Source organism: Petaurus breviceps, unplaced genomic scaffold (assembly GCF_028583685.1).
Source record: "Petaurus breviceps papuanus isolate PSGF00001 unplaced genomic scaffold, PetGlider_PUasm1.0 90769, whole genome shotgun sequence".
Taxonomy (NCBI): Eukaryota; Metazoa; Chordata; class Mammalia; order Diprotodontia; family Petauridae; genus Petaurus; species Petaurus breviceps.
Genome location: NW_027187341.1, coordinates 11,335 through 83,423, shown reverse-complemented (window position 1 = coordinate 83,423; position 72,089 = coordinate 11,335). Strand labels below are relative to the sequence as shown.

Here is a 72,089-nt window from a genome sequence, read left to right as displayed (position 1 = left end):
TTTACTCACTGCGCCACCTAGCTGCCCTCCATTCTTTTTTACATAGCTACAAAATAGCATTATTTTTTAAAATGATACTTTATTTTCCCCAGTTACTTGTAAAAATAATTTTTACATTTTAAAAAAAGTTTTGAGTTCCAAATTCTATCCCTTCCTGCTCCTTGACATGGGAAGCAATCTGAGAGGTTATTCACATGCAATCATGTAAAACATTTCCATATTAATCATTTTTTAAGGAAACTTGAATGAAAGAAAAGAGAAAGAAAGAATGAAAGAAAAAAAGAAAGTGAAAAATAGTATGCTTGTATCTGTATTCAAATGCCATCAATTCTTTCTCTAGGGGTGGATAGCACTTTCCACCATGAGTCCTTTGGGATTGTCTTGGATCATTGTATTGCTAAATCATTCATAGTTCTTTATCATACAATATTGCTGTTACTTTGAACAGTATTCTTCTGGTTCTGCTCACTTCATTCTGTATCAGTTCACAATATAGTATTCTTAATGCATATATCTGACTACAACATTGTTCAGTGGTTCCCATTACCTATAGTAACAAAAGACAAAATTGTTACCTTGATGTTTGTCTCTTCACTTTCAGTCTCTGTCCTGCCTTTCCAGATATATTTAGCTCTGCTTCCTTTGACATATTCTATTCTCTAGGTAGACTATATTATCAGCTGTTCCTTGTTATATCTTGCCATTGGTATACTCATATAGGTCATCCCCAATGTCATCCCCAATATCTGGTATGAATTACCTTTACATTGCTACCTGATGAAATATTTATCTCCCTTCAAGGTTCAATTCAGATGATACCTCCTTCATGAGACCATCCCTGATCCCACTTGTAAAATTATTTTCTGTCTTTATATTGCACTTTTTCTGAATCTCTCCTTTGTTCTTACTTCATTCTATTTTGTTGCAATTATTTCAATATCTTCATTCCCCCTATTTGATTGTAAGTCCCTTAATAACATGTTATTAGTTATTTTCTTTGTATCTCTATCAGCTAGTGCAGTGCTTTATACAATGTAAGGACTTAATAAGTGTTTGCTTATTTTGATTTATTGAGACAGTAGATATGATCCTTAAAATAATGAAAGATGTTAAAATAAGAAACTTGCATCTGTTATCCTTAAATGTCATTTAAATAAGTAGAAAGATTATTAATTCATACAAATTTTAAGCCTCTTCTCATTTTCTACCAAGAACAATCATGCCATCCGTCATTTTATACAATTACTTTACTTAGGCAAGTAAGCAAGTGGAAGTTTCCAAGAGTGGGACTATTTGCAAAAAGTAAATTCAACATTTGGTAGTCATTATCATCATCATCGATATCATTAACATAATGATTGGAGAATGATAAAAAAATGATATTAATAAACGTAAGGGTGGATCAAGTACCTGGAACTAGTACCTTAGTTTCCGTTTTGGACATTTCAAAAGTAACACAGATTAAAAGTAACTGATGGTACTGTTCCTACTCCTTTCTCCTGTAACACACTATAACTGTAACATCCTGTAACATCCCCTATGCTTAGCCTCTTATGGTGTTTTTCTGATTTTTCCCTCTCCATCTTTGATTTGATCATGGAATCATAGAAGTATTTTTAACAGTTCAAAAGGGCTTCAGAGACTGGTACTTACACAAAACTTCCCAAACCCCAATCCATTTTGCAGATGAGAAAATTGAGAACAGGAAATTGTTCAGTCATTCAGCTAATTGGTGTCAGTGGGAAGACTACGAAATATAAAATGTCTATATAAATCCAATCTATTCAAAGTTTTGATCTTCCTTCCTAGGGGCTATTTTCATTCTTAGAAAAAAAAAGTCTAAAGAAAAATATCAAATTATCCAACATTGGTCATATCCCCTTCAATACCTTTGGATTCATTGATTTATGAAATTAACATTATGCTATTTAATACAATTGTGATTTTTATATATTGTGCTATTTTATACAAGTATATAATAAACTTGTAGGGTTTGGTCATAGTGCCTATGAAAGGTGAGTTTATTTTATTATACATTTTTTAATTTTTTATATTTTTTATATTTATCATATATTAAATTATTCATTTAGTCCCTGCTGTATACCAGGCATTGTTCTAAGTGCTTTTACCAACATTATCTCATTTGATCTTAAGAACAACCATGTCAGGTATGTGTTATTATTATCGTAATTTTCCATTTTAGGAAACTGAGGCAAACAGATGTTAAGTGATTTGCCCAGAATCATATATCTAGTAAGTGACGAAGGCTGAATTTTAATTCAGACTTTCCTGACTCCAGGCCCAGCACTATATCCATTGTACCACTGGTTTTCTCTTTAATTAAATAGATCTCCCTAATGTAGGTACTCCCTCCAGTGGTACATGTCCTCATCCAAGCACCTTTTTTCCCATCTTGTGCAACTTTTATTTACAGCTTCTTATAAATTTCACACAGGGCTTGCAGCCAATGCACTAGAGGGTGCATCCAATGCATCCTTCTCTAATTTCTCTGACTTTGTATGTATACCAATGCAACACACAGTCTGGTCATCTGCTAACTTTCATTCTCATTATGGTTGCTATAGCCCTATAAAAATAGTATTTTGCATAAAAATATAAAACAGGTGTAATGATCCTTAAAAAAATATCCATCCCGGTAGATAATCACATACACACATATGCATTATACATACACACACACACACATATATGTCACACCCACACAATACATATATACACATATATTTGTAAACGTTTTCTAATTATTTTGAATTCATAAAGTATATACATATTTACACATGTATCTCTATAGCTATATATATAAAAATACTAAAATCCTAAAATATGTGTTCTGTATGTGTAACTTCATTCATCAATTCAACATTTATTAAATTCTATTTTTATTTATGGCATTATGCTAGACATTGGGGAATATAAGGATGAATAAGCCATGATCTTTGTCTTTAAGGAACTTAAAAATTTAATAGGAGGCACATATGTCATATGTGTAGATGAAGAAAAAGTAAATTGAATATAAGTCAGAGCAAAGGAGGAGATGCAAGGTACTATGAGTTCAGCTTAGGACAAGATAGCTTCCAGCTGGAGGAATCAGAGTAGTTTTCATGAAGGGAGTAGCATTTGAATTAGGAAACCGGAGTGCTTATTACATGCTTTAGATACAATAACCCAATATGCAGTTCTGTCTAGAATTCACACATGGCTCTTCTTTATATTCCGAAAGTGTCGTATAAAGACTGGGTATGATGGATAGCATATTTATTTCTGGATCTCAATATAGTCATTTCTCAATTATCTATAGAAAAACAGGGTGCTGGGAGGGCATGAATAGATACAGTCATAAAATAATTCTAAATCTCCTTTTATCTAATAGCTTCAGTTTCTACTCTGCAGCCCTAAAAGGAAGAAGGATAAAAGCAGTTAAAGTTGGAAACTAATAACAAAATACACAAAATTTAATTTCATCTCAATTTCGTTCTCACTTCTGATAGAGACAATTATTATCAGTGAAAACACTGAATGATGAAGTGAAAGCAGGAATGAACAGGAGGAAAAGTAAAGGGTTTGGAAAACCCACAGATTAGATCATTGGACAGTGTATAATGACAAATTAACTGAAGGTAATTTATTGCTAATTATGTCTTTCCCTTACATTTTTGAGTCAATTCCTAGGTACTTAGCAGCACTAGGGAAAGATATTAGAATAAAGTAATCATAAATTTTAGAAATTAGCCTAGAACTTCCATCAACCCCAAAACCAATGCTTTAGAAGGAGAATAACAATGTCAATCCATATTCCATGACACAAACTCTTCATTTCTTTTAGGCTACTGCTACGAATTTTAACAAAGAAAATGATTAAGATTTAAGGACTACTACATATTGGGGCATTACTAAAATTCACATTTCTGTAGCATTTTAAGGTTTTAAAAATATTTTTCATAATACAAACCAGTGAGGATGGTAGCACAAATATAAATCCCTTATTTTGCAAATGAGACTAAGAAGTTTTGACTTGTCCGTGATCACTCAGCTGTTATATATTTGAGACAAAATTTGAATACAGGTCTCCAAATTCTAAATCTAGCCTTTTATCTAATAGGATGTACCACATTGGGATAGACCATTCTGTCATTTTGTTTTATGTTTATTCCTGAAGTAGACTCATAAACTACCTGCCTGTTTTACTAATATTTTCTGGGAGTTGTGCAGGGATTTGTTGCTTCCTAGGCATTTTTCCTTCATGAATCCCTAGCTAAGGGAAAGTAGAATGAACCAGCCCCTCACTGAAGTTTTAACCTACTTTTAAGAGAGAATGGGAGGGGGGAGGCTAGGTGTCACAGTGAATAGAGCACCGGCCCTGGAGTCAGCAGGACCTGAGTTCAAATCCGGCCTCACATACTTACCCTGAAACTGGCCATGTGACCTTGGGCAAATCACTTATCCCCAATCGCCCTACAAAAAAAAAAGCAAAAAAAAAAAAGAGAGAGAGAGAGAGAGAATGGGAATGGAGGCTTAAAGGAGACTTCTTTCCTTTGAGGCAGAGGGGATATGAAATCAAATGATTTTCCTTTGTAAAATTGCTTATGCTTTGCAAGGTATTTTGGAGTTTGGGATCTAGATTTTTTTTTCTTTCTTTATTTCATCACCGCCCCATTTCTGATTTCTTGAAATACAGCTCTGAAAAAGCAGGCTTTGAAAAATTTCATTGTGATTCAAATGGAGCTACTTGACTGTGTCTTTAAACCCAAATAATTCTGGCTTTCATTAATTGGCTAATAAGAGGTCCCAGCTACCCTTTCTTGCTCATTATTTGGGTTTTGATGGCTCAGAGTAAGTGGAAATAAATATGTTTTATGTTCTGACCAAAAGCTCTGAGGGTCTTCCCTTCCCAGATTGATACTTTTGTGATTCTTTTGCTTCATTTCTTATCTAGCTCCTAATTTCTGGATGGGCATTGCCTCAGACAAACTGAGACCTGAAAAAGACCTTAGCTTAAAAAGGTCAAGGTTTCCCACTTCATCCTGGTCCATTGCCAGTCATCTCTTGACTTATGGCTTGCCACTGGACTCCAGTGACTCTGGAGGAGAGACTTTGTGCAGCTCTGCCTCACTTAAATCAAATTCACTCACAAGTCAAGACATCACCCATGTGATGTCATTGACCCCTCTGAGAATGAAAGACAAACAACAGAGGATATACACTCTCAAAGTAATGCAGATAATATTGGGTCACATTTTGAAGCATTTTACCTAAGCATCTATAGATTTTGTTCATTTATGGGTCTAAGCATTACCTCTGAATTTCGAGGAAACAAATTTCACACAGAACAAGTCAGATTACTAGGGAAAAACAAAAGGTAAGCATATTTGAAATAGCTACTATCCATCAAACATTCTTGCATTAGAAAATTTGCATGTATATATATTTTCACATAAATTATGCATAGCTATTAATGAACCTTGTCATACATTTGTAAAAGTTTCCTTAAAATTCAGTAACAATAAATGAATATCATATATATGATATGTAGTTTATCTCAATATTGTTAGAGGATGACATTTTGGAGTGCTCATGAAAGACATTGAAGCTGTTATAATGGTTTTATATCTCACATAACTTGAAGTAATGGAAAGGATTAGAGAAGTGACCTCACAAAGGTAGTGGTAGAACTATTAGAAGACTCTATTGTTTTCTTCCTTTTTAAAAGGCCAACCCCTACTTGGTTCAGCAGAGGCCTAAATGTTATATTCCTTGAAAAGCATGAAGATATGTTGTATGCGTTGATAATTATGGAACCAAACCACATTAAAACAGTGTTAAAAGAAGCTAACTAGAGAGGAACTGTACAAGGTCAGGCTGTCATTTTCAACCCCAAACTTGGCAGAACACATTTTCCAGGAGGTTCTTGCCAGTCAAGTGTTCCTTCCCCTCTCTGAGATCCTTCCCCCAAAGCCCCACAGTAAATTAGAGTGGTTTGTGAAGAAGATAATCTCACTGCTCTTTAATGATTTGCTGTGCAAATTCCTAACTTGATTGTAGAAATTAAGCAAATATTTGCAAAGCCAGGAAAATTGAAAATAAATTAGATGTGTTAAGAATAACAACAAAATAATTTTATATACTTATATACTATAAAAAAGTACGAACCACCAATGACATCTAGTGTTCTGAAGTTTGAAAAAAATCCACATATATATGGAAGTTAAAGGAGAGGAATCATGGCATAGAGAGAGAACTATCCTTAGAACAATGAATATCTCAATTTAAGTCCTACCTCTGACCCATTTACTAGGTTACCTTGGGCAAGCACAAATTATTGAACCTCAGGGATCTAGGAAATAAGTTCTAAGTTTTAAGTTGTAAGTGCTAATCTTCATTAGTTGAGGGAGCCTCCTCATTAAAGTTCTCTATAACAATGAAATCAAAGGTCCAGTTTTTATATACTAAATAATCATCAGTTTCTTAATTTTTCTTTTTTTCCTTCTCTTTCCATTGCTTATTCTATAGGAAAGGAGGAAAGCATGACATTATTTTCATCATTTTTATTAATATTTTAATCTTTCTGATTTAGAGATTATCTCTCTCTTTGTCTCTGTCTCTGTCTCTCTCTCACACGCACTCTCTCTCACTCTTCTCTTAGCTCAGAGATTCAGAAATTTAGTCTGCTTTTATTTTTGTCTGTCTTAATTTTTTTCTTAAGTAAGACGCTCCAAGACACCCTATCAAAAATTGTCTAACAGGACTCTGGGAGAGGTAACTTTATAGTTTATCCCAGAGGAACTTCCACTGCTTGTTGAACTCAGCTATTGTCTACATTACTCTATGTGTGCATTCCACCATCTCATTTAGTCTAGTTGTGTTCATGTCCCTTCTGCATTTGTTTCATCTTTAAAATTTTTTTGTGTGTGATGTAGAAGTTGTTCAAGCTAAGTTCCTAATGCAAAGAAGTTATTAGAATGAGTTAGTTCACACTTTGATGACATAATATTGACATTTGTTTTTGAGCTAAAGAGGTGTCTAATATGATATACACTTTAATTTTGTAAGTTTAATCAAAAAGACCCATGTGAATTATTTATTTCAAACTTCCAGTTTGCACATATGTTTGCCACACTAAACAATCACAGTCAGAAGTTAAATATATATGGAAAAAAGTTAAGGCTCTTTATATCAGTGTGCACATGTGTGTGTGTGTGTGTGTGCACGTGCACATCTAAGAGAGAGAGACAGAATCAGAGACAGGCAGAGTGACAGAGACAGAGAGAGAAAGAGAGACAGAAAGATAGACATAGAGAGATACAGAAAAAGAGAGAAAGCATAAAACACAATAAATAGCAGATGATTTTCAAAAATGACCAAAGCTTTTGGACAATGAGATTAAATATATCATTTGGTAGGGAATTGAATGAAAAGTGCATTGACACTGAACAGAGAACCTGGGTTCAAATCTGTTCTTTAATACTTCTCCTGTGCAACTTTAGGTGAGTCACTTAACCTTTCTGAGTCTGTTTCCTCATCTATAAAATAAAGGGGGGCTGGGGATGGACTATATAGATTTTGAAATTACTTCTATTTCTAAATCTTTGATCTTATGACCTCACTTCCAAAGGATGAATTAATAAAGACAATTTCTCATTTATAAAGTAATGAAGTTTTCACGAAAAGATGATAGATTTTGATATGTAAGTTATCATTTAATTATTCCTTTTTTTGGGTGGAAATATACACGTAAATGGCCAAAAGTATAGTGAATCCCAACACATGTCCTTGTTTTTTTCTAAAATGTCAATATATTTGAAAGACCATTTTAAATGATAAGAAAATGAGTCTCACTGAGAATTTGAAATAAGAAAACAGATTGAAATATCACATATTCTAAATACCTTGTCCAAACATCTGCAGGTACTGTGTAGCTTATGGTGTATATATCTGAACTGAATGTTTAAGAAACATATTTTCTTTAGAATGTACAAAGTTAGTAGAGAAATTAATAAAATTAGTAGAGAAAACATGAAATTCATTCATGAAACATATTATCCTATATTTTATCATTCATAAACAGGTTGATTTTTGTGAAAATTAGGAAATTCCCATATATACTTAATTGCCCACATATAGATATATGCACATGCACACGTGTCTTCATACATATATGCACACATGTACATATAAGTAGCTATGTTTTGTACATCGGTGGATATATGCACAAAATACACATGTGTGCATGCACACACACATATATGTTTATGTATAATCCTCAAAATGAAGTATCTTTGGACTATTGAGAAATAACGTGGATTAGTTGATTTCTGTTTGACTTTTTACTCTAAAATTATTTTATGTGTACACTGTATATCTATGACACATGCATACAAACATACATGTATAGAGGCAACCATGACATATTGGATAGAGAAATAGTGTTGGAAATGGGAAGACCTATTTTCAAGTCCTTCTTGTGACACATACTTGCAATGCCCTTGGCAAGTGGCAAGGTGTTCTAAGCAACTCTCTAAGATTATAAATTTTTAGAAGAGGTGTAAACCTGAATTGGTAGAGGGGATTTCTTCAACCAATAGTTGTCTTTATCAGTAGAATCACAGGTCCAATTCCTAAACCTAAATAAACACATATAAACAGAGGAATATTAGAGAAATGAAAATAAATCAATGTTACTACTCAACTGTTCACAGGATGTATATTTGGGGAGGAGGTTGACACTAATTGTAGCACTCTAATTATAGGATTATTTGTGGCTATAATCTATTTTTGTTCTTCCTTTCCCCCATTAGATATAATGAAAAATTGGAAATGTTATCACTAAACTCTACAATCTGATTATTGTCAGCATTTATCAGCAAATATGAGTTTTTTGCTGAATTTTTATGGCTTAAAGAAAACTCATACTTTTGAAAGTTTTATAATTGTGGGTTTTTAATGGTGTTAATTTAGTAATAACATTTTCATAGAGTTTTGCATATTCTTTCAAGCCTGAAAAATACCTAGGGTAGTATGAAAAATACCTAATTACATATGAACATATACATGCACACTCATGAAAAGTAAGATAGAGAGAAAGAAGACCACTGAAGCATTGGAAGAGAGAATAAACAACTACGTGAAAGAAATAGGATAGGCAGATAATCTAACCACATTTTTCTCTAAATGAATGTGAACCACAACCCTTGAATATGACTTTAATACATTCCCTATAGAAATAATTTCTGTTGTTCCTAGTATGGATAGTTGTAATATGTTTTCTTGGGGAAAGAAAGTACAACCAAACACTTCTTTACCATTAAAGTACATTCCCTGCCACTTCCATACTCCATTACCTCTAAAAAAAATGAATTTATTAGAGTCCTGCCAGGGCTTGTTAAGCAGTTCAGTAACGACCGTAAAGCCATTTTACACACAACCTGTGCAAGTAATAAAGCTGTGAAGCCTCAGATATCATTGCTGGCTCTGGGCGTGAATATTTTATTATTGCTATGGGATTTTTGGATCAGGATTGATTTCAGTTGCCATCTCAACATACCCACAATAATACTTCAGAGAAGTAGTTCTAGATGTGTCCATGAAACCTTTTGTCTGCAACCTTGCCAAGAGCTCTCTGAAGACTTACACAACACCCTCCACTGCCTCAAGGCAGAGAATTTAAGAGTTAACCTATTTATCACCTTAATTACTGAATCAATGGCCTTTTTTTGTATACAAATGAGCATGGTTCCCTTCCTGCTCATTCACAAAATAGAGCATTATGTAGACACATAGCTAAGATTTCTTTCTTTTATACTAAACTATTTTACAATAAAATGATATTTTCAGAATATCTATATATGTCCATATATAAACTTTCCCCAATAAATGAAAAGGGCCAATGACTACATTTATCTGCATTTTCAGAATTTCTTTTTTATTAGCCAATCAATTCAATATACTTAATCCTCTCTTCTTGACTGCTATGTTACCCCATTATCTTACTTTCCATCCTACCTCTCTAATCACTCATTCATCCTCTATGGTATTCTTTGCTGGTTCTTTTCACTTTTCCCCTACCACATAACTAAGGATGCCCCCTCAGACTCTGTCATCGATCTGTTCATCTTCTGTCTCTAATTAGTTGTTGGCTTAATTAGCTCATCCCCTACCACAGCTTCCACTGTCATTTCTATGCTTAGGATTCCCTTGGTACAACTCTAACTTTCTCTCAACTCTGCACTAAGCTCCTGATGGTCAATTCCCCTCATCACCCTACTTTTCCTTTTTCAGATGTGCTCCCATTTGTCAGCATCCTTCTTAAAAGCTAGGTTCACAAAACTGAACATGTCTTTTCAGAGAACTGAGAGAACACATAAAACTTATTATTTTCTTTTTAAAGGGTACTAATGTATGGAAACTGGCTAATATCATATTAGCCTTTTTTGGCAGTTAGGTCACTGTGTTGATTCATATTCATATAGCAATCAACCAAATCCTCTAGTTCCTTTTGACACTAAGCCAGGTGTCCCCCATTAAGCATTTATGCATATGATTTATTCATTCTAAGTAAAAGGGTGAGGATCCATTGTTACATTCTTTTTTGATCCTGGCTGTCATTCCCACCCCTTTGATCATAGTCTTTCCCCTTAAATGGATTATTTCCCATTTTCCTCTCTGCTTATCCAAATTTTATTCACCCTGTAAGACCCAACTCAAGCCTTAGTTCCTCCCTTAAGTCTTTTCTATTATTCCAATATCCACTGAGTGTTCCTTTCTCTAAAATACTAATCAGTACTACTTAATAGTAATTATTTACTCAGGATAATTCTTGTGTGCTAGATTTGTTTCCTTGACTCAATTTCATATACCTTGTACACTGCCATTTTCCATAGTAACCAGGTCAATGGTGGACCCACAGTAAGTGCTCAGAAGTGTTTGTTGATTGACTACTTTGTTGAAGTTTTGGTAATTACTGAAATAATACATTTATTTGCTTAATGTGTTATTTTATGAATTTAATTATTTGATTTACATTTGCAAACTCTTAAAGGGTAGCTACCTTACCTTTTTAAATTTGCTTTATATAGGATGCAATAAAGTTCCATTTACTGTATTGCCAGGTCCTGATTAGTGCAAATTATGAATGTCAGGAAGTAGTCACATGTTTTCAGATTTGCACTACATGGAATTATGATTATGTCAAATATGGTAATAAATTCCATCCTAATAGAAATATGCAGCACAAAATCAAATAATGCTATCAATTTATGGGATTCATTATTTGCACTAATCAGGACCTATCTATATTTTTTATGGTAATAATGACTTTGAATATAAAAAATTTTTAATCATAACTATCTTCTTGCAAATTTTACTATTTTGAATATATGCTTACATGGTTTAATTTGTACAGTTATATTTCAAGGCAGCTTGAGTGGCTTTCTCTTTTGCTCTTTTTTTTCCTTTTTCCTTGTTAGATATACTAGAAGCACCATTTTCTAGTATTCCTCATTGGACTGATTTGTTCACACTGAGGGACACACAACGAAACATTGGGACCTGATGATTTATTAGTTTCTTGCCTTGGTTGATCAGTTCCTTCAGAGTTTTAGTAAAAGGTACAAAAGAAAACTGCAATTTCATGAAAATCTTAAGATGTTTCCTGTTTTTCAACTTTGAGTAGTAGTTTTCTTTATATTTGGATCTTGCTCAAAACCTGAGAAGTAGGGTAGTAAATATTATAGTGGATGGGGAATGGAGCCGTTTCTCCTGACCTAATGAGTGACCTTAGTTAATGATTAATTGTTTTTTTTATTCTTTCTGTGGTTTTCTATATCTGTAATGTTGGGGAAATAAAACCAATATCTTATGTCATAAGGATTAATTGGAGGATATCTGTCTGCAAAGAGCTTTTACTTCCTTTAAAAAAGTAATTCATATTTCACAGACTTTTGGGGGTGGAAAGTAATTTCAAAGGTCTTTACATTTATCTCTGGGCAGCTTCCTAATAGTAGCATTACAGAAAAATGCTGATCTTTTGTAACAGTTCCCCCTTCAATACTGTCTCCCTATCCCTTCTCCTATGCCATCACCCTGGAGTCAGGAATTTACCTACCATTCTCTGCCATAGGCTTGCTTATTGTTAGTGTCAGAAAATGGAATTTCCTATCATGATGAAAATCTTTCATGTCATCTCAGCATTATTTATCTGGATGGTGCTTTAGTTAGAGGAGGTGAATACTAGAGAAAATGGAGAGCTCACTGTTGGATAATTAGGGCTTGAATTTGTTGAGACTGCATGGTGTATCCAAAAAGGCCTAACATATTAAGCTTTGGTTCATATCAAAGAGGGAAAGGAAGTGTGCCATGGAAATAAGAATACCCTACTAGGCCTCAGAAAGAACCAAATTCCATTTCCAGCTTTGCTGCTTGCTTTCTTCATGACCTTGGTCAAGTGTAGTCTGGAAAAACCTTCCTATTTTCAAGCTCAGTCTTTCTCAGTCTAACAAATTGTCTCTGCCCTAGTCATATCCCTTCCAATGCCTGATACCCTAAACCTTCTCTCTAACTAGTTGTTGGATTTTTCTCTCACTATGACTTCAGAGGTAGAAATTAATTAGAGCTGCAAAATGGGATTTCTCTCTAATCCCAGGAAGAGTTTATTTCATGAAGTCCCCAAACCCAGGAAGAACCTCTTACTTTATCATTATAGATTACCTCCCTGCTGCCATGACCAGAAGATCATCCTGGTCAAACCTTCTCCTGTACTATCATACTCCATGTTTCTGGTCACATCCCTTCTCTGCATTTCCCAAAGATCCCATTGTGAAAATGGCTACTAGGTTGCCTTAATCTGTAGTTGTCAATTGTAACCACAGTGAAGTGGTCAGTGTATTATCCTTGTTGTCCATGTCTTCCCTATGCTCCCTTGGATATCTCTAGTTGGTCTATAAGTTTTCCCTTGAATGAGTCAAATAAAAGAAAGGATTGCTTTCAGCACTTTTTTTACCGATCTGAATTTTCAGAGAATTTTAATCAGTGGATACTAGCAACAAATTCATTTTTCTGTTTCTTTATCTGTAAAATGATATTAAAACTATTCACTCTGCCTACCTCAGAGGGTTGTTATGAGACAATTGCTTTGTAAACTGTAATGTCTTATATAAATGTCAGCAATTATTATCAGGGGAGAGGAGAGTGAATACCTTTTCCTGGTAACTATTAGCTTCTCTGAGCTGCCTGCTAATTAAATATCTCTCCAGTCATCTACTTAATATTTGTTGCAATGTAAATTGATAAAGGGCAGACACATCATGCCCTTTAAAATTAGCTCAACTTAGTGTGCAGCTCAACCACAGTGTCATAGCACCCCCATGTTGAGTAAATATTTGGAAATGCTTTTTCAGAGGCCATGTCATAGCATAGGAGTGACCCGTGGTGTTCAAGTCTCAGCTAACAAAGTAAAGTCTGCCATGTCCAATAAACTTCCATGGCTCCTAAAACAAAGTTGGCTTGTCCCCAGGACCAGCCTTCAGAAACTAAATGTAGGGAGTCTAATCCCTAGAATACTGGCTACTAGGTGAGGCTTCCCCTTCTCCCACCCTGAGCCATAGGAGCTGATGAAGCCAAGCTATTAAAGCATGAAGGACTTTCATCTATGTATGTGGAGAGAATACCCAAACAAACGAATTCACACATCTTTTGAAGTGTTGAAGTTTTACTTCAACCTTTTAGGAAGATGTATTTGGTAATAAAGGCTCATCTTTATGTTCAGATATCTGAATTAGCCAGCTGAATCACTAAAGGCCCCTCTTTTAAACTATTATCTTCTTCCTCTACTAGACACTTATAACCAAACCCTCCCTCCCCCCCCTCCCCAGCAGTGGGACAAAGACAGTGAGAAGAACAACTGATTTGGAGGCAGGACAGTCAGGTTCAAATACATTATGGATACCTTCTCAGACAAGTCACCAGCTCTGAATCTCTTTTCCTTCTTCTGCAAAATAAAATAATAACAATCCCACAGTTCACCTCAAAGATCTGTTGTGAGGAAAATGTATCATAAATATAAAAGCACTATATAAATGAATTAGTAAGTAATATTTTGCAGGTAAGGAAACTCTTTATATCTTCTCTGTGCTTAGAGATCTTCTAGAGTTAAGAGAATGGAAAAAAAAAGAAAGGCAGTAGGGTATGTGGTCAAGAACACTGAACTTGCCCCAGGAAGCCTTGGGTTTGTTTGGACTCTGCCACTTATTTTCCATGTAATAATGAGCAAGAAACCTAATATTTGAGAACTTCAGTTACCCTTTGTAAAATGGAGATAATACTTGAAGTATTCACTTTACAGGGTTTTTATGAGAATCACTTAGATGATATATGTATATATACTGAGTGACCATTAAGAACTACGTGACTATATTTTATGACTCTCTGGAGTTTCAGATTCCAGTTTCCAGTTTTTTTTTTATATTTGCAATCAAAGTTTTAAATATACTTCTCAAAACATAAATGCAGAAATCTGTTTATTTTTCCATGTATTTGTTATGGTGAAAGAAAACAGAAAACTATAAACCAAATTAAGTTTCAAGCTACCTACCTGTTTGTTACTGCCTTCTAGCTGGCAGAGATTATGAGGATCATAAAGTCTGGGAGAGGCAGCCGAGGTCCTCATAGGATTGGACAAAACTGCTCTCTTGCGGTTTAAACTCATTCTAAGGAGTTCTTTTTGGTCAAAGGAAGGCATTTTATTGCCTAAAAACTTTCCTATATGTGGAGAAATCCATTTTAAATTGGCATGCTAGAAGACAGCATATACATAAGCAATCAAGTAAAGAAATCAGTTGTAGAATATTTGGTGTTTCATTAATATCAAATGGTATGTTTTGTTGGAGATTGATTAAACTTTGCACTTTTATAGCATTTAACTACTGCTTATTTTTCTTTTTTTTAATTAAATGATTTATTTTTAGTTTTCAACATTCACTTCTGTAAGTTTATATTTTCTCCCCTTCCCTCCCCATACTACTTCTTTTTCTTTTTTTTCTTTATTTTTTTACTGATTATTTTTCTTTTCTTTTTTTGTTTTTTGCTTTTTGGGGAGTAATGGGGGTTAAGTGACTTGCCCAAGGTCACATGGCTAGTGTGTTAAGTGTCTGAGGCCGGATTTGAACTTAGGTCCTCCTGACTCCAGGGCCAGTGCTCTATTCACTGTGCCACCTAGCTGCACCTACTGATTATTTTTCAATGCATTTACAGTAGAAGTATTTATTCTGTTAATAGACTATCCTATTTTACATGCCATTGTCAGTGTCCCAAGTTCCTTTAAGTTATAGACAACATTTTGTTTCATTTTGCCCAGTACCTAGCCAAGTATTTTGTATACAGTAGGTGTTTAACATCTGTTCCTTAAATTTTGTTGAGTCCCCAAACTGTGATCTCATTTAGTATTGGGAGTTCCCATGAGGAAATTCCCTTTATCATTGCAAAGCTACAAATCATTCTGCCAGGTATAGTCCTAGAGAGTTGCCTCAAGCATTGAGAAGTTAAACTTGCTCAGAGTCATATCCAATATATGTGAAATTTAGTACTTGAGCACAGGTCACATTGATTCCAAGTTTGACCCTATGCCAAACTGTCTCTTTGGAATTCTTGAGGAACAAATTCTGTTTAATAGGGAAATTGACTTAAAATGAGAGTTACTAAAAATCATCACTTTAATTTTGTTAGGTTAATTGTAATGGTTGTTGTTGCTTTTGTTTAGTTATGTCCAACTCTTTGTGACCCAATTTTGGGGTTTTCTTGGCAAAGATACTAGAGTGGTTTGCCATTTCTTTCTCCAGCTAATTTTACAGATGAGGAACTGAGGCAAACAGGGTTAAGTGACTTGCCTAACGTCACACAGCTAGTAAGTGTCTGAGACTAGATTTGAAATCAGGAGTCTTCCTGATGTCAGGCCCAGTACTCTATGCACTGTGCTACCTAACTGCCTCTTTTTATGATTTCATGATTTTTTGTAATTTAGAATCACAAAATTTTAGTGTTACAGGGATCTTAACAGCACAATTTCTCCAGCTCCCTCATTCTATGAATGAGGCACCACAAGATTGTTTTTTAAGACACAAATTAGTTAGCAAATAGTATATCCTTAACTAAAAAACAAGTCTTTCAACTATTACTCCAATGTATTTTACACAACAACTTGCTATTGTTGAATATTTCTTTCTTCACTTAGTTGTTTTGATGGTACATAGGATCGAGGTAATAATAAAGAAATGTAACATTTAAAATAGTTCTCTGCATTTCAGATCAAATTTTAGTTTTATGACATTATTATCAGTTTGTCGACTATTGGTGGTAAAGCTATATTTACACAACCCTGACAATTTATGTGGTCAACAACAATAACAACAACAAAAAGAATTATATACTATTGTCATGTAGGCATACCATAGAGGCAACAATTTAATTGACTCATTCATTCATAATCCTAGATCTGAATTCAGAATGATTCAGTTAGTTTCATCCCTTCTGAAACCACATTATAATAACAGGATGTATTATTGCACCTCCAGGCACCGCAGAGGAGAGACAAATCCTCCCTCTACCTTACTTCTTAGAGAAGATGAATTCTCCCAGGCACATAAACTTTCAGAGAACTCCCTTCTGTGGTTTATGACACCTGGGTCTACTCACCACTGGTTGGAAAACTGGGCTGAATATTTTTGCAATAATTCCACGCACTTTGTTGTAACAAAGCAATCCATAACAATGGGCTGGTTGTTGTTAATGGATTTTGCTAGGCTGTCTTCAACTTGATTCCAATTTATTCTGCAGCTCCACATATCTCTTGCACCCACTCAAAAATTATTAAGTAAAGATGATAAAAAGAGTCAATAGGAACTTCAGGGAGCAGGTGTTCTCTTTTTAATAATCATTAATCAGATCGACTATATTTATAAACAAAGCTTACATGACAAAATGTATCCATAAGAAACTACATGAGAAATACATATCATCATTTTCTTCTATCTCATACCACTGGTAGGAGATTTTTTAGTTCTTTTTCTTAATTCCACAAAAAACCAACAAACTATAGCACAATAGGAAGGGCACTGGAATAGGATTGAAGGAACATAGATTTTTGTACTTTTCTGACAATAGTTGCTACATGGCTTTGAATGCTATTTTAACCTTTTAGAGCCTCACTTTATTAATTTGCAAAATTAGACTAAGTGATTTCCAAAGCTTAATTTTAGTGCTCAACAAGCCTTTCCATTTACTTCTAAAGGCAACTAGTGGCATAATGGATAGTGTGCTGGACCTAGGTCAGGAAGACCTGTTTGAGTTAAAAGCTGACCTCACCTCACACCATAATAGTCGGGTGACCTTGAGCTAATCACTTAATCACTATCTGCATAGTTTCCTAATCTGTATGTAAAATGGGGATAATATTAGCACTTACCACATAGGGTTGTTGTGAGGATCAAATGAGATAATATTTGTCAAGTACTTCACAAATCCAAAGCACTGCATACATGCTATCAGAATTATTAACAATTTATTATCAATATCTTCCAATATAATATTAATTAATTTGTGTTCTAAGTATATGTAGGGAAAAAACATTATTAAATAATTGTGTAAAACATTCCTTTTTTTCCCCTTAGAAATTGCTAGGCAAGAGGTACCTTTTGACTTTTAAAGTTCACACACCCTTCACAGTAACTTGGCCTGGACCAGCCTATATTGTAACACAGCCAAGACTGTGTATTAGAATCCCAAACTGGGTGTTTTCCTACTAGGCAACATGAAGTAACAGGCCAAACATTTCTGGGGAATAACTTTTTGCCTCAGGTGAGTTGGAAGGCATGAGTTAGAAGAGCATGTTAGTTAAGCCACCCACAAAGAGTACTCATTATCCAAAAATGAATTGCCTGATTTGTATTATTTATATGTGTATGTAAGAATTGATAGAAAAATTTAATTGAAGAAAAAAAACTTTACCATTATGGTGAATTTATTAGTATGGTAGGAGCAGTATTCTAAATTACAGTTATCATTATACGGAAAGATTTAATGGCCTATGAGTATGTTTATATTTGTGTTTGTGTTTGTGTGTGTGTGTGTGGGGGGGTGTGTGCATGTATGTGTATGTGAAAATCAAATTGCTAGGAAGGACCTGAACCCTTATGGAGGATTTCAAAACAACAATTTTATATATCTCATCCCACACACTTAGATTTTGCAAGAATTTTCTCAACCCACAGCTACACTCTCTATTGTAATGCTATTAGTAGTTCCACATGGAAAATCAGTTACACTCATACCAGTCCTTCATTCTTCCTTATCAGAAGTGATAGAACTTTGAATGCTGTTGGTTACTGTTCTTGGTGGGAGGTTGGATGGTATAGTGGATAGCATGCTGGGTAGAGTAAGGACTACCTTGCTTTAAATGGTATAGTGGATAGAATGCTGGGAAGAGTAAGGACTACCTTGCTTTAAACCCTGTCTCTAAAACCAGTTGTGTTGTACTAGGGAATTTAGACCACCTTACAGCTATATTCTTCAGGCAACTCTGGTGATCTTCTCTGCTAAGTAACAGATGATTTTAAATCTGCATGGAAGAAGAAATTCCCAAATCTAGAGTTCTTCACACTGAGGAAATCACAGACCCCTTGTTATTCCTCCATTTTTTTTTTTTTACAGTTATTTGATAAATTGAAAGGCGAAAACTCATTTAGAGCCATTCTCATTTTGGGAGATCTGTTTAGATCATATTTAGGAAAATATTTTTTTTAAATAGGTCACATAGACAAAGAAATCCAGCAGAATTAGTTCCAGCTTGAGTTGAGGTTCATATGAAAGTCTAGTCAGTGAGTATAAAATATTTAAGTGAATGTAAATATTACTTCTCCTTATCTGCAAATAGCTTCACTACTGCATGTGAACTTTAGCAACTGTCATCATCATTATTTTATTAATAATATGCAATAATTATACATGACTGTTTATTCATTATATGCTATTCATTATATTTGGGTTTATGAAGTACATGACATATATTATTGTATTTGATCCTCACAATAACCCTATATTGTAGTTGCTATTATATTCAATAATTCATTATTCACATTGTTATATTAATATAGTAACATAACAAAACACATTACATTACAATTGCATGTAATTGCATTACATTATATATAAAATTTTCATGTTATATGACATAGCATAAGACATAGCATGCTGTGCTATAATGTGATTTTATGTATGCTATATTATGTTACTTTATATTATGCTATGTTACAGTCTTATACTATGCTATGTTATGATATGGAAGGAAATGCACAGTTAGTAATCATAACTGTAAATGTGAATGCAATGAATTCACCCTTAAAATACAAGTACAAAGCAGAATAGATTAGAAACCAGAATCCAACAAAGTGTTGTTTACAAGAAATACACATGAAACAGAGATATACAGAGTTAAAATAATGGTCTAGAGCCAACTCTTTTATGTTTTAGCTGAAGAAAAATAGTAGGTATAGCAAACATGATCTCAGGCAAAGCAAAAGCAAAAAGAGACCTAATTACAAGCGATAAACAGGGAAACTATATCTTGCTAAAAGGTACCATAGAAAATGAAATAATATCAATACTAAACATATTTGCACCAAATGTCATTGCATCCAAATTTTTAAAATAAAACTTAAATTTCAGGAGGGAATAGACAGCATAATTATACTAGTAGGGGACCTCAATTTTCTCCTCTTAGAACTAGACAAATCTAATCATAAAATAAGAAATAAGATGAATAGAATTTTTAAAAAGTAAGATATGATAGACCTCTATAAAAAACTGATTGAAATAAAGAAAGGAATATGCCTTTTTCTCTGCTGAACATTACAAACACAAAAAATTTACTATATATCAGGGCGTTAAAAACCTTACAACCAAATGTGGAAAAATACAAATATTAAATGCACCCTTTCCAGGCCATAATGAAATAAAATTTACATTTGATAAAGGGCTATGGAAGCATAGATTTAAAAATTGGAAATTAAATCTAATTCTAAAGAGTAAGTCAAAGGAGAAATCATAGAACTGATTAGTAATTTCATTAAAAGGAATAAAAAGAATGAGACAACATACCCAAACTTATGGAATATAGCCAGATTAATACTAGGGTAAATTTTATGTTTCCAAAGGCATATATTTATAAAAGGGAGAAAAAGGGGGTGGCTAGGTGGTACAGTGAGTAAAGTGCCAGCCCTGGAGTCAGGAGGACCTGAGTTTGAATCCAGCCTCAGACACTTAACACACACACACACAAAACTAGCCATGTAACCTTGGGCAAGTTACTTAACTCCAATTGCCTTCCAAAAGGCAAAAAAAAAAAAAAAAAAAAAAAAAGAGAAGAAAAAAAGAAGAGAGATTAAAGGGAGAAAAAGCACATCAATGAATTGGGCATGTGACTTAAAAAACCTAGAAAATGAACAAATTAAAAAATCCTAATTAAATAGCAAAATAGAAATCTTGAAAGCAAAGGAGAGATTAATACAATTGAAAGTAAAAAAATGAACTAATTAAACTAGGCACTGGTTTTATGAAAACAAAAACAAATATTTGGTTAATTTGTTTTAAGGAAAAAAAGGAAACCAAATTACCAGTATCAAAAATGAAAAAGGTAGGGGCGGCTAGGGGGCGCAGGGCTCTGGAGTCAGGAGGACCTGAGTTCAAATCCAGCCTCAGACACAACACAAAACCTAGGCATGTGACCTTGGGCAAGTCACTTAACCCCAATTGCCCTCCAAAAAACAACAACAACAACAAAAAAAAACAAAACATAAAAAAAAGAAAAGAAAAAAAAGATAATTAAAAAATGAAAAGGCTGAATACTCTACCAATGAAGATGAAATTAAACAATTATCAGGGTTTACTTTGCTCACTTATATTCAATACAACTGACAATCTAAGTAAAATGGATGAATATTTACAAAAACATAAAATGCCCAAATTAACTGTAGAGGAAATAGGATACTTAACCCTATCTTTGAAAAAGAAATTGAGCCAATTATAAATGTTTCCTTATAAGAAATCCCTACTACCAGAGAGATTTGCAATTATATTCTACCAAACATCTAAGGAACAATTTATCACAATATAATATAAACTATTTAAAAATAAGTGAAGAAAGAGTCCAACTAAATTAGTTTTATGACAAAAATATGGTTTTGATACCTAGACCAGGGAGAACAAAAACAGAGAAAAGCAACTGTTGGCAAATTTCTCTGGTGAGTATTGATGTAAAAAATTTAAATAAAATACTAGCAAGGAGTTTACAGTAATGTGTCACAAAGATCATACATTATGTCCAGGTGGGATTTATACTAGAAATGTAGGAATGGTTCAATAGTAGGAAAAGTATCAGCATAACTGTCCATATCAATAACAGAAACAATGAAAATGAAGATTATTTCAATAGATGCAGAAAAAAACAAACTTTTGACAAAATAAAATGTCCATTCCAAATTAAAAACTCCAGAAAGCATGGAAATAAAAGGAGACTTTCTTAAAATGATAAATAGCATATGTCTGAAAGCATGAGCAAGCATTATCTGTAATAGGGATCACCTTGAAGCCTTCCCAGTAAGATTAGGGATGAAATAAGGATGTCTATTATTGCTACTATTACTGAATATTTATTCTATTAGAAATGCTAACTAGAGCAATGACAAGAAAAAGAAATTGAAATAATAAAAATAGGCAGTGAATAAACCAAACTATGCCTCATTCCAGAAGATAAGAAGGTATATTTAAAGATACCTAGATAATCAACTAAAAAACTAATTAAAACAATTAACAACTTTAGCAAAATTGCAACTCATATAAATAATCATTTTTACATCCAACAAAACCTAGTGAAAAGAGACTTTCAGATAAATTCTGTTTAAAATAAAAATAACTGAAAACAATATAAAATACTTGGGAGTCTATCTGTCAAGACAAACCCAGGGACTATATGTGCAGTTACAAAACAATTTTCACACAAAGACCAATCTAAACAATTAGAGAAAATCTATTTGTTCACAGGTAGGTCGAACAAATATAGTAAAAAATGACAATTTTACCTGAATAATTTTACTTATTCAGGGCCATAGCAATCAAATCACCGAAGAATTATGTTACAGGGCTAAAAAATTAATAAGAAAATTTATCTGGAGGAGCTAAAAGTCAAGAATATCAAGGTAATCAATGAAAAAAGAAATGTGAAGGAAGTCAGCCCAGTAGTACCAGATTTCAAACTATATTACAAAGCAGTAGTCATGAAAGCAATCTGGTACTGTCTAGGAAATAGAATGATGGATCAGTGGAATAGATTAGATATACAATATGCAGTAGTATATGAACAGAGTAATTTAGAGTTTAATATCCAGGCTTTTGAAGTAAGGACTCACCATTTGACAAAAATGCTAGGAAAAATGGAAAGCACTTTGGAAAAAAATAGGCAGAGATCAAAATCTCACACTATGTAGCAAGATAAGATCTAAATGGGTAGATGATTTAGACTTAAAGAGTGATACCATAAATAAATTAGGTGAACATGAAAAAATATTCCTAAGGGAAGAGTTTATGACCAAACCAGATAGAGAGGATTACAGGAAGCATAACAGACAATTTTGATTACCTGAAATTAAAAACTTTTATTTTTTCTCAAACAGAACTAATATAGCCAAAATTAGAAGGAAAAAAGGAAACTGGGGGAGAAATTATAGCACGTTCTCTGCTAAAGACCTCTTTTCTTAAATTTAGAGAGAATTGAACCAGATTTTTAAAAGTTAGAGCCATTTGATAAATGGTTAAAGAATGTAAACAGGCAATTTTCATAAGAATCAAAGATATCAATAGTCATAAGAAAAAAATGCTCTAAATCATTACTGATTAGAGAAATGCAAATTAAAACAACTCTCAGCTATACTTATCAGATTGACTAACATATCAGAAAAGAAAGTGACAAATACCTGAAGAAAACTTGGAAAACTTTGGGCACTAATGCACTTTAGGAGGAGATGTGAACTAGGCCAACCATTCTGGAGAATAATTTGGAACCATGCCCAATGGTTTCGAAAACTGTGCATACCCTTTAACCCAGCAACATCACTACTATGTCTGTCTCCCTAAGAGATGAAAGAAAAGTGAAAGGATCTATTTGTGTTCTTAAAATTTTAACTCAACAGTTCACATTTCAAGCTATATTCTAATTCATGCTCACTCAACCTGATCCAGACAAAGGGAAGAATTAATCTTGTGTTAGTTATACTTTAAATCTTCTCTACTTGATTTCTGAAATGTGCTCAAGAGGCAACTTTTGAGTTGCTTTTAGACAAATATAAGATTTGTTTTTGAGGCTTAAAATATTGAGATCCCAACTTTTTCTGTATTTGATCTTTTCTAGGAGATAAACATAATAATTTTATAAATCTGCAATCTCTACGTGACCTTGGACAAGTAACATTTCTTTGGAAATTGGATCTTCAGAGACAAGGTAAAAATGATTTGCTTAATGATACACTGTATGTGGGATGGGAAGCAAGGTTTCCTGATTTGTAGGCCAGAGGATTTTCTATTGGAGATATTTCCCTGGATATTTTTGAAAAGAATGATTAATGAGATAATTTTAAATTGTCCTCTACTTGCCACAAGGAAAATTTATGGAGAAGGAAAAGAAGGCATAAATTTATACTTTCGCCAACAGAGACTTAAAAACATATAGGCCATATAAATATTTCTTTAAAATTCTAAGACGGAAAACATAATTGTTGTTAATCTAAGTATACTGTCATATTACCAATGACAACCCTATGCTCTGATGTCATCAAAGATAAACTAAGAAAATGTATTTATGTGTGAATTTATGTTGGTTACACAGTGAAATTAAAAGATAATAGGTAGTTGTATTTCTGCACTGACATCTGTGGGAAATTATAAAAGCCTCCTGTGAAGTGGACATACACCTTTATAGAAGATTCATAGGAAGGCATGGATAAGAAAAATATAGAGAACGTATAAATGTGTTTCTATTTGCACAAGGGGTGGTGTATCAGCAATGCAATATTCACAATGCCTACAGAAATTACAGATATGCTGTTGTAATTATTAATCACAAAATATATCAGGCTTTCTATATGGGGGTATAAGCTAGAACATTTATTAAAATACCAAAAGACTGAGTCCCAAAACCAGAAAGTCAAAGCCATCAGAGTACTTATGAAATTGGCACAGGTAGATAAAGTAGAAAGCACCCACATTCTCAAGCCTTTAAAACAGAACAGGCTACCTCAGGCAAAGGTCCTCCTCTCCCCACTCATAGCAACCACCCAGTGTCCAGGAAGCATGCTCCCAGCAGCTCCGGCCCCTGGCAGTCCTCAGCAGGAGTCCTTAGCAGAAATTCTGGCTGACTCAAAAAGGGGTTCGCGCTTCTGCTGCTGCTGCCTCTGCTGCTGCTGCCACTGTTGCCACCACTGCTAGCCACTGCAGTAAGCAGGAACTCTAGCTTGGCTTCTGCTTCCTCTTGTTCCGCCCCTTCCTGCTATGTCAGCAAGTCCAATGGGGCATGGAAGATATTTAAATCCCATAACCCTTACAGTTGGGAATAGACATCGATGTGATATGGCCTCTACCATTGTGTGACAATATTAGGCCTTTTACAAGCTCTGTGATCTCAGTTTTGTTTTTATGAAAAATGAGGGAATGCTTACTATGGCTCCTTAGTTTTCTGAAACTTGCCTTAGGATAAGGTAGACCTGGATTCCTTTTCCATTTCAGATACTTATTTGCTGAAATTATCTGTGCTTCAGTTTCCTCAGTTGTAAAATAACGAGATTGGACCCAATGACCTCTAAGGCCTCTTCCAGCTCTGACTTGAAATGTCCTATGAAATATGATCCTATGACTCGTATTTTTGTTCACATACTATGGCATTTGTTGGCCATAGAGAATGAATGGCTGTATAGGCCAGGTAAAAAGTACTGAAAAATTCATGTAAAAATGTCTTCTTGTTGAATGTCCAGGGCAGATTTGTAATCTATTTCTTTCAGATAAAATTGGTTTTGAAAAGAGATTAAAACTAAATACCTCTTCTCAATAAAATTTTAGAGGAGATTAGAAGTCACAAAAATACATTTTTAACTTTTTATCCCTCCTGTGTTTCTCACATAATTCTTACTATAATAATTATTTTTGAATTGTGTTAAGGGAAAAGAAGCAATATGATACAGCTGAAAATTGTTAATAACATGAGTTTTTCATTATGCTTCTTATCACATTAACACAGGGATGGCAGTTCTGTTTTTGGCAGCTGACTGGCTACAATCTTGCAAGTTCCAGGGAATCATGAATATATAAATGTTGGTGAATAAGTACTTGTTGACATTCTACCATCGCTCATGGGCTGAATTATTGCTGGAAGTTGGATTTTCTTAAAGAACATGATATTACCAGCTATGGAAAATACCACGAGAGAAATTTGGGATCCTTCCAGGTACTTATTAGATCATAAAACATGTGTTTCTCTTAGTTTGCCATAAGACTAGTGCTAAGGGATACTTGGCTACAGGCAACTACTTTTACCTTGATAGGCAGGAGAGAGGTATAAATGTACATGCTATGTGCTATATCTTTTATCTATGCAGGCTTACTCCTTTCTGGCTGTTTAGCAGCTGCAGATGTAGCAGTTTCACAGATTGTCTCCTATTGATTCCCTGAAGCTGACAGTTTTGCAAATATTTTGCATAGGCAGTGAGCCATCCTGCAGTTTTGCCTATATAGTGTTGTATTATATCCTGCTTTCCTTTTGAATAACTAGAACATCCTTTTAATTCTGTCATGTACTCACAGCAACACACATATTATGTTGTACTATGACCCTTTGCAGCCAGGCCAGGCTGGGATTCATTTATTTATTTAAACTATTCTGGACCACGAGAGTCTAAAGATCATCTCAGCCAGTGAACGCTTAATCCTTTTCCCAAGCAGACAGAAGGCAGCCAGCAACAATATTGTTTGGAATATAAACTCAATTGTAAAACCTTAAAGAGCAGTATGGGAAATAATTATGCACAAAATCTCTTCATAAAAAAGTGAGAAGTAGAGATGAGGAAAAAAAAAAGCACACACGTTTTGTGAAACCTTGAGTAGAGATCCCATTTAGCCAGATCATCCCAAGAACATGTAAGGATGAAGCTGTTAAGAGGAAAGCAAAAAAGGTAAATCAAAAGCATAATGTTGGTCAGGAATTTTAAAACAAATTCTTTTCCTCATTAATGAAAGTAGAGGTACTGAAGAAATCACAGGTCCACACACCCTCACCTAAAACATTTAAAGCTTGCAAAATATTTTATATATATTATTTCATTTACATTTTCATATTTTCTAATTTTCTAATTAAATCTCATAATTCTTATTGAATTTATGTTTCCAAGTAATTTTTTCCTTTGTGAACTATTTTGATCATAAGTGAAGGAAACATAATGTAAAATTATTTGCCTTTTCAAGTAAAGAAGTAAAGGAATTATGGAATCATTCTATATGTGGCACTCAACATTAATTTTTTATAATTGTTACTATTAATATTTTTTTTTGTAATTTAAGCCTTTTTAATTATATTTTTCATTAGTTTCTCTCTTTTCTGTATACATATATATCAGTTTATAATATCTTATATTTTAATGTAATGGAACTTTTTATTTTGTTTTTTTTCTGTTTGTAATTTTAAATTTAAATACAAAACAAGAAAAGAAAAAAAGAACATTTCCATGTATACAGAAGAACATAAGAGAGAATTCAATATAAAGCAAAAAATTTCCATGTTAAGAAAAACCTATATAATATATACACATTATTTTCAAAGCTATCCTTTGCTTCCTCCTAGGTTTTCTTTTATTCTCTGCTGTTCACTTTTTACCTTTTTTCCCCTCCTTCTGTCTCTCCCCCCATCCCCACACTTCTAGAGAAGGCTACAATTAAACATGGATACGCACACACACACAGATATTTATAAAATACACATATATAGTCACACTTGTATGTAAGACCACTATGCATATTTCTACTTGCCATCTTTTTCTTTGAAGGTAGATAGGATCTTCCCGAACTCAGTTTATTAGATCATAATTCAATAATAAAATTTAAAAAATAATTTCAATAATTAAAAACACCATAAAGAACATATTACCAATTTAGAATAATGGGGAAAGAAATATAAATCGATTAAACATTTATTAATCATATATTTATGCTGAGAACCATATTAGAAACTGTAGGAAAGAGAAAATTTCAGCGTGTTTTCTAACAAGTCATCTAATTTTTAAATAATATTTTATTTTTTCCATTTATATGTGGAGATGACTTTTAACTTTGATTTTTTACAAAATTTTGAGTTCAAAAGTTTTCTTCTCTCCCACTTCTTCCCTCTTCTTAAAATGACAGACAATTTGATAGAGGTTATATATGTGCAGTCATGTAAAACATATTTCTATATTAGTCATGTTGTAAAAGAAGAAACCGGCCAAAAGGAAAAAAAATGATAAAATAAAGTATGCTTGGATCTAAATTCAGAATGCATCAGTTTTTTCTCTGTATGTGGATAGCATTTTCCATCATGAATCCTTTGGCATTGTTTTGTATCATTGTATTGCTGAGAAGAGCCAAGTGATTCATAATTAATAGTCATTCAGTGCTGCTGTTATGGTGTACAATGTTCTGGTTCTGCTCATTTTGCTTATCATTTCTTTTTTTTTTTTAAGCAATTGGGGTTAAGTAACTTGCTCAAGGTTACACGGCCAGTTATTTCTGGGTGTGGTGCTAAGTATCTGAGCCCAGATTTGATCCCCAGATCATCCCGACACTGGAGCTGGTGATCTTACTCGCTGAGCCACCTGGCCGCCCCATGTTTATCATTTCTTATTGCACAATAATTATTCCATTATATTCATATACCATGACTTGTTCAGCTATTCCCTAATTGATGAGCATCCCCTCAATTTCCAGCTATTTTTGCCACCAAAAAAGAGCTGTTATATTTTTGTGCGTATAGGTCCTTTCCCTTTTTGTATGATCTCTTTGTGATACAGATATAGTGGGGTATTGCTTGGACCAAAACATACACACAGTTTGGTTACCCTTTGGGTATAGTTCCAAATTGCTCTTTAGAATGGTTAGATCAGTTTACAACTCTACCAACATTGCTTTAGTATCTCAATTTTCCCATATCCTCTTCAAAATTTATCATTTTTTTTTGTCATTTAGCTAGTCTTATTGATGTGAAGTGGTATTTCAGAGTTATTTTTATGTGCATTCCTCTAATAAAAAGTTATTTAGGGAATTTTTTCCTATGAGTATAGATAGATTTAATTTCTTCATCTGAAAACTTCCTGTTCCTACCATTTGACCATTTATCAATTAGAGAATGGCTTATATTCTTGTAAATCTGACTCAGTTCTCCATATATTTGATTTTGTTTCTGCAAAAACTTTTCATTTTTATGTAATCAAAATTCGTTTGTCCTTAAGAAAATCCTTTCTCTCCCCTATTTGGTTATGAACTCTTCCTTTCTCCATAGCTGTCTCATTTGTCCATATAAGTCAGTGGAACAGAGGTTAGCTATTTTTTCAGGTAGAAGAAACCCGAACCTGCTCATGAGCAGTACATAGCCAAAAGAATCTATGGTCCACTCCCCTAGGACTATCTCCTATCATTCAGTTCCGATACACTTTCCATCATGAATCCTTTGCATTGTTTGGGATCATTGTTTTGCTGAGAAGAGCCAAGTCATTCATAGTCAATTGTCACACAATGTTGCTGTTACTGTGTACAGTGTTCTGCTTCTGCTCATTTCACTTTTTGTCAGTTCATATAAGTCTTTCCAAGTTTTTCTGAAATCTGAATGCTTATCATTTCTTATTGCCTTTATCATGGATACATGATATAAAAATTTATTTCCCATCTTTCTGCTTTCCTTCAAATCTTGGTTGTATTTGTTTTATTTGTGTAAAAAACTTTTAAATTTAACATGATCTAAATTACCTATTTTATATTTTGAAGTGCTCTCTATCCTTTGTTTGTTCATAAATTCTTCCCTTCTCCATAAATCTGACAGGTAAACTATTTCTTTCTCTCCTGATTTGCTTATGGTATCACCCTTTATATAAATTTATATTGTCATCTTAATAAAAGTAAAGTTTGTTACTTTCCTTACCATAAGAAATCCTTCTAAAGCAAATGTGAGTTGTCTTCTTCACTGATCTCCCTCCATTAAACTGCTATTCATTTGTCCTGGTTCATGTGATTTGTACTTGAATTTGTTCCCTATATTAAGAAGTACACGTGACAGCTTGCTTTGAATGAACAGAACTAGCTACTGACTATTAATTCTTCCTTATAATTTATTTTGGTAAATTGAAAATGACAAATTACCTTAGAACAAATCAGGTTTGTATGTATTCTATATAACTCTCTTCAAAAAAAGAAAACTTAATTTTAATAATGCAAGCGGATACCTGAAAGTTTAATAGCATGTCTGATTTGACACATTCAAAATTTCATTAAGCAATGGAGTGAACTATCCAAAGCAGGTGCTGAGTTTGATATCCTCAGCTTCCCATAGCATTTACCTGTGGGGCTATAAAATATAGCTTTTTAATTTAGGAAATCAGAAATTCCACACCAAGTCCAGTAATTCAGATTACTGGATGTTCTAAGGTGATTTTTTTTCAGGTGTAGTGTATGGTAAAATATATCTATGCTATTCTTTGTGTTATAATTTTCTTTAGCAAAAACAATTTCTTACTGTGAAGATGAAGTTTCACATTAGTAGAAAATTATGATTTCCTCTAGAATGATAAAACTTATCTCCCAAACATACAGGCATAATATTCTCATGAAGTGCCAAATGGGATGATTAACAAGCTAAACACAAGCTTGTGTACTTTGCTTTATCGTCTTTAGATGGGAAGACACTAATACTAATACTACTTAAGCTAAAAGGGACCCATTTATTTTGATATTCCTGAAATCACACTTAGATGGGATTTTTTTTTCCTTCTGCTACTTTCCATTATCATAATCTCAGGCATATTCCTATGCCTTTCTCCAAGTCAAGTGGCAGAGATATTTTTCTTATAAGAAATACCAAGGATAGTATTACAGTAAGCAAAAATTAAAGGAACTCAACTTTCCACTTGTTTCTAGAGGAAAAAAATACAATTTGTGAATCTGCCACAGTGACTAGTTCTGTGTAATGGTAGAATTGTGCTGCCTTGAAATATGATATTTCTTGTTTGTTATAACCATCTTTCAGTACTTATGGAGGGTTTTTGAATGATCTTTCCCTTCAGTGAAAAAGTTAGTGGAATTGGTTTTTATTTTATTTATTTCTTTTTGAAGTCAGAGAGTGGAGAGCCAACAAGTAGATGAAAGAGCTGGTTCTTATGCTTTTTTGTGTGTCTTACATCTATTCACTCCTCTTTTCCTCTATTCTAGGAAGAAGATATTTTTCTTCTTTTGTCTAATACTGGAACCTATGTCCTGATTCCCATCCTTTTTCATCTTCTCCACTATCTTATAAGAACAAATTATCCCATATATCTCTAGGAACATCAATCTAACTCTTTTCCTGGGTCTTTTCTTTCTACTTGTCATGAAAATTTAGGGCAGAGCAAGGTGAATGATGTGAAATACAAGGATGTGTTAGAATTGTTTGTTGATACTTTTAGTTAAGCACAACGTAGGATGGTACAGCAATTTAGTGAAGGAAAGACTCCCATGTGTCCCCATTTGCCCCTAATGTCCCATGGCACAAAAAAGGAATCAGGAAAACTTGTTTGGGATGAAGAAGATAGAATTATAACAATGTCATATCAACAAACTTGCTAGGTACTTAATGGCAGCAAGTTCTAACTAGAACTGGCTGCAATTTAAGTCTTAATAAGTGTATCAGAGTTGAATGATAGGAAATAGTCCTAGGGGAGTGGACCATAGATTCTTTTGGCTATGTACTGCTTATGAGCAGGTTTGGATTTCTTCTATCTGAAAAAAATAGGTTGCCTCTGGTTCCATTGACTTATGTGGATAAATGAGACGACTATGGAGAAAGGAAGAGCTCATGATCAAATAGGGGATAGAAAGGATTTCTTAAGGACAAACAAATTTTGATTACATAAAAATGAAAAGTTTTTGCAGAAACAAAATCACTATATTCAAAATTAGAAGGGAACCTGCTAACTGGGATTTAGGAGGTAGGAAGCTCATATTTCTTTCATATATCTAAGCTATATAAGGGGGAAACACACATATACATATAATATACACATATAAATATATGTAAGTATATATGAGAAAAATGCTCAAGTATATAAAAATCAAAATGTTTATTACATAGATAGATGGTCAAAGTATTTTAATAGTGGATTCTTATAGGAACTATTTCAAACTATAAACTGTCAAAAATGAGTCAAATCACTATTAAATGGTGAAATGCAGATTGCAATAACTATGAAGCTCTACTTCAAACTCTTCATGAAGAACATTATTTTTGGAGGGGATTGGGAAAGACAGGCACGTTAATACTATTGGTGGAGCTATGAATTTGTCTATCCCTTCTGGAAAGTAATTTTGATTACCACACACTAAACTGCATGCCCTTTTACACAGTGATATCACTACTAGGTATACAGAACAAATAGATCCAAGAATGAGGAAAAAGGTCCATATCTATACAGATATTTATAATAATTCTTTTAGTTTTATGCATGTTGAGAAATGCTGCTTTTACAAATAAGATTCATACAGTATTGCTTTTGTATATTTAAAGGAAGCTAATTCATCTCAATTGCATGATTTAATCTTTTAAGGAATGAACTGCAAACTAAGAGACTCTCCTTAATTGTGCAATAGCTCATTGGAATTATGGTTTATTTTTAGAATATTTTATATTAAAATGGGAACACTGAAGTATTTTGTAAGAAATATTTGTAGTTTCGTGGTCCATCCTATTTTCTTATTTTTATTGGTAATATTGAAATGCCCATTTTATTTAAGGTTTTTTAGGTTCAAAATAAAGACTAGGCAAATAACAATAAAATCAAGCTGGTTTAATTACCATAATGATATCCTCATTAAGGATTTCAACTGAGTCAGAAGGTGGAGGCACATCATTGTCCTCTTTGGCTAAGCTGTATCTGATATCATCGGTAGACCAAAAGAGTTGCATCCCATGAGACATGACCAAGAGATCAGTGTTGTGCTGTGCAAGATTGGAAGGAAATGGTCAGCACGAACAGGTTTAAGATATCAGAGACACTGAAGTATTGATGGCAAGAGCTACCCCTTTTTTTACATATCTTGGTCACACTTCATCATATGTGCTCTAACCATATGTTTCCCCAGTAGGAGTGCCTCTCTATGACCTTTCTGTGTGTCTACTCTTTTCACTGATGTTGAGTGTATTTGTGAGAGGGCACACCTCTTTGGGAAAATATTTTATCACTATTTTGAAAAATGATTTTTATTTGAGCAGATTATATCCTCTGACTGACTATTAAAGGTAAACACATTGGTAGGGACTCATATATTCTAGTTATAGGAATAAGGATGCAGAGATCGACCTGAACATGGGATAGCCATCCTCTGAGGTACCCATCATATAAGTTAGGAAATGTCTTTTATTATTAAGCTTCAATTTATTCAAAATTAAAGATATCATTTTCCCTCTAAAATCACCCCCACTTTTCAAAAATGTACTACTTCTTTTAGTTTCCCAGTCTAGAAATCTTAGCAGTATCTTTCCTCTCACTGCATTCTCCACATTGTTGGTAATTAAGAATTTTCATATCTACCACCAAAATATCTCTTACAGTTTCTCATAACTTGCCATGCCCTATTCCTTTAATTAAATTTTAAATTCTTTGAGATGGTATTATTCTGTCATTCTGGATACTGTTTTGGATACTGCTTGTTCAGATGGTCTGTAGTATACAATTTGCCTTCTGATTTTACTTTCATGGATGGCTCCCCAAATGTTTTCCATGATTTTTTTTTCTCTTTCTTATCTTGGGTTTGCCATGAGAATACTCTCTTAATTTTCAATGCAATTTCATGCTCACTAAATATTTTGTCCACCTTTTCCTGGGAATTTTCTGGATTGTCAATTACCTTTTTAGTTTTTCTCAATTATTGGCTAAGAATTCATTGCTTATTTTAATCTGTAGAACAGAAATACATAATCCATTTCAGATCTCATATCTTTAGTTCATTATTCTCCTTCAATAGAGGTATCAAATATCTATTAAATACAGAGTTGACCTTAGGAGGAAGTCCTAGGTTCATAGAGTATTTCATCCTAGAGTATTCATTTAATCTCTTAGTTCCTCAGGCAACTGTCTTTGACTTGGAGTTGCAAAGTAACTTCTCAGTTATATTTGTAGAAGAGGATTCCTTACCAACAATCATCTAGAACAATGACGTGAAAGGTCATCCTCCATTTCAAAATTTTAAAATCTGCCTTTGACTTCTGTATCCTCTATTTTAAAATTATCAAAACCAATATAAATATTTTTGTACATATAAGAACTTTTATTTCTTTCATATTATTTAAGTATAAATATACTAATGGTACAGCTGTATTAAAGGGAATATGTTTAGTAATTTCCTTTGTGCATTATTCCAAATTGTTTTCTAGAATGCTTGCTTCCAATCAAAGATCCACCAAAACAGCATCAATGTGTCTGTCTTTCCATAGCCTCTCCAACATTTATAATTTTTGTCATCTTTTCCAATCTAATGGATATGAGGTAATATTTTAGAATTGTTTTAATTAAATTTCCTTAATCAGTGATTTTATTTATCGATATAACTGAAGATAGTCTAGGAGTCTTCCCTTAAGTACCTGTTCATGTCCTTAGACCATTTATATCCTGGAAAAAAGTGCCTCTTCAATTTTGTGTTTAAATCAGTTTCTTATATATCTTCAAAAGGAGGCATGTACAGAGAAAAAAGCTCTAAGCACCCCCCCCACCCTAAGTTGTTTCCCTTTTAATCATAGCTTCATTGGATTTGTGTATGTATATGTGTGTGTAGAAACTTTTAAATTATAAATAATCAAATTTACCCATTTTATCTTCTGTAATCTTCTCTATCCCTTGTTCAGTCATGAACTTTGCTTCTATTGATAGACCTAATAGATGATTGTCCTCCATATTTATCTAATTTGATGTGGTCTTTTACATTTAGGCCATTCATCCATTTGGAGCTTATCTTGGTATTTACCTAAATATAATTTCTTCCATTCAATTGCCCAATTTTCCTGACAGTTTTATCAAATGGTGCATCCTCACTCCAGCAGTAAATGATAGAATTTGTTCTGCTTGAGTATACTTGTTACAAAGAATTTTTCTTCTTCCTGTTCTTCTTTTTCTTCTAGTTGCTATTCTTGTTCTTTTTCTCTGTCTCTGTCTCTGATTCTGTCTCTGTCTCTCCCTTCCCAATGAAATGGGAAATGGGAGGGAGGGAAGAGAAATTGTTCTTCATTTAAATTATTTTTAAAAAGTGGGGTACTACAGATATGGACTATTGCACATATTTTCACATAAAGTCACTATAATTGTTCTGTTACGAGAGACTTCTTACAGAGTACAGATAATTTGCAAATATTTGTAATGTTGTAAACATCAGCGATCTATAAATATTTAAAATTTTAAAACCAGGCACATCAACAAGACTTTAAAAAGGAGGAGAAAATAGTAATATAAATTCCAAATATGTCCCTGGAGTCTTAATTTTTGCCTAGGACTTAATTACACTTAACAGACTTTTCTAAGTTCCTTATGGAGAGTTCTCTGCCATGTCCCATATGCATACCATGGTTATTGTCACATATCCATTTTTCCTCATGCTATATTTCTATCCTCCTCCCCTTTTACTCTAAAAATCTCCTTATTTATAAAGGCTTAACTCAAATCATATCCCCTTCATAAAGGTTTTCTCTAATTATTCTAGACAAAAACAATCTCATCTTTCTTTGAAAGCATTGTCCATATATACTTTTTTAAAATTATTTCACAGTTGAATATATTATTAATATTTTCTGTGTGTAATTAGGCTATGAACTTGAGACTGGGACTTGAACCAACCCCTGCTTCAGACTCATACTGACTGTGGGATCCTGAGCAAATCCCTTAAATTCTAGTCCTCCCAGCAACTTTCTAAGACTTTAATTGTTAATTTGCCTTAATGAAGAGAATTTCTTCAATGGGAGTTCCCTGCACCAATTATATTGAAGGCATAAACAAAACCAATTTGTTACTGCTTTCAAAACATATACATTATACCTCTTTTCCATACATTAACATTATTTATGGATGTTACTTCCCCTTCACTCTTGGAGGTTCAATATAATTTATTCCTATCAGACTATCTGTGTTCCTGTTTTGGGGTTTTCTTGGCAAAGATATTGGAGTGGTTTGCCATTTCCTTCTCCATCTCATTTTACAGATGAGGAAACTGAGGCAGTGTTAAGTAACTTGCCCAAGGTCACACAGCTAGTAAGTGTCTGAGGTGACATTTGAACTCAGGTTCTCCTGACTACAGACCTAGCACTTTATTTACTTGGGCCACCTAGCTCACCCTTAGGAATAAACCTACATCATCCACTATTCCCAGAGAGTCTTCCAGCCAAGTACTAACCAGGCCCAACTCTGCTTAGCTTTTGAGATCAGATGAGACTGGATGCTTTCCGGGTGGTATGGCCAAAGCTGTCCTAGTATTATGACCCTATTAAGCTTTTAAAGATCTGTATTACTAGTCAATACCACAATAGATGGCAGCTAGGTGATACAGTTGATAGAGTGCCCAGTCTAAATTCAGGAAGACTCATCTTCATGAGTTCAAATCTGGCCTCAGATTCTAACCAGCTATGTGACCCTGGGCAAGTCACTTAACTCTCTCTCAATTTCCTCATCTGTAAATGAGCAGGAGAAGGAAATGTCAAACCATTCCAGTATCTTTGCCAAGAAAGCCCCAAATAGGGTCACAAAAAGTTGGACATAACTGAAATGATTGAACAGCATTATTTTGAAAAGAGATCCCTCGGTTTTACCAGATTGTCAGGGGCTCATTTTACACACGCGCGCACACACACACACACACACACACACACACATACACATACACACAGTTTAAAATCTCTGCTTTAGATGGATGACATCAAATTACATGGCTGTATTAAAAACACATTTAAACTCCCCTTGGAAGGCAAATACATGTTTTAAATTTATTGGACAGCGAAGCCTTATCCAATTGGAACCACATAGCTCAGATTGTTGTTGTTGTTGAGTCCTTTAACTCGTCTCACTCTTTGTGAACCCATTTTTATTTATTTATTTTTGGGGCAAAGATATGTGAGTGGTTTGTCATTTCCTTTTCTAGATCATTTTACAAATGAAAAACTGAGTTTAACAGGGTTAAGTGACTTGCCCAAAGTCACAGAGCTAGTATATGTCAAGGAGTAGATTTGAACTCAGGTCTTCCTGACTCCAAGCTTGGAACTCTATCTACTGCTCCACCTAGCTGCACCTGGAATGAGTTGGTGTCAGAAAGACCTGAGTTCAAATATGACCTCAGACACTTAATAGTTGTGTGACCCTTGGCAAGTCATTTAACCCTGTTTGCCTCAGTTCCTCATCTCTAAAATGAGCTGGAGAAGGAAATCACAAATAATTTCAGTATCTTTGTCAACCCCCCCCCAACAACCAAATGGGGTCACAAGGAATTGGACATGACTGACCAACAACAAAACAATGACAGCAGCAGCAGCAACAGCAATATTCTGACTCTTTGGACTTGATTGAATGGCACTTGGATTGCTAGAATTTGGGGTTCATCCTGAGGGTACATCTGAAACGAGAAAGTTCCGGTATTAGTAAAACATGCTGATATACAATAGGGAATGAAAGTCAGACTAGCTTCTAGATTTCTGGTGAGAATGAATTCTAATGGATCTGTACCCAACAGATTCATTCTTCCTATTGAATGGAATAAAACTCCAGTATAGCAATGAGCTAAACTTTCCCATTATCTTCTGTTTATCTTGAGGGCAGTTCAGTCATCTGGGACTGGAGTATCTAGGCTTAGAGTATAGTTTCACAGCTAACTTAAGGGTGATTTGATGCTAAACCTAACTCCTAACAAACCATTGAAAATGGAAGAGCATTGAATTTGGAGTCAAAAATGACCTATGTTCACATCTAAGCTGTTATTATTAGCTACAAAAATTTGATCAAATAATTTAGTTTTTGAGCCTCAATTTGCCCTTCTGTAAAATGGGGAAGTAGTTGGATTAGATTACCTCTAAAATCCCTTAAAGATTGAAGTCTATAATGTTGATCTTATCAGATGTTCTTCACTATGATTGAAAAAAAATATCAATGCTTCATAGATATTTATTAGGTTGATACATAACTTTTGTACTGTTGGAAGTGTTGAATGTGGAAAAAAGATCTGTTCCAAGTTCTGGTATGAATTGTTGATGCAAACAAAAAAGCTATTAGGTGATCATAGTTTATAGTTATTCTTTCATAGGCTGATTATTTCTGGGATTTTGGAACTCTTGGGATGCATTGGGATCTTACATAAGCTCTTCTGTTGTCACCAAAATTCTACATGTGGGATAATAGCTGGCTATCGAAAGCACTGGGGTACTAAAGAATTTTGTTTTCCAAACAGAACAATAACTGTGACTTTAATGACACTTCTAATTATTTTAAAATGGAAATGATACTAATAAAATATAGTTAAGAATTAATTTAAAAAATTGAAAATAAAAACAAAAACAAGTTGATCCAAGTAGTTGGCTGATTGAGGAAATGAACATTGGCATGTGGTATAAAGTAAATTAAAAATGTGAGTCAGCATAAGTAGAATAAAAATCCCAAGGACTATTTTTATTGTTCTAATTAATATTTTATGGTTTACTTTAATTTAATCTTCTTTTAAGTAAAAGTTTCTTCTCTTTCATTTCTAAAAACTGCCTATCAACAGTTTTTCAAGACCATTAGCTCAATTGTTGAGCCGAAGATAAGAGGCAAAAGTTAGTTGGCATGTCAAAAATGAATGAATTAAAATTAAATGTCCTTAGTTATTTTAAATACATTTTCTGCCTAATTTCTCCTTAACAATAAAATATTTCCACTTTTCAATTATGAAAAGAATGATTTGCAGACAATCATGAACAACATTTATTAAATGCTTACTGCATGCAGAACACTCTGTGGAGGTCAAAACACAGCAGAAGAAACTGTTTCTTACCTCTGAAATTTTGAGGTAAAATAGAAAAATAGGAAACACAAGTGAAAATACATAGAAACACAAATGGAAGATACATTTTCAGATGTAGCTCTTTGAAGGAGCTATGGAAAATAAAGGTATTTTCAAGTATTTGAGGGAAATGTCCATGGGGGTATGGAACGCTTATTTGAAGAGGTCCTGTGGCACTATTTTGAAAGGAGTTCGTTTCCTGTGTGGTAGCAAGCAAGGTGTGAGAAGGCCAATGGGTGTAGGAGATAATAATAATAGTGACATTCATGTAGCACTTTAAGGTTTACAAAATGCTTTGGAAATACCTCATTTGGGCTTTGCAATTTGAGGCTTATAAAGGCCTTTTTAAATAAGTACCATTATTACCCCCATTTTCCAGACAAAGGACCTGAGGCGTAGTGAACACTATGGTCATATAACTAGTAAGTCCAGGAGACAGATATGAATCTAAGTGCTTCCTATCTCTAGGTACAACCTTCTTTCCACTGTTCTATACTGGATAAAAGAGAAAATATCCACCAATTGATCCTGAAGTCAAAAGACTTGAGTTCAAATTCTGATTCCAGTATTGGTTACAATGTGACTATGGGCAAATCACTTCAGATTGCTGTTCCTTAGTTACTTCACCTATAAAATGGGAATAATGATCATAGTCGTCCCTGATGACAGTTGTGATAGTGACATGCATTATCCATAATAGGATAGCACATGCCTTCTGTATTCTTTGTATGTGAATAACAGACTGTACTTAGAGCCAGGAAATCCTAGGTTCAAATGCAATCCTTGCTACTTACTATCTGCACATTCATTTTCAAATCACTTCTTTACTAGGGAATCTCTAGGGCAAATCTACTAAGTCGTTATTGCTTGTTGTGATGTGAGGCCATGTTCCTGCTGGCTCACTTTATTTTCATAGATAGCCTAGCGGACAGAATGCTACACTTGGAGTCAGAAAGGGCTGAATTCAAATGCTGGGTCAGACACTAGTTCTGTGACCCTCAGCAAATCGCTTACTTTCTCTAAACTTTAGTTTCCTCATCTAATATTTGAGACTAACAATTGAGACGAATAATAATAATTAATAATATTATTGTGATGGTCTAATGAAATGATATCTGCAAATTCTTTGCAAGCCTGAAAGCAAGACTGTTAATAATGATGACAACTCACATTTTCTGGTACTTTTAATGTTTGTAAATTTAAATGGCCTCATGACCTAGGTAGAGTAATAATTTTTATCTTACCTCTTTCATAGGGTCATTGAATGGAGGAAAATACATTGCAAACTTCAAAGGGCCAGAAAACCATGACCCATTTTTGTTAAGTAAGTACAGATAATATTTCACCTTCTTGAGATATATTTACAACATTAACATGCACCGTCTACTCCTTACTTTTAGGATCTCTGAATGTAAGAAAATGAATTAGTGAGCTGTATAATTTATAATGTGTTGAAGCCAGGGTGAGCAGTTGGTAAGGGAAAGAAATAGTTCCATTCTGTTTGGCACTGGGAGATAACATGTGTAGTATTAGGTAACATTCTGTGTACCATATAGAAAGGCTGCTATTAATATAGTTCCTCATGGATAAGTACATATATATATGTATATATATGAATGTGCACACCCATGTATGTTTACGTATGTGTCTATATATGGCTATACCTGCATCAATCAATTGCTTAATCATTTATCATTTCTTAAACACCTACTATTTGTTCTAGAAACAACATATAGGCATTCAAAGAAAAATGGGATAATCCTTCCCATCAAAAAACTTATATTATTGAAAGAAATTATATATATATATATATGTATATGTATAATCCATACAAAGTTAATGAACACAAAATATTTGGTGATGGCAGTAGCAGCTTGGTGAGATCAGAACAGTCAATATGTAGGAGATGACATTTTAGCTTAGCTTTGAAGGAAGCTGGAGATCTAAGAGGGAGAGGTAAAGAGGGAGAGACTCCAGGCAAAGGAAAGTTGATGAAAAGGAAGAATTCTTATAGAAAAGATACAGAGAAGGGAGATGGAATGTCATGTCTGAGGAGCAGCAAGAAGGCCAGTTTGGACAGAAAATGAAGTGTGGGATCTGTGAAAGAAAGGGATTTGTAAAAAGACTGGATTGATAGACTGGGGCAAGATTGTGAAGAGCTTTAAGTAACAAGGGAATATGCATTTGATCCTCAAGGCAATAGTGAGCCATTGGAACTTATTTAGTAGGGTAGTGACATGGTCAGATATGTGCTTTAGGAATATCATTTTGAGTGAGTGTGAGTAATGGAGGATGACTCTGAGGTCAGGAACCTGGATTCCTTGAAGGATGATAATACACTTGACAATTTTGTAAGAACATCTGGACTTCAGCAAAATATCTGACAAAGTCATTTAGGATATTTTTTTGGACACAATAGATATAGAGTGCCTGTTAACATACTTTTCAGGATCTGGAAATGTTGAATGCCTGAATCTAAAGAAACATTAACAAAATTAAAGTAAAACCAGGAATTTTACATAGAGTGTATCATAATCAATAATCAATATCAATAATCAATTTTATTGTCAATATTTTTATAAATGATTGGATGAAGGCATAGATTATATGTACACAAAATTTGTGAATGACATGAATCTTAATGAAATAACACAGACGTCTGAGTAAAGAATTTGTATACAAATACATCTTTACAGATAACAATAAGCCAGATATATAATGGAATTTAATAGGTATAAGTATAAAGTCTTCCATTCAAACACTTCACTATATGATTAGAGATTGAGGGACAGTGAACCACAGACTCACAGAAGATAGGCCTAAATCATAGAATCACTGATTGTTAGAATTGAAAGGGACCTCGAAGGACATTAAATCCTGAAAAGGAATCCTTTGAACAAGTGATTATCCAGCCTTTAATCAACCACCCTTAGTGAGGAGGAAATCATTGACTTCCTAGGCAATCTACCTTTGAATGGGTTTAATTGTTAGGAAGGTTTTCCTTCCATCAAGCCAAAACCTACCTCTCTGTAAATGCCAGACAGTGCTTCTGGCTCTAGCTTTTGAAGTCAAGAAGGATGATTATAATTTCTTTCTTAAAGGTCAAACATTCAAGTAATTAAGGAAGGACTACTATGCCAAAATGTCTCTGTCTTCAGCTTAAACATATTTGCTACTTAATCTGATGGCATTCTCTCCTGTGTTTTCACCATTCTGGAAACCCTCCCCTGCTTGCATTCGTTAATGTCCCTGTTAAAATGTACCCTTCCAGAACTGACTGTAATAATTCATATGTGGTATGACAAGATCATGGTATGGTGAGATTACCATTTTCCTTATTCTGAACAATGGGACTCTCAATGCAAATTAAAATAACATTATTTTATTTGGCTGTTTTGTGACACTTTTGAATTTTAAAGTCCACTGACAATCTCTGGGTATTTTTCACAAGAACTTCTGTCTAGTCACATCTTATATTTGTGAAGTTGACTTGATACTCCCAAGTATTGGATTTTATATTTATTTTGGTTTAATGTCTTCTTCTAAGACTGTTCAATTTTTTTTATCTCTCTAGATCCTGAAACTGATGTGAGATGAGCTATCATTTGAAGCTTAATGTTAATTGCAGACTTAATAAGCATGCCACCTATATAATCTATATATTTATATAAGTTATCTATAAAAATTATAAACAACTAATGCCTAGAGTAGATCCTGCTGGCACTCCACTAATGACTTCCCTCTGACAGTATATCAAGGACTACTCTTTGCAACTTGTCATCCAGTTATTTCTACATCAATCAATCAATCAATCAACAAATCAAGTCAACAAATATTTAAGTGCTTTCTATGTGCCAGGTACAATGGTACATTGTGCAATGGGATGCACATACAAAGAATGAAACAATCCCTATTCATGATAAACTTATGTTTGAATGGAACTATATAGTATAGATATAAAGCAAATATATACAAAGTAGTTTTGGAGGAAATATACCATAATTTGGAAGTTCAGGTAAAGGTTCATACATAAGACATTATTTATGCTGTATCTTTTAAAAATAATTTATGGAATAAAACAAGCATTCATTTGTATAACATAGTATAATAAAAATGATGATTATACATGAAACTGCAAATCTATTATATACAACTTGCTATTCCTTTTAAAAGTAAAATAAAGTTATCATGTAAATTTTTTCTCTTTTTCTTCCCTCCCCACTCCACAGCCCTATAGATGACTACCATTAGACACAAATATGTGTGTTATATGTACATATATGTATATGTGTATTTATAATCATTCTATACCTACTTTTTTATCACTTCTTTCTCTGAATGCAAATAATGTCTTCCTTCATAGGTTCTTTGTAGTTAATTTGAGTATTTATCATAGTCAAAATGACTTATTTGCTCAGTTGTTTTTAAAACAATATTGCTCTTATTGTCTGAAACATTCTCCCAGCTCTGCTCATTTCACTCTTCATTATTTCATGCAAGTCTGTCCATGCTTTTCTAAGATCATGAAGCTTATCATTCTTATAGTACAGCAGTATTCCATCACAATCATAGAGTATAACTTATTCAGTTATTCCTTAATTGATGGGCATTCCTACAATTTCTAGTTCCTTAATGCCACAAAGAGAGCTACTATAAATACTTTAGAACATATAGATTCTTTTTCTTTCTTTTACTATATAGATATAGTAATGGTATTTGTGGATCAAAGGGCATAGACAGTTTAATGAACTGTATTTTAAAGGAAAAAAGGGATGCTATGAGGTGGGAATAAGGAAGGAGTACTTTCTGGGGACATGGGATGTTCAGTGTAAAAGCATGTAGAAGGGAGATGATTGTTATGTGAGAGAAATGGAAAGAATGCCACTTTGACTGGACTGAAGCATGTGGGAGAAGGAGTAATATAAAATGAGGCAAGAAAGATAGATGGCAATCAGTATGTGGAGGCCTTTAAAAGCTCTTGCTAAGTCATATTTTATCTTTGAGGCAACAGGAAGCCACTGGGGTAGCCATATTTAACTAACTATACTATGCATCCAACTAAAATATTTTCATCTTGACCATAAGCAAATGCTCTGTTGAAATTCAGATGTGCTATGCTTGTGATCATTCCATGATCCATGTATCTAATTGACACTCACTACTTGTTCCTGATGAAGTCTTTGCTGGTTCTTAGGGATGATGATATCTATTTCTAACTGTGCATTCCAAATTGATTTAATATGCTGAAGAATTTTGACTGAAATTCAAGTCAGGGTTATCAAAGTAGTTTGAAGATTCTACTAATTTTCTCTCCTCCTCCTCTTCCTTGTCCTCCTCATTCATCTTCTCCTCCTCCTCCTCCTTTTTCTTCTTCTCTTCTTCTTCTCCTCTACCTCTTCCTCCTCCTCTTCTTCTCCTTCTCTTCTTCCTCCTCCTCCTCATTCTTCTCCTCTTACTTCTCCTCTTCCTTCTCCTCCTGCCTGCTCTTACCTATTGCCAGTCCAGCGGCATGACTTTTCAATAATACTTTTCTGACAGAAGTTCAGCAATCCAATTTACTAGTTCTTTCATTATCTTGGAATGCCATTCTTCTTGAATATTAACTTGACCATTCTCTCCTTCCCATTCTGAACCTCATCTCCTTGTTATAGATAATGAGTAAAATAAGTAATAACTCTTTCCATCTTCTTTCCTTTATCAGTTATCATATTGCTATACACCCCAAGGAGTTTTCCTGTCCATTTTTCAGTCTTTCTCTTCCCTCCAACAAAAAACAAAACCAAAACAAAATAAACAAAAATCCTCAGTAATGACTCTGACATTCTTTTGTAAAACCTTTTCTGCTATTTGCTGTATATTTTAAAATATATATTATATATGTATATATGTCTCAATCTAAGTTGATAACTTCTCAGTGAATCCATGTTAATAATTTTAGTGAGTTGCTACTTTTCTTCATCATAACCATTTATTGATGTCTTTAAGACTTCACTTTTGAATGATGAGACATCATTTCAAAGGAAAAAAAAACTTGAAGTTTATGTGGATTTTGAAGTCAGCACTTGAACATGACAGCCAAAAGAATATATCAGTATTTGTTCACATTAATGGAATCTTAGTGTCCAGAATGAATGAGGTGGTATTCCTGCCATATTCTGTCCTACTAAGACTACATCTTGAAGAGAGAGAGAGTGTGTGTGTATGTGTGTGTGTATGTGTTTTCATCCAGATATATAATTTCACTGGCATAGGAAACTTCCAGGTATGAAGCAGTCTTGACAACTACAACAGATCAGTGATGTTCTTAAAACATTTCTTGGGTGACATTGTGAAGTTAAATGAATTGTCCAGCTTTACACAACTTTATGTGTCAGAAAAGGGATTTGAGAATAGGTTTTTCTGACTCAGAGACCATATCTCTATCTACTTTGCCATGATTTGTTTGGACATCTGAATATTGTTTCCAATTCTGGGTTACATATTTTAGAAAGGACTTTCAGAAGAATGTTTGACTACAATTACAATCAAACTTGAAATCAAAGCATAAGTATATTTATATGTGGAAATGGGAGTATTTAGCTTAAAGAAGAAAAGCTTTTTTAGGTGATATGATCACTGTCTTCAAATATGAAAAGGTTCCTCTGTTTAATTAACAGTTAAACTTACTTTTCTTGGTCCCAGAAGCTGAAATTGGCACTCACTTACTGTTGAAAGTTACAGAGAAATAGATTTCTGCTCCATTTAAGGGGGAAAAATCTTAATTATAACTGCAAAAATGAGATCTTTATATGGTTTCCTTCTTTATGTGTGATACTCTTTGGTATCTTCAAGGTGAGGGTGAACAATCAGTTATGGGGAATATTGTAAAGAGAATTTGTGTTTCAGACATGATTTGGGCTAGATGACCTTAGAGTTCCTTTCCTGCTTTAAGATTCTATGATTTTATGAAATTATTTGAAGGCTTGGCATGTGGAAGAGGTAGTCTAATTCTGTGTACCTCCAGATTGCAAAACTAGGACAAATAGATGGAAATTACAGGGCAGCAGATGTCTTCAATGGAAAGAACATCTAGCCTTTTCTATCCGACAATGAAATGGGCCACATTCTCCTTTTCCTAGGACTCAAATTAAGAGATGGTTCTTCTCCTTGCCAAGGATAGCCCTTCTACATGTATGCTATTTCATCCCATATCTTCTGATCTTTTCTTGCATATTGGAACCTTGATCATTCTCTCTCTCTCCACTCCCTCATTCCTTGAATGAATTACCTTCTAACGTTGGCTTGCCAGTCACTCTCTTCCTTCAGTATAAAGCGCAAATACCACTGTCTGCATGAAGCCTGTCCTGATATCTCCAGCTGGCAAAGGCCTCAAACTACTTTGTATTGAATTATTTTGTATTTACCCATTTTATATTTGTGCTTTATATACATCTGTATGTTCCTGTTGTCTCTTCGATTAGAATATAATCTTTCTGTGAGTAGGAATTGTTTCCTTCTTTATGTTATGTTACTAATGCCTAGCACCTAGTGGGTGTTTCATTAATGCTTGTTGATTGATTGATTGATTGCTAGGTATTGAGAGCCCAGTTGCTTGAAATGTTTAAGTAGTGGCTGAGTGACCATCTCTAATAGATGTTATAGAACAGGGCTTCCTAAACTTTTTCCATTTGCCACCCCTTTTCCCCTGAGAAATTTTTATGTGATCCTGAGTATATAGGTGTAAAAAAGAAGTATGCAAATCAAGCATTTCCTGATAATAAATCATACATTTATTTTAAAACAATTCTTTGGTATACATATAATTTTACCATTTATTAAAGATGAAAGCAAATTTGCACACTATTGAGATAGATGTGCTTATTTTTATATAAATAAATCTTGTTGGAATATTTGATACTGCAGGATATAGAGCATCTTTAACATTTTTCAGAGTTGATCGATATTTTGATTTCATAATCATCAATGCAGAGAATTCTGCTTCTCATGAATACATAGTACAAGATGGCAGAAATATGTTTGGGGCCATTCTAGAAATTGTTGGAAATTCTGTCCTAATCTCAAGCCAGAATTCAGTTGTCAATTTTGCATGTACAGTAAAAACATTGCAATTCAAATCTAAACCAAGGTGTTTCTGGCGGTGTTCATTGTTGCTACATGGTTTTATGGCATGCACAGTGAAAAGTGCACATGTTGTGTATTCAGAACCAAGACTCCAGTTGCATCAAGACTGATGCAACATGGGCAAGTGCTGCCAAAAACACCTCATTACCTGTTTGATTTTGAATTAATTTTTGGTCATTGCATGTTCAGAAACCTTTTACTGTTGCCAAATTTTTTGAGGCCACCACATTCAGTTACATGACCCCATAAAGGGTCGAAACTCAGTTTAAGAAGCACTGTATATAAATGGTATTCCTACCAGATAAGGATAAGAGGGTAAGATCCCTTCCAACTCCAAAATTCTGACCTATAAATTAAGTTTTGCAGAACAAGCTGCTTGTATATAAATTGAGCGTTGTTCAGTTGTGTTTGACTTTTTCTGTCCCCATTTGGATTTTTTTTTGGGCAAAGATACTGGAATGATTTGCTATTTCCTTCTACAGTTCATTTTACAGATGAGGAAACTGAGGTAAACAGGGTTAAGTGACTTGCTCAGGGACCCACAGCTAGTAAGTATCTAGCCCAGATTTGAACTAAAGAAAATGAGTCTTCCTAAACTTTAGGCCAGGCACTCTAGGGACAGGTAGGTGGAGCAATGGATAGCACTGGGTTTGGAGTAACTCATTAACTCAGGAGACAAAGTTACTGTCTGCCTCAGTTTTCTCATATGTAAAATGAGCTTCGGGAGAAAATGGGAAACCACTCTAGCATCTTTGCCAAGAAAACCCCAAATGGGGTCCAAAAGACTTGAACACAACTGAAATGACTGAATAACTACAACTCTATCTTCTGCACCACCTACCTACCTTGAGTATTTTGGAAACGTTTTAATCATGATGAATTCTGCCTTAGAAAGGGTAAGAGTAATTTTTAAAATTTTTCACATATTTTTATTATACACTGAAGAATAATTTATACAATGGTGCCATGTGAAATACAACTTTCTAAAGAAATATTATTAGACCTATAGAGATCAAATGATATGTCAAGGAACAATCATATGTCAAGTCAGTAGAGAAATAAGGTTTAATACTCAGCTTCGTAAATCCAAGACCTTTATTTACACCAGAATGACCTCTTCTGGGATATATGATCACTTGGAACATTGCAGAATAAAGAAAGTATTCCGTTATTCACAGTGGTACTAGGAAAAGTGAAATGGACAATTTCATAATCATCAAATTAATTAACAGTAATAAAGTTGAAAACATTTTGATAAACTCTTTGCTGTCTAGTTGTGAAAATCTCCATTAACTTTCTCTCTGTAGTCTTTGTGCTGAATAATATCATTAATTTATATCATTTTTTTCTTATCACAGAATATGCTCACCAACTACCTGTTTACTCAAATTCTCTTACCTCATTTCACAGGAAAAAAAATATTAAACGAAGCTCAGAAAAGAGTGATGATTTCCTACTCTCTGTATAACATATTATCACAAATATTATTTTATTTTTAAAAGTATTTTATTCCAAAATTATAGATTCAATTAATTTGCAGTCATATAAATGTAGTTTCAAACAGTAATACATGCTTTTGGTAATATATATATTTTCCATTTCTATAAAGCTCTCCTTAGTTAATGTTCAGTAGTAGAATGGACAGTGACATTAACATCAGAGGACCTAGATTCAGATCTTCCCTATGAGGCTTCCTACCCATTCAAAACATTTATCCTTTCTAGGCCTTGGTTTTCTGTAACCGAAGGGGACTAAACTATCCAGCCTCTATAATCCCTCTAACTCTTTTTTTATCTTATGATCACAATATATGATTAGAATGTATAATCATAGCTCTTTGATTAAATTCTTGTCATTAAAAGAAGCTTTTTATTAGAAAACATTAATGATGTTTTCTTTTAATTTAAAAAAAAATATTTACTTTTAATATGCCTTTTAAAATTTTTTTGAATTTCAAATTCTTTCTCCCTCCCTCTTTCTACATCCATGAGAAAGCAAGCAATATTATATCAATTATATATGTGAAAATTAATGATATTTTCAAGAAACACTGGACACCTCTATATCCCATTGGCATATACATTTGTATGTATATCTTCATCTGGCTATACGCATTGTGGTGGGGTGGGGGAATGAAACAGTTTCACATACTTATAGGTGACACCACCAATGGTGAGTGAAATCATTAAGTGTGGCTATAGTCATGGGTCATTGCAAGAAAAATATTCACCAAGCTTTCTTGTTTGGGTGATATCTGTGTTGTTTAGAGCATTTTCTTGAATTGTTCCTCATCTGGGGTGAGCAATGAATTCCTCAGTATAAAATTTTGGGGTTCTAATGGAGCTCAGAATTTCAGGAAATGCTAACTATTCTGAGCTTCCTACTTGGTTAGAGATTTTAAAATTAACCTGTACTCCTGTTAGTAAGGCATAGAGATAGTTACCATCCCTTCTGCTTCTCAGTGGAGACAATGATGGCTCAGAACTATTCATTTTGCCCACTTCCACTTTTTGTGGCATTCCAAAATCACTAGTTTGGGTTAGGACTTCAGTTTTTGAGGCAAAACATTTCAATATATCCTCTCAGCCTTATACTTTTGTGATAATTTGCTCTATGTTCCACTATTCAATGAGGGTTAGAAATGTAATAAGGACTGCCACCCTAAATGAATCATTAGGATCTCTTTTTCCTCCTAGTCCAGTAGTTGAGAGGTACATGGGGTCTCCCAAAAGGCTTAGTAAAGTTTGAAGCTACAATGGCTTAAAACTTCACTAAACCTTTTAGGATACCCTAAATATTAAGGTAACACATATAATTTAGGCTCACAAAGTTGTGCTGATTCACCCATTAATCTTCCTAAACCCTTAAAAACATACAATGGATCAAAACTTATTTGAGGATGTGTAGAAGGAAGACTTTGAAAAGTAAGGAAAAGAAAAAAGAAGAAAGAGGAGAAAGGAGGAGAGGGATAATTAGTTAGGATAGGCAAAACAAAAAGCAGAAAAAAATTCCCCAAACTCCCTCAACAGGTTTATTTTCAAGTGAATATTTCAGAGATCTGTGATTTGATCCATATGGGCCCTCCATCTACCTACACAGCTTTCAACCCGTTTATCACCTGATAGACAGTCTCTGAGTGTTATGTCCATTTTCCCATCCTGGTGTTCAGCTTCTCTGAATAGAGCTAGGATGGTTTCCAGTTGATAATGTTGCTGAGGCCATTGCAGAGATCACACTTGAAGCCTTTTCAGCTTGAGAGAACCTGCCAATGATATGAATCAGGGGCACAGCTTTTAAGAATTCAGGGGCACCTCAGTAGAACACAATGAGTCATATGGAATTACAGTAGGATTGTAAAACCTCAGTTATAATAACACAGACACATCTGCTTTGCTCACTCTGAGGCATACCTCTTCCATATCTATCTATCTGTCTGTCTATATCTGTATCTATATATCTCCATATATACATATACACATGCACATATATATATATGCACACATATGCATATATATATATATCACAAGGTAGCAATCAATTCTTAGAGTTAATCTTGTTTTTCTTTTGCTTTTTGGAGGGGGAAGGCAGGGCAACTGGAGTTAAGTGACTTGCCCAAGGTCACACGGTGTAATGTAATGCCAAGGAAAGGCAACTTCCCAAGGTTCAAAATACCAGCATAGGTGCTCTCCATTTTATTCAGTGACAAATTAAGAACAGAGAAGGTCAAAATATGACATCATTCAAAATACAGCATTTACTAAGTGTGATTAAATAATCTCCAAGTACTACCCCACCCCAGGACCTTACATTCATTCAATCAATTACAAAGTCCCTGTTCTAAATACTATTCCACCCCTAGGCTGTACCTTCATTTGGTCCATCACAAAGCCCCTCTTCTCAAATGGAGATTAGTTTCCAATCTAAGTACATTCATTTGTTCAACCATAGAACACAAAAAGGTCAAAAGTTCCCCACCCCTGGATCACAATTGAATCTACCCCAGAGTTACAACAAGTTTAAGCATAGCACTTAATACCCAAATGGAGGTCTTTTCTTCATCTTGACACAAGGCAAGTTCTCAGCAATCTTAGTTCCTGGGGAGACAAGGCTTAGCAAGGCCACAAGATACATTGCCAGTCTCTTCATTAATTCATCCTCTGTCTGCAGAACAGTCCTAGAACCCCTGAAAACATTAGCAAAACCCTCTCCCAGGATTTCTGTAAACATACAACAAGAAAATCCTTCTTCAGGGCTTCTGAACCAACAGAAAGGTTCCCAGACCCCTGCAACAACAGCACTGTCCTTCACCAGTGGACAGTATTCACTCTCTGTCTGCAGGATAGTCTCAGGAGCTCTTAACCAACAGCCAGGTTCCAGAACTTCTTCAACAACTGGACTGTCTTTCACCAGTGGACAAATCTGGCAAAACAACATCAAAACAGACAGACAAAATATCAGCAAAACAGCCATGTCTCCTCAGTCCTTGGCAGCTCCGGGGGCAGGTCTCAAAAGTCCAGGGCGATTCAAAGTGGCCCTCAGCAATCCTCTCAGTTTCTCTCTGCCTCTACGAGGGTGCTGCTTCCAAAAAGTTCTTCTGCCTCTCTCTTGTGTCTCTCCAAATCTATGTCACCAGCTCCTCCCAGTTCGTGTCTCTCTTTTCAAGTCAAGAAGTCTATTCCACAGGTGGGATTAACAAGCTCTAGGTTTTAACACAATCAATTTGAAAACCAAGCCAATACAGGGGAATATTTATGTTCCATTACTATCATACACGGCTAGTAAGTGATAAGTCTCTGAGGTTGGATTTGAATTCAGGTCCTCCTAACTCCAGGGCCAATGCTCTATTTACTGCGCCACCTAGCTGCCCCAGAGTTAATAATTTTGTCTGTTATGAAATACTAAGTATTTTCTAAAGTAGAAGATGTCAATATTAGGCATATATCTATATTCAACAAAGATATTGAAAAACCATATTAAATTCATTTTGTGATCATTTTCAAAATTCTAGCCTTACCCATTTTGGAATGATTCAGAAACTCATTCAATTGTAAGACTTTCAGAAATTATGATAGGTTTTATGAAAGTGTTAAAAAGAAAAACAAGGTACCAATAGTAAAGTTAATATCTCAAGCAGGATGGAAATATTTCTTTGCAAAATTACATAATAAGAATAATCATGATCATACATATTTATAAATGTTACTTATATATGTAAAAATGAGAATATTTACTAACCAAATAAGAACTTTTTAAATCTTGCAAATAAAAAAGAATCCTGATAATTATGCAAATCAACAGTCTATGTCACCATTCTGACACAAAACTTTTAAATAATAATAAGGTAAATAGTGACGTTGAAAACTTAAGCTTGATGGAAATATTTATTTAGAAAATTGCATAATAGGAATAATCATAATCATACCAATTTACAAATACTACTTATTAACTAAATATAGCAATATTTACTAATGAAATGAGGACCCTTTGCATGCTAAAAAAAATAAACCCTGATAATTCTACAGGTCAACAATCTAAATCAACACTCTCTTAATAAATTAAATAATACATAGGGGAAAAAACGGGCTTTACTACAGCTCAGTTTCCCAGCTATCTAGCAATGCTATTCCCCAGTGCACAATTCCACACTCAAAGCAGTGCTTATAGAATATAACTATAGTTTATTATTCCAAATCAATGTTTACCCTTCCAAGAGTGTTATAAGGTTTAGTCAAGAAGAATGATGCCTTTTCTTGCACCCTGGGATCAATGCTTGAACTAGTGGGAGGAAGCCTAAAAGATCCATCACTTTATTCAAAATCCCCTTTACTTAACAGTTTTCAGAAAGCTAACCCCAACCTGATGTCTTTGTGGCACGGAAAAGGATGGTTGAGACTCAATAGAATTTTAAATCAATATATTTAATGGGGAAATAGCAAGTCTAGCTTATTACCCACAGAAATCAATCATATTTAGGTGGAAGGAAAATGTATAGGCATATTGAATATTCAGAATTTTTGGCTAGATACTCATACAAGGTGAGTTAGTGTATAGAAACAGGAGAATGGGGTTAGTCTGCTGTATAAAGGGACTGGGTTTGTAGAACAGCCTGAATTTTAAGCTGTTAATGTGCAGGCTAACAGGAATGGAGAGCATAAGAGAGTCATTGTTGCCAAATCATATGGATCAGGGAGTTCCTCTCCACATGCTAGCTGATCTAGAAATAGCTTTGGCTGCCCGTAAAATGAATGCTTTCCATTTTTTGTGGCATTAGGAAGTTGGCTTTACTGTATGGCTTGAAATAGGACAAAGCATTGAACAGAAGCTGATACAATGGGGGAATTAAAAACAACTAAGTTTTAAAGAACTTCACTTATTTATGTATTTTTGGAGAGAGAAAAGGTTGGAAGCATTCTTATTCCAGACAAAGGTGATTGTTTTCTAGCATGGCCCTGACAGTATTTCTTCTCAAGTAATTGTAACTTACCATCCTAGAAAATTGGCATGTTTAACAACAGCTACCCAAACATTGCTTCCTGGAAGTGATGGCATGATGGTGAATCTTGAGACAGTGGGGGGTCCTTAAGGCATGGATAAGATTAACATTCCCAATAGAAAGCAAAATAAGGTGGGACCTTTGGAGTGTGCATTGCCTAAACATCGACTTGAATTTGTTCTTATTTTTCAAAGATTCCTCAATGCTTAAAGACAGTGAACTGAACAATTGAATGTAATTCTGTGTCATTCACTAATTGAATCTGCAACATTAAAAACAGATTTCTGAATTTGCAGAGAAGGTAATAGACACAAAACACTTCACGTTTCTCTCACCATGAGAAAAATGTAAATTGACTGCATTTTTTTTTTTTGGTAAAGAAATAACATGCCTTACCTCACTGGCCTAGAGGGAAAATAGGGTATGGAATTTGGTTATGAAGGAAGAAGTCTAAGCAGAAGTTTGTACTTGTTTCAGTGAAAGCCAATATGGTAGGGACAACATAGTATAGTAAATGGAGTATTGGTTTCAGAGTGAACAAGACCTGGCATTCAAACCTGGCATTCTAATACTTAAAAGCTGAGTGACCTGGGGCAAGTAATTTAATTTCGTTGTTCCTCAGGGAACTCCCTAGGACTTACCTAATAAATTTATATGCTTCCATAGAAGGAATTCATTCATCAGATGTTCTCCACTAACAAAAATCACACACAATTTTATCCACATATGATAAATGTCAAAAATTTCAATGGTCACATGTAAGCTACTGTGGTCACACCTTTGGAGTCCTTCACTCTAATATCATTTTACTGTGTTATTCAGAAGTATAACAAAACTTTGGAGTTAATGCTTGAGTATAGAATGAATACTGATACAATTGCTATACACACAATTATTTCTTGGGGCAGCTAGGTGGCACAGTGGATAGAGTGCTGGGAATGAAGTCAGGAAGACTCATCTTCCTGAGTTCAGATCTGATCTTAGATATTGACTACTTCTCTGAACCTGGGCAAGTCACTTAACCATGTTTGTTTCAGTTTCCTCATCTGCAAAATGAGCTGGAGAAGGAAATGGCAAACAACTCCAGTATATTTGATAAGAAAATCCCAAATGGGGTCAGGAAGAGTCAGACATGACAGAAAAATAACTGAACAACATTCTTTGTTCTTTATATTTGTATATATGTTGAATTAATTGACCTCTGAGGTTCCAGCTACACACACACACACACACACACACATACGTCTATATGTATTTGTATCTACACATAAATATATATGTATATATTGCATTTTAAGGTGTCATATTGTTGTGCCTGGCTTTCCCATCCCCTAATCCCAGCTCTCCCTCAGGGAAGTGAGCAGACTGCCAGGTCAGCTTCACCGTCCCCCAACGGATCTCCACCCTTCCCCAGTCAGCCCACCTTCACAGAGGTGGGCAGGCATCCAGGCCAGGGAGACTTGGCACTGGTGGGAATTTTGAGGTGTGTACTGACCAATCACTGTTTTTGGCCTCTGCAAGTTTCTGCTTAGGTAATACCTAACTGTTGGCCTCTTGGTATCCCTTTATAAGCTGAGGCTTTATTTAAGATCGCTGCTGTAGGACCTGGGCTGGTGGGCTGGTATCTCATCAGCCCGCCATGTGGCCTGATCAGCCCACATGGCTTATAATAAAGGTCCAATTCTAAATTGTTACCTGGGTCTTGCTTGTGTTTTCTGGATACAACAATATCACCTTGTTTCATTGAGTCCATTCAATTTACTGTTGAATGATTAGTCATTAAATTGATTGAGTCATTATGTTGACTTGTTTTATTGATTCATAACACATTTCTCTCCCTTATGTACTCTACACTCCAGCTAAACTGACTTACTTGCTGTTCTTTGTGTGTGACGTTCCATCTCTTGCCTTCAGGAGTTTACGTAGGCTGTCCTCATATCTAGAATGATCACTCTCCTCATCTCCACCTCTGGAAATCCTTAACTTCTTTCAATTTTCAGGTCAGGCATCATCTTCAACACAAGACCTTTCTTGAGCTCTTGAGTTCTTTTGCTTACCTTTCCACCTGGATTTTGTATATATATGTATACATGCATTCATATGTATACATTTATGTGTGCATGCACATGTATGCCTATACATGTGCATATGTTGTTATTGTGTTGTAAATTGGGTTTCGTTTTCTATGTACAATTTTATAGGACCATAGATTTAGAGCAGGGAGATGACTTCAAAGCTTATTTAATTCAATCTGTTCATTTTATAGGCGAAGAAACTGTCCCTTGTTGTAGCATGGTACAATGGAAAAGGGCACTGGTCTGGCAGTCAGAGGACTTGGGTTCAAATATCTTTTGTGACTTCTGTCACAGACTTCTTGCCCCCAATTCCCTAAGCCTTAGTTTCTTCATCTGCAAAATGAGAAGATTGGATTAAATGACCTCAGAGGGTCCTTTCAGCTCTAGATCTATGTTCCCCTTAGATTAAGTGTGTGGGGAGCTAGGTGGCTTAGTGGATAGATAGAGTGCTGAGCCTGGAGTCAGCAAGATCTGAGCTTAAATGTGGCCTCAGACACTTACTAGCTCTGTGACATTGGCCAAATCATTTAAACTCTGATTACCTCAGTTTCTCATTTGTAAAGAGCTGGAGAAGGAAATGGCAAACCACTCCAGTGTCTTCATCAAGAAGACCTCAAATGCATTTATGAAGAATCAGACACAACGAAATGACTGAACACTAAACAACAACAAAAGGTTAAGTGACTTGGCCAATGTCACAGAGCTTATAAATGGTATAGCAAGGAATCATACTCAGGACCTCTGACTCTAGATCTAATGTTGTCCAATCAGTATGTCCACTGTTTCTTTCCAGTAAGGAAGACAGAGAGTGATCCATTCTATTTTGATCCTTGTAGACCCAGCACTTAAGTCAGTGATAAACTTGTAGGTCATTAATACATTTCCATAAAATTGAATAATGTTTTCTAGCTTCCAGAAAGAACTATTAGAGGAGAGCTGATAATAATAACAGAGCATTTGCATAGTGCTTTTAGGTTTGCAAAGTCCTTTACAAATATCTCAGTTTATCTTAACCTAGGAAGTGTGTTAATATTATCTCCATTTAGTTGTTGCTGTTCTTTTTGTCATTTCATTTGCATTCCACTTTTGTTGACCCCATTTGGGCTTTTCTGTTTGTTTGCTTGTTTTGTTTTTGGCAAAGATACTGGAAAGGTTTTCCATTCCCCTCTCCAACTCATTTTACTAGTCAGGAAACCAAATCTAGGTAAACAAAGTTAAGTGACTTGTCCCAGGTCACATAGCTAGCAAATATCTGAAGTAGTATTTGAACTCAGGGCTTAACTGACTCTGGGGCAGCTAGGGGGCATAGTGGGTAAAGCACTGGGTCTGATGTCAGGAAGACTCAACTTTCTGAGTTCAAATCTGGCTTCAGATACTTGCTGGCAGTGTGACCTTGGGCAAGTCACTTAACCCTGTTTGCCTCAGTTTCTTCATTTGTAAAATGAATTGGAGAAGGAAATGACAAACCACTCTAGTATCTTTGACAAGAAATCACCAGATGGGGTCACAAAGAGTCAGGTATGAGTGAAACGACTCAGTAGGAACAACAGCAGCTTCCTGACTCCCGGCTCAGCTCAGTTCTATTCGCTGGGCCTTCTAACTGGGCTACCTCTACTGGTAAATTATGAGCAGACTAACTCAAACTAGGTATTAAGGGAACAAGTGCTTAAATTAGTTTGAACTATTATACCATGTCTATAAGTTTCCAAATACTATATCTAAAATAAGTTAAAGTTATGCTCTGATACTGTCTTGCTTGGTTTTCCCCACAACCTCCCCTCCCCCAAGGAAGTGAGCAGCCTGCCAGTCAGCTCCGCCCTTGCCCACTGGGTCTCTGCCCTTTCCCCCAGTCAGCTCATCTGCATAGAAGTAGGCCGGCTTCTGGGTCAGGTTAGGGAGTTTCAAGGTGTATACTGACCAATCACTGCTTACATTAGGCCCCCTTTATAAGCTGAGGTTCTGCCCCAGATCTGGGCTGTTGCTGGCTGCTACTGCTATTGCTGTACCTGAGACATGGAGTGGGGCCGGCTCCTGAGCAGCCACATGGGAGTTTTTAATAAAGGGTCCATTCTAAAATTATTATTTGGGTCTTGCTTGCATTAATTAAGGTACAGTATAACAATACTTTACAGAGTAGCTCATGATTTTAGGAGATTACTACTTTGTACAATTTCATAATGCCATTCTCAGCTGATAGGCATTCTCTCTTTCATAGAACTCAAACCAATTGCCAGGAAGAATTTTACATAAAATAGAAAGAAAAACTAACATGAGTTTTGCCCCTTTACTAACAATGATAAATTTTGTTAAGAATATCTTATGTTATATTCAATTTATTTTACACACACACACGTATACATATCTTTTATAAATCCATCAACTTAGATAATTTTATTTGTCAGTCCTTTATTATTAATGTAAAGCTAAAGTTGAAGTTGGAAAGTTAAAGAAGGAACCCCTGTAGATACAGAACTCTTCCAGATACCACAGTTTCTAGTTTGTAATTGACATTGTACTGATTGCCTTGTCTTGAAACTTTGCTGACCAAGTTCTCTAAATGAGATCTATAACCACAGAAAAGGAATTAGCTTAACTCTATTTTTGGTGAGGAGGAAGCACAGTTTAATAATCTTTCCAGATCATTATCTCACATATATAATTATTATATCTCACAACATAATTATTATTATATATCTCACATATATGCCATATATGGACAACGAACTGGGCCCAGAAATGAATAACAAATCATGGCATTCCAGATTCTTGAGGTAACAAAATTATATATCACCCAAAGTGAATTGGAGAGGCATATAGTAAATGATCTTATATTGGCTATATCACATTGCCAATTTACAAATTTATTGCAAAAAATAGCATAAGATGTACCATCCAAGACAATATTGGGTTGATCATATGACAAAAATGAAGAATAACAGATAATGACATTTGATATTGGAAAGGTATTTACATAATTTTAGGAGACCTCGGATAAGACTCCCTTTTTATTGGGTAGACCCCTGCGGATAATCTATAGGCGTACTTGGACAAAAGTTAGAAGTTACAAAGGAAGAGCAGGGTTGCTATATGCACTGTTGGAGAGGATACTCACCTTGATAAGATTTTATCTAATTAAGTACAGAAGCATCCACAAGTTTATTGGGATTATTGAAATGCATGGACTAACAAAAATGATGATCAATGACTCCAGGGTTCCCTGGCTCTCTATAAATTCCTCTGTTTTAGCAGGGAAGAAATAGAACAGCTTCTGGACCAGCTGTGGCTCAGTCTCTCTTTTCCCCTTCATCACGGTGGTCACGGTTTGGAGCATGGGAAGTAGCGATAAAAACAAACAAAATAAAACAAAGCAAATACTCTTTAAGTTTTATGTTGGACTAGGCAAGTAGAAGCCACTGGAAATAGTTATGGTTCTTGTAGCAGCACCTAGTTACTATTGTATTTGTCTTTCCTCCTTCCTGTACACTACATACATCTTCCATTACAGTCACTCAACAAGTCTGTCCGTTCAATACTATCCCACCTAGGGAGAATCATCCCTAGCAATCTGATATTTCCACTGCCAGTCTATCTCCATGTTAAGTAGATGACCAGCAATGATGCATCAGGCCAGATCTGGCAAAAAATAATATCCTCCTCTGTATCTTTATCCACTAAAATCTTACTTTGATTATTCATTGAACTAGAGGAGCAATGATGGGTGGAGAAACAGTACAGAGGGGCACACTAGGCTCTTTTCCTCCATGTCTACCTTGAGTTATACAGATGGTGTGATATTATAGAAAGAGATAATAGCCTTCTATCATCCACCAAATATATTCCTTAACCAGGGACCCTAAACTGCATAATTGCAGTATGGTTTGAAGGAAGGATGGGGTTCATCAGAGAGGAAAGAAGAGCTGGGCTCCTGGGTATTCATCATGTGTTTGACATATTTTCCTGTGAAACTTAGGTTGTATATTACCAACTGCCAAGAATCTTTTGTAGCTTACATCTGAAGAGACCTAGACAAGAACTTTATTCTGATGTCCTCATGGGTATCTTAGATGGGGGAGAAATGAGACCAACTCTGAGATTCCTAAGGGTTAACATAGATGGCCACATAGATAATCAGTGAAAAGTCTCCCTCCCCTATCAAGACTGATTCATCTGTGTAAGCCCAGAGGATAGAAAATATCTGTGTGTGTGTGTGTGTGTATTTGTACTTAGATTCATGACATAGTCTTGTCATTTTTAGGCAATATTGCTTTATGTAAAACAAAATAGAAAAATCTAATCTCAAATACATTACAACTCTCATTTCCTTTTGAGCAGAGTTTATAAATGGCAGAGCAATTGAGATAGCTCATCAGACGGATTAAAACTGGATTCTGTCTGAGTTGAGTTGTAAAGATAAACCTATAACAAATAGTAAAGTAAAGGCCATTTGGTATATAACACTTATGTGAAGTTCAATTTCAGCGCACAGGTTTCCCATAGTACTGATTACGTGAGGAATGCGGCAGACAGAAATGAAGAATTTTCTCAGATTTACAGTCACAGAGGCAACAGTGATACCTTGTTGTAATTTATTTTCTACAATACTTATTTTCCCTTTCTCTAATTCTTCTGCCCTTCCATATACATTTATGTTACATGACTGATGTTTATTTTACTCCATCATTCATTTTCTTTGCTTACATTTTACAAAGACAACTAAATCACTCTGCTATGCCTAGCTTCCTGTTTGTTCAAAATGAAGATTTTGTTCAGTTCCAGAAAGCATTATAATAGAGAAAGAAAGTTTTCTCTTCTGGGATTGCACACCAGAATGAGTTCTTTTAACCAGAGAGTGGCTTTGTCACACCAATGGATCTGTTTAGTTCACAAAGTCTGCAACTAAGACCATAAAAATAAATTACACCTACCTACAAGACAGGGTAGCCCCTTAGGAGTCAGTTTCAAAAATGGATGTTCAACATTAAAGGAAACTCATTTGTATCCACCTGACCAACTCCTATAGAGGGGATAAAGTAAGCAAATTGATGGTTTTCCTCATTATCCCTGAGTATGGTTGATACTAGTAAGCTCAATACAATTAATTTAGAAATATGAGCTTTTTCTTTCCTTCAGCACTTTTACCCCTTCAAACCTGCTGGAAGAATCATATTTGTGTTGACTCTTTGACATTACCTTTTGCCCCAAATGCACCTGTCTTCCAAACTTCCCCATTTCTTTCATAGGCACCAACATTTTGTCAGTTTCCATATTCACAACCACAGTGTAATCCTTTAGTTTTTTGTTCTCCTTCATCCTATATATCCAGCTAGTTTTCAGTTATCCAAGTTTCTAACTCTACAAAATCTCTTGCATATTCTTCCTTCTCTCTTCTCAAAAAACCACCTCCTTCATCACATATCCTCTAGATTATTATAATGGCTTCTGTAATGGTAATGGGAATTTGTAGATCTTCCCTACCTCTTAATAGGCCTAAGGGAATTTGAAGACCTTCCCTGCCCTTAATAGGCCAAATGTAATCACATGGAGCCCATGGTGGGAAGAGCTTGCTAAAAGGGTGGAACAGGAAAGGTGGAGTAGAAAAGAACAGGAGCAGAGCTGGAAGCAGGCAGAGTGAGTGAAAGGGGGGCATTTGGCTTTCTGGTGTTGAGATTCAACTTTCTGGCATTTAAATAAATGTTTTGGTTCTGTCTTCCATGTGGAGAGTCTGTTACATTTTGCAACTCAGACCTATGCCAGCATATTTATAGCTGCTGTGACCACTGTGGATATTGCATTGGTGTTATAGCTTCCTAATTGGTATTCTGGCCACAAGTTTCTGCCAATTCCAGTTCATCTTCTACTTTCTGCCAAAGTGATTTTCTTTAAGCACAGATTTGGGAATTTAGTATTTGGTAGACTCCAATAGCTCTCTATTGCCTCTAGTATAAAATGTGAACTCCTTTGTTTAGCTTTTAAGACCCTTCACAACCTATGTTACCAGTGTCATTGTATAATATATTACTTTTCCTCCTTCACTATGTGATGCAAATTGTGTTTCTCTATGTTCCCCACACACAACATTTTATTTCCATCTCATGCCTTTGCCTTGGTCATCTCATGTGTCTGGAATGTATTTTCTCCTCACTGAATCCCTATATTCCTTCAAGACACAATTCAAGAACCTTTTACATGAAGCCTTTACTGATCTCCCCAGCTATTACTGTCTTCCCTCCCTAACTACTTTGCATTTCTCTATCTTATAATCATTTTTTTTATATTTCTCCCATATACATGCATGTATGGACTGGACCACCTGGTCCCTAGAATCTAAGTTCCTTAATGGCAGAGACAGTTTTATTTTTGTCTTTGTAGCCCCATTGCCCAACAGACTGTGACATAGTAGATGCTAAATTAACTTTTGTTGATTGATTGATTGGTTATAATGAAGTTGATTTTTCACATCTCCCATCAAGAAGAGAAGAAAAAGGGAAGGAAATAAGCATTTATTAAGTGCCTACTCTGTCCCAGGCATTGTACTAAGAGCTTTACAAATATTTCATTTTATCCTTACAACAATCCTATGTGGTAGGTCCAAATTCCATTATCTCTATTTTAGAGTTGAGGAAATGAGGCAAAGAGAGGTTACATGACTTGTCCAGGGTACCTAGCTAAGAAGTGTCAGAAGCCAGATTTGGATTCTCTTCTTGACTCTAAGTACTGTGCCACCTAGCTATCTCATCAGTTCTTTAACCATCTTCCAATTCTGTCTACTACTTACCCCCACCCCAACCATCAAGGCTCTTCATTGAATCTTTTTTCTGTCTTCCGCTTTTGTTGATTTACTAGTATTGGACAGTAAACCATACCTTTGACTTTCTCCCCTCCATCAAAATCTACCTGTCTCATTCCTTTAGAGCCCCTCCAGATCCCTGGATGTGACTGTAATTAATTAATAGTATTAATCACATAAAATAAATCCATTAATGTGGCAGCTGTCTAAATGTTTTCCCATTCAGATAGCAGTTTAAATGTACTTATATCCAGTGTTTCAGAAGATAGTGTTTCCATTGGTATAAGTACTCTCTGTTAGCTTCCTAGACTCTTTCAGCAGCTACTTCTTGACCAACCTTTTAGTGATTACCTTTCTACATAGCTAGGTAGGTCAATTTGACTTGATAGTTTTAAACACCTACTATGTATGACTACCTTGCTAAGTGATGAAACACCCAAAACATTAAGATTAGATTTGGTCGCCATTTTCAGGGAGCTTTTCCCATAGTGTTCTATTTATATCCTGCAAATGAAATTTTTCTAGTTGTAGAAACTTTGAGAGATTTCTTTCTAAGTGAGATTTTCAAGAAACTAGATTCCCTTTTAGATGAGGATTGTATATTGGATTAACTCCTTTAGATACTGACTAATTGTAGGGAATTTAGGTTCTGTGGACAGGCTGGAAGAGAATTGTACTTTGATAGAAGGACAATTACAAAATGTAGTCAGCTGCCTTTCCTCAGGCCTGCTCAGTTAGGTATTATGTGCACATATCAGTCCAGAAATAAATTCTTAGTAAGAATCTGCTGTGTACCAGGTTCTTGGGAATACAAAGGCAGAACTTGCTGTCCAAGAGCTTATATTCTAACAGACGAGACAATATGCACGCACTTGATAGAAGTATATGCATATGCTCATGTATATGTGTGTGTACATATGTTCATCTGCTTATGTGTACATGTATGCATATGTGTATAGATAGCTACAAAACTATAATACTACTACTACTAATGATAAAATCTTCTTTAATGCTTAAGGTTTACAAAGCACTTTTCCTCTGCTATCATATCTGATTCTCAGAATAACCACAGGAAGGTAGGTGCTATCATTATCCCAATTTTACCAAAGAGGAAATTGAAGCTGAGAGAGTTAAGGGTAACTTGTAAGTGACACACCTTTCCCCGTGTCACATATAAGTCTTTGAGGCAGCTTTTGAATTCAGGTCTTTCTGACTTCAAGTTGAGAGCTCTATCCACCATTCCACCTGGTTGTTTTGCTTTCTTTTTGCTTTTTTTGGAGGGCAATTGAGGTTAAGTGACTTGCCCAAAGTCACAGGGCTAGTAAGTGTGTCAAGTGTCTGAGGCTGGATTTGAACTCAGATCCTCCTGACTCCAGGGCTGGTGCTGTATTCACTGCACCACCTAGCCACCCCTGACTTGGTTGTTTGTCAACACATATAGAACACGTAGATTACCAGAGGGAGAAGGCACATGTACCTCTGGTATTGGAAACTAATTATTGCTAATGAGGAAAATAAATACTAAATGAATGAGGAGAGAAGCTTTAAGTATTATTGTCTAGCAAAATAGTTAGGAATCATAGATTTATACAATGGTAAATTTGAGCCAGATCCCAGATTATTTAGTTCAAAATACATGTTTTGTAAAGGGATCTCTGAATCTAAGAGAAGTTAAGTGACCTGTTCCAGACCTTACAGAAAACCAGTGACAAGTTGAAATTAGAATTCAGGCTTCCTGACTTAGACCAATTCATTTTCTATAATATTCTACTGCTTCTCCACTTTGATGTGACTCTGTCCCGCCCCTTTCCTAGTTCAGCTGAAGGAAACTATGCAAATAGTTCCCAGATTAGAGATGGCAAAAATGGAGTTACATCCCCGCCCAGTTTTACCTATGGTCTTCTACATTTGTTTGTGAATAACATCTGTTCCCTAACAGTGCATTCACATTCAGTGTGTTATCCCTTTGTCTGACTTAGGGTGCTCCTTACCAATTGCTATCTTCCAGAGTGTTGGGTTACTTCTTCTAGAAGGCTGAATTTTATATTTAGCAGCACAAAATCTCTCCTAATTGTATGCATCTTACTGTTCTAAATTCTGCATGTCACTTTGCAGTTTGGAGCTATGTGATGTGTATGCTACCAATTTTGGTGTCAGAAATTTGACATTTAGATTGCTATAAAAAAGTAGTAATGATAAAGTAGATTCAATCCTGCATCAAAAGTAGCTTCTACTTCTTTGGCTTTTTAATTTTCCTTTACTTGAGGACAATGATCTATTTTCAATAAAGACCTAGAAGGCCAAATGTCCATCGTGACTTATAAATGCAGTCATAATATCTTTGATCAACAATTAAAACAGTGGTCACCCTAGATTGTAGAAGTTTATCTTCTCCAACTGACACAGACCAGGATCATGGTTTTAGTTAGACATGCAACAAATCTAGGTGGACAACTTTACATGGTAACATTATTGGGAGGGGCTATCTAGTAAAGGGACTTCTACCTAAGTTTGGCCCTTTGCAAACTATTGACAGTAACTTGAAGGAAGATCTGGTTTGGAAGTGGGAAAAGATTTTAGTTTGGTTAACAGAGGTTCCTAAATGGGAGTGGGGCCTAGAATTTGAATAAGAAAAACATTGCATGTTTATTTCAGCATAGTTGTTTTCCTTTCTAACTAGTATTTTATCTGATTATTTCAATTAGTATTTGGAGAAAGGGACAAAGGGCTTCACCATATTGTCAAGGGATAAATGCCAACAACAACAACAACAAAAAAGCATCCTTGGCTTAGTACATAGAGTTTCACTTCTGACGCTAAGTAGATTTGTGAATCTAGACAAGTCCCATATCTCCAGAAGCTCCAAGCACTTTTCTTGGATATATTTACTAAGCCATGAATGGGCTGTGATTTGCATTAATGATGGAGGTCCCAGTCCCTGCTATTTTCCTCACATGGGGTTGAGGGAGAACGAGCACCTTTGGTGTGAGGGATTGCTGAGCCCTTTTCAGGGCTGCTCATCTACATTTGGTGTCCACCTGGCACTCAGCTCTCATTTGTGCCTCCAAGAAGGTATAGGATGCACAGTAGGTACACCCTGGTAAAACTATCTTGGCAGACAGACTAAACCAGATGAGGGTAACCGACAGACCTTAAACCCACCAGTGGCTTAGGAAGATGTCTACCCTAAGCACATAAAGACTTCCCCTGGTGGAATGGGTAAATGAGAATAATTTGTTCCAATGGCCATGGAAGCAGCTGAAGTAGGTCTTAGAGCTTGGCTAGACATTGAAGAGACCAAGGTCATCCACTTCATCCTGGGTTGGTGCTAGATGACTTTTGTCCTGCCCTTGAACTTTGATGACTATGAAAGAAGAGAAAGTGAGGCTGACAACTTTGTGCTATTCTGCCTCACTTAACTCCACTTAAATGAGAGTCAAGACATCACAACCAACATTTCTCACGCTGACAAAATCAACAAATTCTTTACTTTTTGTCTATTTAAGACTTAAAAGAATATTTAGGGAAAAAAAGAAATAAAACTCCTCTTTTGATGAAATATTTTCTAATATATAGAATACAATAGAAGTTATAAACTGAACAGTCAAGATTTGATAATGCCTTTTATTAGACCACAAATGTAATATATTTCCCCCCAAATACTTCTAGGTGGTTTTCTAGTTTTGAGCCATTCTATAAGGCAACTTGACATAGGGTGAGTACTGTTTCAAAAATTCCATCTTGAATATATTCCACCTTTAATGTAATTTAGAAATTGTTTTATTTACAGTTTTGTCTCTGAGCTATTTTTTCCTCCTGCTAAAATGACAGCATCTGATACTACTCCCAAATGTTAGCCTAACTTTAAAGATTCTCATCCTCCCATTTGCTTGTAAGAAGTAGTCTTCATCTTTCTATCAAGCTGTATAATGATAATTGCCTATGGCATTTAACAATTATAAATGAGAAAGGTTAAAAGCCTTAAACATTTCAGAATATAGGCAGACAATTTCTTTTGAAGAAGTATGAAGAAGTTCTTCAATAAAGTCAATCTTGCTCAGTCTTTTTGGTGCAGTAATTACAGATTAAGGGACCTTAGAGAATATCCAGGCTCAAAGGTCCAACCTCTAGATACCATGCATCCATTTCATATCTGATTGAAGTTGGTTATACTTTTTTTTCCAATTTTTATAAAGATAGTTATGATTTTCACTAAGGAACATAGTGACCCTCCTTAATTTTATTTTTACTTTAAAATTACGTTCTATCTCCTTGTCCTATTCTTCATCTGTTTTCTAAATTTCCATCATTTGGTAGAATGAGAGACAGTGGGGTAAGAAGGGAGAGAATTATTTCTCTCAGAATTCCCTTTTATTTTTTCCACTCACTTCCCCGACAAAGAAGTCAATGACAGGTTTTTTTTTATTTTTCTGATGATGGTATTTGGAAATTTTTCTTTAATTTTTAATCAATAATACAAGGCACTTAACTTACAGAGTTTCCTTTAACATTTTTGTTTCGTGTGTGTGTGTGTGATTAAAGTACCAGAGTTCTACTAGAAACCATAATATGTTTTTTTTTTCCCTTTTACTTAAAAGACAGCCAGTTAGGTTTTGGAATTCATGATCCCTGATAACAGGGAAATACTCCAAAGCTTCAGAACGTAGGTACCCAGCGGGAGACAAACAGTCTTGTATTCCCTAGAGCAACACTCAGTAGGAGGTTACTATCAGCACAGCCCTGAGATAATAGCATAGGCTAAGAGAGAGAAATGTCACAGGTATCTGACAGAGATGACTTTTACATGTGATACAACTATGATCAGTTTTGAAGCAGTAGCTACCCCTGCCAGCAGCAGTTAACCCACAAATTATGCACATACCCACAATGTATATGTATATATGTACGTTTGTATATATAAATGGAGAGAAAGAGAACAAAACAAAGATAGAGAAATTAGAAGCATTATAGATTCATAGATTCATTGACTGCTAGAGGTAGGAAACCTTATATTATCTAGTCTCACATTTTTGTTTTACTGATGAAGATATTGAGGCCTAGAGAGTTGTAGTGATCTAAATTCAAACCATATGAAGGATTAGAATACAAGTGTTGTGAGGACCATCGTGAGCTCTTAGTGGGAAGTACAATAGGAAGTGTTTTTGAAATATGAAAAAATACAAAGCAATAATTTACAAATTAATTTGGTACTGATTAAAAATAGATATATCAATAGGGGAGGCCAGGTAGCACAGCAAGTAAGAGCACTGGCTCCAGTGTTGGGATGACCTGGAGATCGAATCCCGGGCTCAGACACTTAGCACCCACCCAGAAACACCTGACCGGTAACTTTGAGCAACTTACTTAACCCCAATTGCTTAGGGGCGGCCAGGTGGCTCAGCAAGTAAGAGCACCGGCTCCAGTGTTGGGATAACCTGGAGATAGAATCCCAGGCTCAGATACTCAGTACCACACCCAGAAATAATAACTGGCCGTGTAACTTTGAGCAAGTTACTTAACCCCCATTGCTTAAAAAAAAAAAAAAAGATATGTCAAATAGATATATAGGTCAGTGAAGCAAATTGTATATACCACACATAGAAGCAAACACATTTAGTCACCTACACAAAAACTCCAACTGCTATGATAAGAACTCACTATTTGATTGAAACAAGCAAAACGCCTGGGAAAATTGGCCTGCAGCATGGAAGAAATTGGATTAAGAATAACATTTCACAGCATATTATAAGATAAGCTCCCCTAAATATAAATAATCACATCATAAACAATTAGGGAAAGATAGAAAATTATCTTTCAAATCTATGGATAGAAAAGTTTATGACCAAACAAGTAATAGAGGGGATAAAAGAAGATAAATTAGATACTTTTGATTTTGTAAAATTAAATGTTTTTATGCAAACCAATCCAATAAAGCTATCATTTAAAGGAAAATAATTAGCTATGAAAAATGATTTTCAGGAAATTTTTCTGATAAAGATTTATTTACCAAGATTTGTGAAGAACTGATCTAAATTTGTAAGAATAAATGTCATTCCCCAATGGATAAATGGTCTAAGGATGTGAACAGGCAGTTAACAAGAAAATTATATGAAAAATGTTCCAAATTACAAATAACTAGGGAAATGTGGTGAGGGGGAAAGAATAAGCATTTATATAGTGTATACTATTTGCTAGTGTTTTAAAAAATGTATTATCTCATTTTTTTCTCCTAAGAACTTTGTGAAATAATGCTATTGTAACCCACATTTTTTAGATGATGAAAATGAAGCAAACAGAAGTTAAGTGACTTGCCTAGAGTTGCAAAGCTAGTAAATTTCTTCTTCTGTACCACCTTTTGCCTCTGGTGTAATGTAAATTAATGAACTGTAAAATTAAGGCATTTCTGAGGTTCCATTCCTACCCATAAGATTGGCAAAGATTTAGGAGAAGAAAAATGACAAATTTTGAGGTGCAGTGGGAAAACAAACAGATTGATGTACTGTTGGTGGACACATGAGTAAAACTATTCTGGGAAGCAATTTAGAATTATACTCAAAAAGTTACTAAACAATATATGCCCTTTGACCCAGCCATATCACTGTTAGGTCTATATCTAAAATAGATTAAAGGACAATGTCCTATATCCATGAAAATATTCATTGTAGTTCTTTATGCAGTGGCAACAAACCCAAGAAGATGCTCATTTGGGAGTGGCTGACCACAGTGTGTATATGAACATGATGAAATACTATTATGCTGTGATAAAAGAGTAAGTAAATTATTTCAAACAGACATGGAAAGGCTATTATGAACTGAGACTAAGTTAAGTAAGAGGAATGAGAAGAGCAATTTATACTATAAAAAACATAATAAAAATGAGCAACTTTGAAGACTTTCATAAACTGATGAATCAAATGAGCAATGCCAGCAATACCAATTTATCCAATAACAGTAATCCAATTAATCCAATAACAGCACAGTAAACAAATAACTTTGAAAGTACTAAGAATTATGATCAACAAAATGACCATCCATGATTCCAGAGGTCTGATGATGAAGCATGCTTCCTACCTCCTGACAAAGAGGTGATGAATTAAAGGTGCAGAATAAAGGATTGTTTTTGTGTTGTTTTTGAGAATGTGCATTGAGGGAATTTGTTGCTTGACCATATATATTTGTTGCAGGGAATGTCTTTTTTTTTTACTAGATTGTACCTGGGAGGGAGAGAAAATAGTTTTATTTTAATTTTTAAAAAATTGATTAAAAAAGACAGTAAGAAAGAGCAAGAAAACCCAGGTTAAGCAAAACAGACAACATAATAGGTCTGCGGTCAATAATTAAAGGATCCAGGTAAAAAAAAAAAATGCCTGGACATGGCAGAAATAAAGAGATTCCCAGATAAGTTCCCAGTTTGGATTGGTGGCCTATCAGAGAAGGGAGATAGACAGGAATTCAGATCTTTTCCAAACAGGCATTTCCTTCAATTTACTTTCCTTAATTAAGAAAAAAAATATTCCTTTGGGACTTCCAGTTATTTCTCTAGAGAGCTAGAGGAGTGAAGGGGCTTGGGAGAGGGAGGTTGCTGAATTTCATAGATACACACTCTTCTTGTTCAGTTGTTTTAGTTGTGTCTAACTTTTCATGACCCCATTTGTGGTTTTCTTGGCAAAGACACTGGAATTGTTTGCCAGGTCCCTCTTCAGTTCATTCTACAGATGGGAAAACTAATGCAAACAGGGTCACACATCTAGTAAGTGTCTGAGGCCAGATTTGAACTCACAAAGATGAATCTTTATTTCAGGCCCAGAACTGTATCCACTGCACTTCCTAAGCTGCCTCTATATACAGCCTGCTAGACTGTTTCTGTCAACCCACATCACAGATTCTTTCTTCTGGTAAAATGACCCCTCTTACCAAAAAGTGGATACTAAGATTAGCCACAGGATAATATAATATTTGTGTAGAGATGCATAGAAATTAGGGCAGAGGAATGTGGCAAAGAACATGGGCACCATTATTGATGATGGGTACCTTCCCAGTTAACCAGCACTACAGGAGAGGCCACCAAATATGAGAGAAGGCAAACCTTCTCTGGTTACCTACACAGCAGTAGCTATGATCTCCTCTCATCCATCCCAACACACATACTAAAGGCTTACTTTGGCCACTTCCTTTTCTCTTAATTAAATCAATTTTGATGAATGGCAAGGTATTTCCAGCTGTGACAATTGCTATCCCTTTTTTTTCCCTCCTAAATATTATTTAAAAGCTACCATTGCATTCCAGAATGGTAGTGCTATCATTTGTAACACAATTCAGCTGCTCCTTTCCTGGCTTCTGTTTTGCCAAGCTAAGAAAGAGAATAATACCGACTGAGTTCACTTAAATAGAGATGACCTTCAGTAAAATGTCACATCTTTTCATACTTATCTCCCTCTTTTTAATTTCCATGTTATTCTCTAGTTGTCCAATGTCCTCTTTTCTGTTATCATACCTGGGTATGAATTATACCCTAGTAGCTTTCCATACTCCATATCTATCCTAGCCATTTCCTTTTTTTCTTTTTTCTTTCTCAAAGCTACAGGTCCTGTGTTACATTCCTTTTGCCCCAGGTAGGTTATTGGCTTCCCCAGAAACAATTAAACTAAGCCTTAATAAAAGTTAGATAAATTCACAAAAACTTATATTTAGAGCTAGAAGGAATAATGGGGATGCTTTACTTTCAAACCTCTCATTTTATAGATGAGAAACCTGGTAAATGACTTCCCGAAAATCATAGATAGTATATAGCAGAACAAGGCTTAAAACCCAGGTTCCCTGATCCTAAATTCACTGTTCTTTTCCTGCCTTGCTTTTTCTGTTTTCTTTCCAGGTACTTTATCTGCCATTCAAAATATTCCTTGAGTACATACTAATGCAAAATTTCTTTGTGCTGTATTTTTAGGCAATCCATATGTATACATTTAAAAATGATATACAATGTAGTAAGTGGTATTTGTAACGCTTAGATTTTCTAATTTCCGCCTCTGAAGATACAGTCAATAAAAAGGAACTGAAAGGATGAAGAAATTACCTTGTATTGGATTGGTCAGTAATAAATTCTTCGGAAAAGGAAAGGAAAGGATAATGGTAATCACTGTCCTATAGGCAGTTAACCGGTACAGTGGATAGAGTGTTGTTACTTGGAGTTCAAGAAGACCTAAGTTCAAATCTACCTGCCTCATATATCCAGCTTTGTGATTCCAGAAAATTACTTCACACATCACACGCTCAGTTTCTTTATCTATAAAAATAGGGATAATAATAGTACCTGTGGCACAGGGTTGCTATGAGGAGCAAATAAGAACATATATGTCAAGCACTTTGTAAACTTTAAAGTGCTTTATAAATGCTAGCTATTATCATATATAAAACACTTAAATTTTAATGCATATTGCAAATGTTGTATAATTCATTCCTCACAACAACCCTATAATAATACCTAGGTTGTAAACATAGGTGGTTGGAATAGCGATGGAGAAGTTAACGAAACTTTGGGTAGATAATGACTTTTGTTTTAGACTTGTTGAATGTGAGATGACTATGGGACACAGAGCTGGACATTTCTAGTAGACAGTTGGAGATGTCGTTTTGGAGCTCAAGAGAGAGAGGTGAGGGGCTAAATATACAGATTTGATTGTTATTTGTGTGGAGATTAGAGTTTAATCCATGGAACATGACAATAAGAGAGACAGACTCACAGAGAGACAGAGATAGAAAGACAGAAAGAGAGGAAGAGACAGAAAGAAGAAAGGTCCAGAACACAGACCTTGACGTTCTGTACAGAGCTCTGATCTTGGTTTCAGTAAGACTTGGGCTCAAATCCTGACTCTTATTTTTACTTTCTATGTGACCATGGGTGAGGAATTTACCTCCTTAAGCCTCAGGTTTTTGTTTGTTTGTTTTTTTCATTTAAGGGGCTCAAAAAAGATGAGCTCTATGGTCATTACTAGCTCTAAATCTATGACCATGTGATTTTCTGCCCTGGGCAGGATATAAGGGCCAGGATAAGTCTGAAAGGGAGCAAGAGAACCATGGCAGAATCATGTCACAAAAATCCAAGGAGCAGAGAGAGTATACAGGAGGAAAGGCTCATTAAGTATCACATGCTGCAGAGATATCTGTAATAATTATAATAACAACAAAAACAACTAAAATGTACATAGCACTTTAAGGTGTTGTATCAGCAATGCCATATTCACAA

General features: G+C 34.9%; 1 long non-coding RNA gene across 1 annotated transcript; it reads left to right on the top strand.

Moving 5' to 3' along the window:
* Positions 1-23,292: 23,292 nt before the first annotated feature.
* Positions 23,293-42,527, top strand: LOC138146726 (uncharacterized). Its single transcript, XR_011164563.1, has 4 exons — positions 23,293-23,551; positions 25,340-25,546; positions 39,626-39,694; positions 41,945-42,527. It is a non-coding gene; the product is annotated as an uncharacterized lncRNA (long non-coding RNA).
* Positions 42,528-72,089: the final 29,562 nt, after the last annotated feature.